The sequence below is a fragment of the Haliotis rufescens genome, unplaced genomic scaffold (assembly GCF_023055435.1).
Source record: "Haliotis rufescens isolate VD_foot unplaced genomic scaffold, xgHalRufe1.0.p SCAF_14, whole genome shotgun sequence".
Lineage (NCBI taxonomy): Eukaryota > Metazoa > Mollusca > Gastropoda > Lepetellida > Haliotidae > Haliotis > Haliotis rufescens.
The window spans coordinates 7,257,976-7,319,546 of NW_025963824.1; the positions used below are offsets into that span (position 1 = coordinate 7,257,976).

The 61,571-nt window shown below is 43.2% G+C and overlaps 4 protein-coding genes and 1 long non-coding RNA gene across 6 annotated transcripts in view; 3 read left to right on the forward strand and 2 right to left on the reverse strand.

Moving 5' to 3' along the window:
• Positions 1 to 4,445: 4,445 nt before the first annotated feature.
• LOC125379340 (N-lysine methyltransferase KMT5A-like) lies at positions 4,446 to 12,892 on the reverse strand. Of its 2 annotated transcripts, none has more exons than XM_048395714.1 (5): positions 12,804 to 12,892; positions 10,513 to 10,609; positions 9,380 to 9,512; positions 8,819 to 9,011; positions 4,446 to 4,596 (listed from the first exon to the last, which is right to left on the reverse strand). In XM_048395714.1, exons 1-5 carry the CDS (start codon positions 12,882 to 12,884, stop codon positions 4,498 to 4,500), a joined length of 603 nt encoding a protein of 200 aa, XP_048251671.1. In that variant the 5' UTR covers positions 12,885 to 12,892; the 3' UTR covers positions 4,446 to 4,497. The 2 variants fall into 2 exon arrangements, with proteins under 2 accessions (XP_048251671.1, XP_048251670.1); XM_048395713.1 differs by lacking the exon at positions 12,804 to 12,892 and adding an exon at positions 11,672 to 12,077.
• Positions 12,893 to 22,953: 10,061 nt separating this feature from the next.
• On the forward strand, positions 22,954 to 24,243 carry LOC125379312 (MFS-type transporter clz9-like). The gene has a single exon (XM_048395593.1). It carries the CDS (start codon positions 23,059 to 23,061, stop codon positions 24,241 to 24,243), a length of 1,185 nt encoding a protein of 394 aa, XP_048251550.1. The 5' UTR covers positions 22,954 to 23,058.
• Positions 24,244 to 44,020: 19,777 nt separating this feature from the next.
• On the forward strand, positions 44,021 to 44,956 carry LOC125379313. The gene has a single exon (XM_048395594.1). It carries the CDS (start codon positions 44,021 to 44,023, stop codon positions 44,954 to 44,956), a length of 936 nt encoding a protein of 311 aa, XP_048251551.1.
• A 3,949-nt stretch (positions 44,957 to 48,905) lies between these two features.
• On the forward strand, positions 48,906 to 49,349 carry LOC125379314. The gene has a single exon (XM_048395595.1). It carries the CDS (start codon positions 48,906 to 48,908, stop codon positions 49,347 to 49,349), a length of 444 nt encoding a protein of 147 aa, XP_048251552.1.
• Positions 49,350 to 58,672: 9,323 nt separating this feature from the next.
• LOC124112900 overlaps positions 58,673 to 61,571 on the reverse strand; it is a 4,507-nt gene continuing 1,608 nt past the window's right edge. Inside the window, exons 1-2 of the long non-coding RNA XR_007220699.1 lie at positions 60,506 to 61,571; positions 58,673 to 59,947 (exon numbers count right to left, since the gene is read on the reverse strand). The exon at positions 60,506 to 61,571 is cut by the window's right edge and continues 1,608 nt beyond it. This is a non-coding gene — a long non-coding RNA (uncharacterized LOC124112900). The remainder of the gene's footprint in view (positions 59,948 to 60,505) is intronic.

Consider the following 61,571-nt stretch of genomic DNA (forward strand, 5'->3'; position numbering starts at 1 on the left):
AAAGAACATATCAATTTAATCTGAATACGTCATGTGTCAATTTCTTGTTCTAAAAAGTACAGGTGTAAGTATTCATATTCGACTTCTTATCATTTGTATTTGTAAGAATTTCTTTAAATTTTCTTGCGCCTGTTGTACATTACATTTATGGTCGTAGTTTGTTGACTTTGCTAACAATATTAGACTGAGCCCCAAGAAATGTTTTGAACATTTGATTGCATTTTAAGCAATTTTGTGCCGTCTGGACAATAGTCATACCAACAAATGTAACAGTGGCAAAAGTAAAAAAAAGAAAAAGATGGCGGATGTAAAATTTCGGAGTTAAATCAGTACTTTTAAACAATCGGGAATAGTTTTTGCGCACCCGGCCACCTGGGTTCCAGCCACTAATGCCTAAGTCCACTTTTGCCTACAAATAAATAAAACAGTGTGGAATAAATCCTACACAATGAAAACAACATACCCATGCTAGGAATGAACTCTTTGAAATTTCTTTGAAATCATCAAATATCTGCTGCTGTATATACTATAAGAACTAACGCAATGATGCAGAAATGATGCACTGATAGTAGGTGTCGCTGAAAATCACTGGTGCATGACTTTGTTTATTGTAGGCCGTAGGCATTAGTGGATGTAGGCATTAGTGGACGAGGACGCCACCTGGGAGCAATACTGCCACAAACGTGCAATGTCCCTTTCCCCATGTTGAAGCATATTGAGAAAAGCATACCTTTGTACTTATTATCTTTTGTAAAACATAAAACATTAATACAACATATATCCCCGTGTTATGGGTTTTCGGACGCTGAATAAACATTCACAGTTTTTTCACATGAACAACTGTAAAACATCTCATTCACTTATAAAAGACAACTTTATCATAAAAAAAGTCATTATTGGATTATTAACAATTCCTGTGTGACACCACTCACCTTGTGATAAAAGAATCACAGTCAAGCATGTCCTGCTTGACTGTATCGATTTTTCCATCACAAGGGATAATTATTTCCAGGTTTCATCCATACAGGATCTTTTTAATGTAAGTTCTCGTTTAATTCTTGGATTTTTAAAAGATATAGACTTGATTGATAAATTTTGATATGTATTGTTGTAAAAAGTATATTTTTTAATTTGGAAGAATGAATTAATAACTGTGATTGTTAATGGCTGTACCTTCAAAGGGGGTTGAAGTAACGTAAAATAATTGTCCCCCTGAGAGGGTACATAAGTCCTATTTCATTCAAAGTATTTTTCATTTTCCAAGGTTTTAATCGCAGAATACTTGTTTGTTTTTAAATGCTTTGGCTTAAACTTTCTAACAATCACCGGTAGCCAGAGGGATGGTGTAAATCCTGCTTGGGTACCACGCAGAAAGCAGATGTACCGTACGTCACCGTGGTCCCTTGTATGGTGACTTCACTTTGGTTGCTGGTGACCTCTAGCCAACTTTTATAAGGTATTGTACTGAAAAGTTAAAATTGTATATTTACTTACTAGTTTTATATTTATAGCTGTGCTACTCTAGTTCTTTTACTGCCCATTGACGACAGATTTTATATATTTATGTTTATATTTATGTATTATTACTGTACAACTTGATTTAGTCACGATATGGCTGAAATAATGCCGATGTGACTATAAATGTTAACTCACTCACTCACTAAATGTTGATCTAACAGTGAGTGAGTTAGTATGGTTTTACGCCGCTTTTAGCTATAATCCAGCATTATCACGGCGGGGGACACCATAAATGGGCTTCGAACCATGTCGGGAATCGAACCCGGGTCTTCGGCGTGACGATCCAACGCTTTAACCACTAGGCTACCCGACCGCCCCGTTGATCTATATAACAAAAGCAAGGTTGTGATCTTTGGTGCCGGACCTGCAAACAAATCGAAATTATGTTTCACTATTGGCCACGACCCTATCGAAACTGTAGATTCATATAACTAACTACCTTGGCCTAAAACTACACAGGAATAGACGATGTATACAAGCAGTCAAATCTCGGTCAGAAAACGCAACTAAAGCCATGTTCAGCCTACTCATGAAGCCCCGAAATGTTACTTTGCCATTAGATTGCCTCTTATCTGCATTTGATGAAATCGTCGTCCCTATACTATTATATGGTGTCGAGATCTGGGGATACGAGAATCTAACTATTATAGAAAGGGTTCATCTAAAATTTCTTAATTAGTTACTGGACTGAAAAGCATAAGTCCAAACTTTATGTTGTACGGCGAATGGGGTATTGAACACTGTTCCTGGGTCCAGTGCCCTCAACCACCAAATTACCTTCTTCCACCGACATGACCGCCCCGTGGTCTAGTGGTAGAGCGTCCGCCTGGGAAGCGGAAGTCCCGGGGTTCGAACCCCGACCGCGTCATACCAAAAGACGTTAAAAGATGGTACTTGTTGTCATCCTGTCCGGCGCTCGGCATTAAGGGACTAAAACAAGGACTCGTCGGCTCGGAGTCAGTATACGGTGTCTTAGTGGGGTATTCATGTCAAACTGCGGCATGGTATCTCAGTGGGTTAGCACTATAAATCGTCATCCGTCCGGACTAGTACAAGCAGCCACATACACACTTGCATGCACGTCTCAATATAATTATAAGTGCAATAATCTTCGACGCGACGTTAAACCCCATTTCACCTCACCGACATAGGGACGCAAGCCACGACAAACGCTCTACCCAATTATGTCGCCTCTTACGACAAGCCATGGGGTGCCGAGGACACATTCTGCCCCGGGCCCCAAGGAAGTCCAGTAACTCATAACATATTTGGGTATCTAAATATATCTAAATATATCTGAGCAGAATTATTTAAAATCGTTACTGTCATCATTATATATTTATAATCGTTAAAAAATCATACTTCAATCTGTTTCAGTTTAAACTTGTACTAACTTGTGTCTTAAGTGTACAATATACAGCTAACAAGCTCAATGACAGGTATTAGGGACGTCATTTGTTACATCACGGTAACCGAAACGTCACAATGATCAGCAAAGCTGCAATCTCAATGTAGCGATGTGACCCGTGAAGATCCGGGATAGAATAGGTCTTCAACGACCCATTCTTGCCGTAAAGGGCATTTTCCCGAGGCAAGAGAGTTAACTGACTATAAAAGTCCAGTTTCCACCCCATTCGTGACCAACTCGTGTTATTCCGGGACAAGCCGAATAGCGACTCGTGCCCCTCTCATGGCCATTTTTGCGACCGGGTTCCGTCTTGGCGCAAACGGGCACACCTAAAACAAATGTCAACTCGTTGCGTAATGCTTCACATATATTTCCCCATATATTATATATATTTCAAATGCAATTTAAAGCACATCGGAATGTGCGGAAGTATACGGTATGATTGAACACATTTAACTGTGTCTTGGGTATATTTTTAGATGCAAGACAAATGTAAAATCAAAAATTATTGCTGTGGGATTCTTTGATGAAGAACGTGAAGCCATACGCGCATTCTGATTGGTTTGTCGTATTTTCACACATAACATTCATCGATAGGGGGACGAGTCTTCTTAAAGGTTACGGAAAGGGGCGAGTGGTGACGAATGTTTCCACCCTTGCCGAACAAGGCTGGTATTATGGAGTTAGATTTTGGCTGGACTAACGAGTCTATGCATAGTCCAATCAAAATCGCGCAATGAAATCGAAATCCGGTTCGGAAACTGAAATGCAGATTTCGATTGATTGCAGAGTTTGCAAAGCATGTACACCGCCAACTCGTTGTAAACAGATATTTTCCAAATCTTTTCATGTTTTTAATCAAGGTGCTCAAGTGATTTGATGAACTTCGCGATGTAAGACCCGTTTTATCACAATATAGATCTTGATTTTTGATCAGATCGTCTTTACTGTAAGCCGCCATTTTGTGTGAAGCAAAAGCAAGTGATACGAGAGGTGGAATCTGATTGGTCCATAGAAGAGGCATGGCGGGACATAACTCGTAATAGTCACTGGTGGCGCTACGATCGAGCCCAGGAATTCCAGCCTAATTCGGCAAGGATGGAAACAGGACCTTTAAAGTCAGTTAACTCTCTTGCCTCGGGAAGATGGTAAAAGCTTAAGGCGACTATGATTGTCGTAAGAGGCAAATAACTGCATCGGGTGGTCAGGCTCGCTGACTTGGTTGAAGCACGACATCGATCCAAATTGGGTGGATCGATGCTCATGATATCAATCACTGGATTGTCTGGTCCAGACTCGATTATTTACAGACCTCCGTCATATAGCTGTAATATTGCTGAGTGCGGCGTAAAACAACCAACCAACCAACCAATGTAGCGATGTCTCCGAATGAATGAGATCAAGCGTTATCTCGTGTAGAACTTGTAGGTCGTATTTATAGGTATTGCAGTCGGTGCTGAAAAAAGTACACCGACATTGGACATTCATACACTGAAGCAGAACAACGACACTAAGAACGAAATATTTCAGTGTTGAACTGATTTAATAATACAGTAAACAAATATGGAAAATTACAATTCTTTATCCATTTTGCAAACCGGCAAAAAGGTCGTCTGGAGGAGGTCCAACCATGTCCTTTGAAAACAAAGATTGGTTTGCACTTTCGATGGCTGAAATATTAAAATAATAATTATAAAATATTAACAGATAATATTATGTAAAACAAATACAAATGTACGAAAGTACATGTGAAAATTAAACGCAACAACGCAACGCGGTATTAATCCATAGTTAATCAATTATATATATTGAGACTTTCACCTTTTTGTACATGGTATTGTAACTTGTAGAGTTGTGTCTCCCGTGGAATCGCCAGAACCCTATAATCGTTGGTTCGAATCCCGGTTTGCCCCTATTATGTTTCCAGGTTTGTCAGCACCATACCCGTAAACGCGGGTTTTACCGAAGTTTTTACCGAACATTGAGCTGACACGTCCTGACTAAACTGGAATACTGCTTAAAGTGTTAAATGAAACTCACTGACTCTTATTGTTGCCAAGCATATTCTACATGCATGAGCTTGCTTTAGTTCGGATAAGACACTCCTTCGACAAACATCCACTAATTATCTCGACGAGCATTGGGAGGAAAAGGTGACAGTCGTGACCCTTACTGCGATGTTGGTCGATATCAAAAGTTGAACCTCATTTACACTCTTCAAAAAAAGAAACGCACAGGTAGTATACATGTAGTTCATTGAATCTGACTGCACAACAAATCCGGTATATAAATTAGATGTATGTTATTGGAAGCTTTGGTGGCCTGATATTCGACCAACGGTCCTTTCAAACGCAGCCATTGTCAATGTCTTAAACGGTACTGTTTTCACACTTGTTAAAAAATGTCATTGAGGAAAACAGTAAAGCAAAATACACGTGCAACTTATGGCATTCGTAACTCGTGGTAGTGGCTTTAAAAAGGCAAGCATAAGCCTTTTAAGTCATTCAATTGTCAACATTTTTTCAAGTTGGAAAATGCTGCGACTCGGCGCTGCCGATACGAACATCGCCGCAGGACGTATCCAAAGAGGGGAATCGCAGTCTTCTGTTGCACGCCACTTCAACGTCCACCACAGCACAATTTGCCGCCTTTGGGGCCGATACACACAGTTCAATTCCACTGCAGACTAATCCAGATGACCAGTTATCGTCCCTGTTTTGCAACAGATACATCGACAGCGACGCATGCGTTGGTGCCATACCTTTCAGCCTTGGAATTTAAGAAACTTGAGATGAGTGTGGTTAAGCGATGAATCGAGATTTTCTCTTCACCGGCGAGATGGAAGACAACGTGTTTATCGTCGTCGAAATGATCGTTTTGGCCAAAATTGTGTACGTGAATTCGACAATTTCGCTGGCGGTAGTGTCATATCCTACACCACGAGATCTGACTTGGTTGTGGTTCAGGGACATTTGACAGCAATTCGCTACATGAATAAAATTCACCTTCTTCCAATCATTGATCGCCAGAGGGAGCTGTTTCAACAGGACAACGCTCCAACAAACACAGCTGGTGTCACGGTAGACTACCTTCATAATGCGTTAGAAGCAGAATGGCGCAGAATTCGTACACTTATCCAGTCAGTGCCGAGGAGATGCAGAGCCGTGATTGCTGCCCGGGGCGGTCACACGAGATACTGAGTTCAGCGCAACCTTCTGTGACATGACAATGAACAGTTTTCAATGCCTGTGTCCAACGACAACATGTGACTATCGAGCTCCAAAATTTCATATTTTTTTCTATGATATCAAATTACATATATCGACTTTATTAGGTACAATAATTTTACTAACAATCTGCCTCTACCAGCGCGTTTCTTTTTTTTTAAGGGGGTATGTTAATTATAAAAAAACTTGGTCACTGACGGTCATGATGTTCACACTACAAGCGGAGGGATAATTTGGTATGCGGTCTACGGTGAATCCTACAGTGACACTTCTCAATTGCTACTTCATTTTGTGACGATAACCAAATAAGCCACAAGTCCAATGCTTCCTTTATAGCCTTTGTTATGAGCTGATGATGACTGAACCTCACACATCCAACTACACAATGGTATTAAGAGGGTTGCTGGTATGTTATTACATTATATGTGTAACTCGGGCCATCGCGGGTTTTTAAGGATATAGTCCAGCTGACGCTGGTATGAAGTAACTGTTATTACAGACTAACATCTAAATAAAAAGTGTTGTATATCAAACAACATTTCAAGCAATTCCCATTTTACGTTAATCCACCAATTGCTAACGTACGGAAAACGAAAGCGTGTGGCCACTTATGTAACTGTATAAACATACATAAACTGGCCTTCCTTAGGGTCGGTTGGTCGGTTTGTTGTTTAACGCCGCACTCAGCAATATTACAGCTATATGACGGCGGTCTGTAAATAATCGAGTCTGGACCAGACAATCCAGTGATTGATATCATGAGCATCGATCCACGCAATTGAGAGCGATGACATTCATCAACCGAGTCAGAGAGCCTGACCACCCGATCCCGTTAGTCGCTTTTTACGACAAGCATAGTCGCCTTTTACGGCAAGCATGGGTTGCTGAAGACCTATTCTACCCCGGAATCTTCACGGGTCCCTTCCTTAGGGATTCCTTACATATGTTTGTGTTTCTCGTCGCCAAGGGTTGCCGGGGAGGGGGATGAGTGGCGGATGAGCAAAAATTTAAAAAACAAGTAAAATAGGAGGTTCCCTATGGCTGAAGGTGGTCAAAGCTAACAATGTGAAACAAAAGGGTTTTGACGATGTGTGCCAAATATTAGATTAAAAATATGTCTGGTCTACTATTGAGCGCAAGTTGAAACCGAAAATACTCAACGTAAAAACATTTCGGAAAAGGATCTAAGAGGAAAGCACATGCAGATATAAAACAACAAACACATGAAGTCATATTGTAATTAAAAACATTCTTTCCCTTGGCCTATTTCAAGTCATTATAACTGCAAAAAAAACAAGTTCGAATCAGTTCAGAAATCATCATAATTTTAAAACAAATATCTATCGTCTGACATGAAGTCTCGGGCGAACTGAAACCGGATACTTTTGTCTTGAAAAGTTTTTTACACGGGTTTAGATCTTGATAGATCATTAAATATGTTTATATTGATTAAATTCTCCCTAATTCAATAAAGTTTAAATTTTAGAACAAAGAAATGCAAAATATCCCTTCCAAAGGGGAGCCGATTTCATATTTGAAAAGCATTCATACAATAAATTCCTACCATATTTTCATGGAAATTTATATCAATCGTTTCCCCGAATTTCACAGATGAACGAAAATAGGACAACGACGGTCAACTTAATGGAAAAAAAATATTTATTAAAAAAAGCACTGATTCAACTTAGGTTTCTGCAAAGAAATATTTAAATCAGAATGTCTAGTATCTTCTTGTAATGAGACAGTAGATCAAAGTACGCACTTGTCTATAGTTTAACAGTGAGAAAGTTTTGACTACCCTGACGGTTTCGATTATATATATTTGTATGAAGTACGGAATAACAAAATATATGTACAAATAGACGAAATAATAGTAAATGTTATCAAATTGGCTCACTGCAAGTAAACCAGGCATACAGGATGATGAAGGGAAACTTGGACAGGATGTGATGGTTCAGAGGCAAGCTGTTTGAGGTACAAAGTCACTTTAACTCTCTTATCGCTCAGGGAATCACCAAAGGTAGTAGACCGGAGGGTTTCAAAATTGGTAACAAGTTATGTCTACTTTGACGGACAAGGTAGCACCACCCTCGAACTTCACAAAATATGACAGGCCCGCCTGTGTGATTGCCAGACCCAGTCGCAGGGGCTTTCTCAAACATCAACACCACTCCCTGCTTTATACGTGAACTAGTGTGGAAGCGAATTCCATTTGACAAAACACACAAAAAAATGTAGCAAAGAGTTGCTTCCATTTCAAGTTCCAACTGTTCAGTTTAAGAACGCATACTGCCCTTCATATATACGACGGTGGGTTTCAAAACACGCTTTAATTATAAACTTGATACTTGTTTTCAAGAATCGAGATAGAAATGCTGATGGACGGCGAGAAATTTAGGAATATATAATATTTGTATTCTTTCGGCGGGAGGGAATTTTGCATGCGGCGAGAGATGAGAAACACGACAATGAGGACGCCTTTAAAGAAATAGCACATTTATAATTATTAGACATTAGGTTTTTTTAAAATGTAAGTTTAATGTACATGCGGTAATGTATTTTTAAACGTTAAATGCTATTAATGATTGTTTTCTTTCCAAAATAATTTTTCCATACACCTCAACAGTGAAAATATTAATTTGCTCACAAAAAAGCCACAAATTACCTGTCGCCATGGAAAATCACTATTATCATTATAGTTAAAACGAATTTCTTGACCAGTTTTGATGAATCTGTGAGCGAAGTAGGCAATGTGAGGTCGCCCGTCCGCAAAAAGTAATCTTGCCATCGCATTTGGGTTACGCCACTCATCATTCATGAGACGACCATAGGATCCATCTTCTTGGGAAGCATCGATCCTTTAAATATGAATATACATAAAATATTACAGCTTGAAAAATGATATAAGGAAGCATTGATCCGTCCAATAAGAAAACACGCAAACAGTAATAGCGTGGTAAATGAGTTGTGGCAGCATCAATTTGAATATGAAAATGCAAAAAATATCTTAAGCCGGACAATACATTTATACACTTTTGCATCGGATATTTAGATAACAAATCGAAACACATGATCTGAGACGCTGTAGGATTAGGCCTTCTTTTCATTATATAATGTAGAGCTGGTGCATTAAACTGCCTTGCTTTGATACAATCCATCTAGGGGCATTTTAAACTGAGATTTGTATTACTAGTTTTCAGAGGGGAAAGACAACTCCGATGCTTACCAAAAGGTGCGACCGTCGCAAGCCAGTTCAAAGGTGTACTCGTCTATTATTGGCTCCCTTACACAATATTTACCATGGTAGTAGGTAATGAAATCGCCTGGGGTGAAATCCTTGCCAGCAACTATCCCCCTTCCTGAGGACAAACAATCAACTGTAGTGTAACATTAAATGTTACTTCATCAATTGATAGGGGTCACGGGAGGCCCACTCGTCTAAGGCGCCGCGATTCGCTGTGCAGAGTTGTGTCCCTTGGGCATGCCAGAAACCTATGATTGTGGGTTCGAATCCCGGTTCGCCCCGATTATGTTTCTAGGTTTGTCAACACCATACCCGTGCTCGTGGGTTTCACCGAACTGATAAACGTCTGAAACCTGCATCACTTCGGGCTTTCCTCTCACATTAAGTTGACACGCCGTGGTATAATTGGAATACTGTTAAAAGCAGCGTTAAACCCAACTCACTCATCAGTTGATATACGATGGAGGCTTGTTTATCATGCTAATGATGTAACATGATTATCTGCGCGTGCCTTGTGTCATAACGTTTTCAAATCCGTGGACACAGGACAATAAGTCTTTTAGAGTCATGATTGCAAAGAGTTGAAAATAGTACTTGAATAAATTAATAAAGTAAATAGTCCTACACAACGCTATAAGTTCAGTGGGGCAAAATCGTATTCGTCTCCAAAAAACTCTCAATGGAAAGTCTCGTGTTTGTCTTTTGGAAGACAGTAGGAAGATGCATGTTTTGATATACTGATATATGTTCAACAATAGTACAAGTACCCAAATAAATAAGATTTCTAGCAAAACCTATACCATAATGTTACTGGAAAATACGTGGTAGCATTTCGGAACAAGCATAAATACAATTATGGTGGCACATCTATAATTACAGTAGTTACGACACAGGTACAGGCTGAACATAGCTTATCACTTCATTGCTTGGTGAATTAAACATTCCCCTAAAGTTTTGACGCTACCACTTATGCTGTTATGTAATACTGTGAACCCTTTACCGAATAAAGTATTCGTTTATTCAGTAGGCACAACATAGGTATAGTTTCAGTTGTCACAGAAAAACGTTGGGAAGCGTACACCACAAAACCAAGCTACTGCAATGAAATACACTACCAATCGGATGTCCAAGGTGTGTAACGCGAAGGTATGAAGGCGACATGTCGGATCGTCGGATAGCTGCCCTTGCTTCCTTGATCTGCTGTCTTGAATGCTGGGAGGAAGAAAGACAAGGATAATACTTGTAATACTTCAGGTCAAGCTAAGTTCAGATTCAAGTAATCAGTTTTACAGGACGAAACATGAGCACAAAACACAGTAGTTGTAGGACGATGTGAAATAGGGTTATATTGCAACTAGTTATAATGGCAATCAGAAGATTCTGCAATGTTCTCCTTGAAGGATGCTCTGGTAGGGATGTTTATGAACGGAACGATTTTTAGCATCTTTATATCGTGTAAAGGCGAGCTATGCGAAGGTATAAAGGCGACATGTCTGATCGTCGGATAGCTGCCCTTGCTTCCTTAATCTGCTGTCTGGTATGCTGGGAGGAGAAACAGATAACGATAAAATGTGTATTACTCCAGTTCCGATTCAAGTTATCAGTTTCGATGTGGATATAGTTTTACAGAAAGAAATATCTGTACATATCACGGTAATTGTAGGATCTTTGAAATGAAAGACGGTAATGTTGAATATGAAATATAAGATACTTAGGCGATAAATCGCAAAAAAAAAACGAAGAGTGGTTTATTTCATGATAAAATATTGTTCTATCATGACGTCATTTCTGGAGATTCGAGATTCGCAACTTGATGACGTCTAAATTGGACGACGTTATAGTTTTAGAGGGAAGTGCCTAGTGAGTTGTTCCCCATAGATGTAGCTGGGCTAAGCAGATATACGCTATGGTCGAAACGATCACATCCAAAACACAGTGTTTTCCTGCACGATAAACAACTCCCACTCGTCATTTATTCCGTAATTAAAATGACACTCTGCAGATTCTGCCATGTTCCCCTTGGAATATGCTCATTGTCTCTCATATTAATATCATTGATGAGTACGGTTTCAACCTCTATATATAAGTAGTCCCTCGGATGTGATAGGAATATAGATTAAACCCTCAATTAATTCCGAAAATTCTCTCAACAAGGTACTTCTTCTTTAAACAAAGTAAACACTGTTTACTGTGCAGGGGAATTTCACTCATCCACATCTCATGCTCACATCACTGAAGTCAATGCAAACATAAAAATACAGATAACAAACATACCTCAGCCACCGTCAGTGCCACACATTCATCCTTATTCCAAATTGTGAAGATAACCGTCACCAAAATATACAGCCTATACATTTCCAATCGTGACCTCAAAGATGCTGCAAGCTCAGTTGCGAAATACTAGTAGAGTAGGATCAATGCTGATGCAATCCATATCTAACATATTGACCAAACAATGTCATGGTATTCGCCCTTGTTATATTCTTGTGCACAGCCGGTAGCTAATAAAGAAACGCACTAAGTGGCCCTTTTGCAACAGCTCAGTGAAGGGATATAATGAAACTCACGCTATAATAATACGACACGAATTGTTCTCCTGTAAGTTGAAGTTTGTATGGGATTCTGTTACGTCACATGCATGCTGAATGTTTGCACGAGATTGTCCACTGCTATTTTCCGTCAGTCTGTAACACAAGATTGTCACCCTTTTAAACAAGTATTTGTCACAAACTGACGAAATGTCCCCCGCCTGTATATACACCATAGTACCAAATATGAAGACAATCCAGCGATTAGTTCTTGAGACATTGCGCAACACCGTTTTCCAACTCCAAAAAACAGATTTGCCTGCTGTGACCTTGAAAATGGGATCAAGGTCACCAAAACCGACTGGTGTATGCGGTGTCTGTATATACACCATAGTTCCAAATATGAAGGCAATCCAGTGTTTAGTTCTTGAGATATCGCGGCAACAGCGTTTTCCAACTCCAAAAGCAGATTTGCCTGCTGTGACCTCGAAAATGGGATCAAGGTCACCAAAACCGACTGGTGTCTGCGGAGTCTGTATATACACCATAGTTCCAAATATGAAGACAATCCAGTGTTTAGTTCTTGAGATATCGCGGCAACACCGTTTTCCAACTCCAAAAACAGATTTGCCTGCTGTGACCTTGAAAATGGGATCAAGGTCACCAAAACCGACTGGTGTCTGCGGAGTCTGTATATACACCATAGTTCCAAATATGAAGACAATCCAGTGTTTAGTTCTTGAGATATCGCGGCAACAAACAGGTGGGACGTACGGACGGACGGACGGACGGACGGACGTACGGACGGTCGTGAATACTATATCCCCCGCTTCGCGCTTTCGCGCGGCGGGGGATAAAAATACAGATAACAAACATACCTCAGCCACCGTCAGTGCCACACATTCATCCTTATTCCAAATTGTGAAGATAACCGTCACCAAAATATACAGCCTATACATTTCCAATCGTGACCTCATAGATGCTGCAAGCTCAGTAGCGAAATACTAGTAGAGTAGGATCAATGCTGATGCAATCCATATCTAACATATTGACCAAACAATGTCATAGTATTCGCCCTTGTTATATTCTTGTGCACAGACGGTAGCTAATAAAGAAACGCACTAAGTGGCCCTTTTGCAACAGCTCAGTGAAGGGATATAATGAAACTCACGCTATAATAATACGACACGAATTGTTCTCCTGTAAGTTGAAGTTTGTATGGGATTCTGTTACGTCACATGCATGCTGAATGTTTGCACGAGATTGTCCACTGCTATTTTCCGTCAGTCTGTAACACAAGATTGTCACCCTTTTAAACAAGTATTTGTCACAAAGTGACGAAATGTCCCCCGCCTGTATATACACCATAGTACCAAATATGAAGACAATCCAGCGATTAGTTCTTGAGACATTGCGCAACACCGTTTTCCAACTCCAAAAAACAGATTTGCCTGCTGTGACCTTGAAAATGGGATCAAGGTCACCAAAACCGACTGGTGTATGCGGTGTCTGTATATACACCATAGTTCCAAATATGAAGGCAATCCAGTGTTTAGTTCTTGAGATATCGCGGCAACAGCGTTTTCCAACTCCAAAAGCAGATTTGCCTGCTGTGACCTTGAAAATGGGATCAAGGTCACCAAAACCGACTGGTGTCTGCGGAGTCTGTATATACACCATAGTTCCAAATATGAAGACAATCCAGCGATTAGTTCTTGAGATATCGCGGCAACAGCGTTTTCCAACTCCAAAAGCAGATTTGCCTGCTGTGACCTTGAAAATGGGATCAAGGTCACCAAAACCGACTGATGTCTGCGGAGTCTGTATATACACCATAGTTCCAAATATGAAGGCAATCCAGTGTTTAGTTCTTGAGATATCGCGGCAACACCGTTTTCCAACTCCAAAAACAGATTTGCCTGCTGTGACCTTGAAAATGGGATCAAGGTCACCAAAACCGACTGGTGTCTGCGGAGTCTGTATATACACCATAGTTCCAAATATGAAGACAATCCAGTGTTTAGTTCTTGAGATATCGCGGCAACAAACAGGTGGGACGGACGTACGGACGTACGGACGGACGGTCGTGAGGGGGACAAAAAAAGAAAACCATAAATAGGTGGGAAGAGTAGGGCATGTATAACTAATACCGTCATTATACACTACTTGAACAAAGCACAGAACATTGTTTACATTGGCTTGAAGGGAATTTGTGTCTCAGAAAAGCATCCACTTGTTGACATTGAGATGGCTTGTGTAATGAGCATGTGTGGCCTATCTCCAAGACTTGTATGATGATGTCTAGAGTTTTGTCAGAATGTTTGGCAGTGGTAGGGCTTCCTGTATTTTCTAAAGGACATGCCATTGGAAAAATCCGTCTCCTCAAGGGATGCAGATCACCGTTTTGAGATACACGGGCAGTCCATCACCATAGTCACATGTAGCGTATACCAGGGCGTAGTGGGCCAGTTGGGTGCAATCAGGACCGCCTCTCACTTTGGCTCATGCACAACAGTAACTGTTTGTCGAGCCCTGGCCTTATTTTGTATCAACCACACAAGATCATTCCTCATTACAGAGGTGACACACATTTTGGCTCATAAGTTGCCTTTTGCTAATTTCAAGGTCGAGATTTAAGCATTTATAAATTTCTGTAGTATAATGGTCCAAATGTCACCCCTTGAAAACTGCTAACGAGCATGCCAACAACATGTGCGACTTCCTCAACGGTGGCTCTGGTTTTAGTCTGAAGCTCCGAGCAGGCATTGTGAAGAGATAATGCCTTCCTCTCTCAGTACGTCCAACTGTCATGTCAGTGAATTCAGACTCAATCCCAGAAATTCAATATCTTGAGATGGAATACCTTTGACTATAAGAGTGGATAATGAAACCCAGCTCTTGCAACTGTGAAGTTGTCACAGACACATTGTCAGAGCATTCCTCAGTAAAGCAGTAGGGAACTACTGTGCAGTCTCTGTTGTACTGCTGAAGCTTGTAAATCCATTTGTTAAACTCATAAATATTTAGAATAAGCCTGTAAGAGTTATTCCTCTATGTCCTTACAAATGTGGAGGATACACATTCTCCCTCACACGGAACAGCCTCGACTGTTTCCTCTTTGTGAAGATGTTTCAGTGTCTATGGCCAATTCCTCACTTGCAAGGGGGCGGTGGGGTAGCCTTGTGGTTAAAGTGTTCGCTCGTCATGCCAAAGACCCTGGTCCGATTCCCATGGGTACAATGTGCGAAGCCCATTTCTGGTGTCCCCCCGCCATGATATTGCTGGAATATTGCTGAAAACGATACTCACCCACTCACTCACTCACTTGTTTCAAATTTATTGGATATCTCAAGTTGTTTCACCCATTCTAAACGGTAACAAAGATACCGTTTAACATATAGGCAAATATTAGTTTTAAATCTGGCTGTTAATTAGGTATTAATAGGCATGTATTTTACAATATCTGATCTTAAAAGTTAGGTATTGTCTATGGTTATACATTGTAACTATGTTTGAGTAATCTAAAAAACAGAAGCTTATATGATGGGGTGATTTTCGGATGAAAAATAATATAATTGTATTTCCGAGACAAAAGTTTGATTAGATGTTATATTTGTAATAATTCCCTTATCTTGAAATATTCTGAATCTCTGGTGTGTAGGGTTGATTTGGGTCGGCCATCCAGGAACATAGAGTTGAGGCCTGCCTCGCCTATTGTTTCGAAACGGCCCAGGCTTCCTCCAGATGTAGTTTGTTTTGCAAAGTCTTGTGTCTGAGGGGGAGGACTCATATATTTTGGAGAAGATTATTGATTCGCGAGATAATACAATAAAATTTAAACGTAGATCTACGTTGTAGGCTATTTGATCAGCTGGTTAAAGACAGGCCTCAATATGAAATTTTTAACAAAACTCGGGTTATCATGGTAATCAGAGGTTTTCGTTTTGTCCAACCTGCAAGGTGTTTATATTTTAATTTGCTGTAGTCGCCCTATCCAAGTTTAATTTCTCAACATCAATTATTGTTGTTTCTTCCTTTATCGGCATTGTTGGTGCAGATGTGTAGATTGTTCATTCTCTGCGATATAATTTTTCAGTGATTTCTGATAATAACTGAGGCGAAACCATATGATGTACTTTTGTTTCCTTGCAATGAAATATCTACACAAGTAGTTATAGCCCGTACCCTGGTATCCAAGCCAGCAGGAGTTATCTCCCTTACCGGAAGTACCGCCATATTGGATTGGCAAAGAGGGGCATGCTGGGTGGAGGGAGGGGGAAGGAGGAGGGTTTTTGTTGTTGTGGTAGGCAAAGCAATGATGAAAGCGTTCTTTTGGGGGAGTGGGGTGGCCCTGAAACAAACTGGACAAGGTTTGTCTCTGTTTTACATTACTTTCCTTGATCTCGAGACTAGGTAATAATACGGTCCACTCCAACAGTCGGGTACGTCAATTCCGCGTTGTATAGTTCGTTGTAATGCAGCAATAGCCTGAGACTTGTTCTTTAACCAGTGCGGGCTCTGCGATAAGATCGTCTCCGATTCATCAGGTGGGTAGGCCACTACTGTCCACGAATAGACTTTACTCATCCGAGGACATTGTTGACTGTTGCTCTGGCACTTCATACAGTTGTATCGAGACGACATGGTTGATCTCTCATTCAGTGCTAGGACTGTGACGGTGTGCGTGGCTTCGCTCTTTTTTTTTATAAGAGCGGCACTGAAACCCTGCTACCTGGTTGGTCGGTAGCGCGCTGATTGGTCCGTTCCGGCGCCTGGTCAGAGCCTCGGTTTTTCCAACCGGACAGACCCTTGTGATGGGTGTACAGTCAGTCTTACAGGGATGTACAGTCAGTCTTAATGGTGTACAGTGACTCTAAAGGGGTGTACAGACAGTCATATGGGTATACAGTCAGCCTTACATGGGTGTACAGTCAGCCTTACAGGGATGTACAGTCAGTCTTATATGGGTGTACAGTCAGCCTCACAGATGTGTACTGTCAGTCTTAAGGGGTGTACAGTCAGTCTTAATTGGTGTACAGACAGTCTTATAGGGTGTACAGTCATCCTTACAGGGATGTACAGTCAGTCTTATAGGGGTGTACAGTCACTCTAAAGGGGTGTACAGTCAGTCTTATAGGGGTATTCAGGAATCCATCACGTCAGCCATGTTGGTGGTCAAACCGCGTCTTTCTGTCTGTGGCCGTTGCCTTGTTCATTCCCTCTTCCACAAGTTCAATCGGGTATCCACGGGATTGTAGATATCATTTGAGTTCTGCAAGTCGTATGTTCCTTTTAGACATATTTGATACAATCATGCAGATGGAGTGCTTCTTTTTGTATGACTCGGGTGACAAGATGAAAGATGTAGATACTGTTTAGTATATGTAGGCTAAAAAGTATAGATCTGTCTCTAGATCACTTCCACATAGTTTAATATGTTAGCAAGCTTGCATCTGGTTCCTGTGGCTATACTTGTGTGGGGCTTGCTTGGGAAAAGGTGATGTTGTCGGATAGGTGGTGTTTGTCGAAGGATGTTGGTCAAGAGTTGGCAGCTTATTTGGTTGGAAGATTTCAAGCAGTTTGTGCGTTCTGAGATTAAGACTTATTTGGATGAACAGAAGGTGCATCAGTTACAAATATCTGCAACCTTGACAGATAGTTCCAGAGAATTTAGGAATGGTCAGGGTACTTCCAGGTCAGGTCAGTCGGGTAATTCAGGTCAGAACTGGTCAGCTACTTCTGTTCAGACGGGTTCGATTACTATCAATTCAGGTAGTTCGTTCCCTAGGATGTCCGATACCTTAGTTGGTTTGAAACAGGATCCAGGTTTGTCGTCAGGTGTTGTATGTAAATATTGACACAAGGCAGGTCATCTGATTTCAACGTGTCGTATACTCACAGCCAAATGATGATCACAAACCACTCCCCATGCTTTTGTCCCAGTGTAATCTGATGTGATCAACACTGAGGATGAGTATGCGAGTGTCTCCTGCTGTTAGGGAGGAGTAATTAACCTTAATTTTCAAAAGGTCTGGCATTACTTCAACTGGATAAATCAACATTATGGCCAATTACTTTTCTGAGGGACACGGGGACACTCCATTCGTTACTTTGGAGGGCGTCCTCTAGTTTGGGTAGTGGTTTCAATAGAGGGTATTGGAGGAGTTACTGGTGTGTTAGATGTTTGTGTCAATTACTACTTACGGGATAAAATAAAAGCTTAGAAGCAAGGTTTTACCACCGTAGTTTATCAGTACTAAGAATAAGTTTTCCATTCAGAAAACAACGCGATCTTAGCGCTAAGGTGTTCGCAACTCCCATACCTTAACATAGACTTACCACAGTCGTAGCGCTAAGGTTGTTTTGAACAACGGCACCCAGGTCTCTTATTACCGCTGGGCCTCATGTTCTGTTGGAAGCTTGTTCAAAGGATAAGGGTCATTGCGCTTCTTATAGGGAATACGTTACTTTAGTCAACATTATTAAGACCCGAGACTGTCCTCCTTCAGTTTTGTCCTCTGTATCATGGGGGGCACGGGTGGCCCAGTCGTCTAAGGCGCCGCGATTCGCTGTGCAGAGTTGCGTCCCTTGGACACGCCAGAAACCTATGATTGTGGGTTCGAATCCCGGTTCGCCCCAATTATGTTTCTAGGTTTGTCAGCACCATAACCGTGCTCGTGGGTTTCACCGAAGTGGTAAACGTCTGAGACCTGCATCACTTCGGGCTTTCCTCCCACATTAAGCTGACACGCCGTGATATAACTGGAATACTGTTAAAAGTGGCGTAAAACCCAACTCACTCACTCACTCTGTATCATGTGACATTTACCTCACAGGTAACGAGAAACGTTTCCTAAAAACATGAAACGCGGTGTGATTCACAGAATGCAATTACCTTCGGCTTGAAATGTTTGGAAATGCGAACACCGCCGCCAACGCTCCATGGTTGTTTTTCGTCTGCGTTTTCCTAAGTGTCGTCTGCTTCATTTGAGAAGAAGACGCGGAGTGTAGCGGATGATGCGATCATGTCTCAGATTGTAACAGTTTCAATTTTACTATTAACCTGTTTTGGCTTTGTCTTGCTAGCATTGGCAGTGACAAATGTATGCAAAGCTTTCTCAACGACGACCTTAACCCTGAGCGTTTCCAAGGTTACTGGTACGCCAGGTACTCTTACCTCCCGTACCGTCCAGGGTTCCGAGCCATGGATACTCAGTCCATATATGTGTACATGCCAGGATCCAGGCAGTGGAACATAGCAGTTGCCTCTTACTCATTTATAAGAGACTTCCCTTTGAACTGTATAATAATTTGCTCAAACACCCCAGCCCCCTCAATTATTAATGAGCAGCTCATCAAAAATGTTCAAATTTAAATATATATTACTTGTTAAAAAAAACCGTCGTATTTTCCACGTGCCACACACACCCCTCTTTCGCTGTAATTGTTTCATGACCCCACGAATCTCACCTTATCCCCAATGGTTTGGTTTGGTTTGTTTTACGCCGCACTCTGCAATATTCCAGCTATATGACGGCTGTCTGTAAATAATAGTCTGGACAAGACAATCCAGTGATAAATATCATGAGCATCTATCCACGTACTTGGATCGACGACATGCATCAACCAAGTCAGCGAGCATGACCACCCCGTTAGTCGCCTATTGGGTTGCTGAAGACCTATCCTACCCCGGATGTTAACGTGCATTATCCCCAATAAAATGACTACATTTAGAAGGTAAACCTACTGTGTTTTGAAATTTGATGTAGTCCCACTGTAGAATATATACCTCTTTGTTTTAATTTGGAACCAAGCGCTTTAGATTCGATCTGATTTTCACCAAATCCCCCTCCGAAAAAGGCTCATAGTGAGTATCTTTTTCGAAGCATCCCTTTTGAACCAAGCGCTTTAGATTCGATCTGATTTTCACCAAATCCCCCTCCGAAAAAGGCTCATAGTGAGTATCTTTTTCGAAGCATCCCTATCAAGTCGTTGTTGGCAGTGGCAAACTGTTGGTTGGTTTGTTGTTTTACGCCGCACTCAGCTATATGACGGCGGTCTGTAAATAATCGAGTCTGGACCAGACAATCCAGTGATTAATATCATGAGCATCGATCCACGCAATTTGGATCGATGACATGCATCAACCAAGTCAGCGAGCCTGACCACCCGATCCCGTTAGTCGCTTTTTACGACAAGCAGTGTCACCTTTTACGGCAAGCATGGTGCTGCTGAAGACCTATTCTTCCCCGGAATCTTCACGGGTCACAAACTGTTGGTCGTGCAGCATGTTAAATGAAGGCTCATACGGTGATTGGCGGAGAGGGCGATGAATCGCAGATCTAATGCCGACATAGGAGGACTTCGAATAATACTGTCCATTGGAATTTCGAACCTTGGTGTAGAAAACTTTCAATATGTTGTTTAATTCTTGAGGTGAAAGGGTCTGAAAACTTGTCTCGCAAAGCAAGCCATTCTGGAAACAGAAATTAATATTCTGTTACCGGAGGACTTGTAAAGAAGGTAAGTGACACTTCCAATAGTTACAGACCTGTGAAGATTCCGGGGTAGAATCTGTCTTCAGCAACCCATGCTTGTCGTAAAAGGCGACTAACGGGATCAGGTTGTCAGGCTCGCTGACTTGGTTGATGCATGTCATCGATCCCAATTGCGTAGATCGATGCTCATGATATTAATCAGTGGATTGTCTGGTACAGACTCGATTATTTACAGACCGCCGTCATATAGCTAAATGCGGCGTTAAACAAAAAAAACATGATATTAATCACTGGATTGTCTAGTCCAACCAAATCCAATAGTTACATTATCAATTTATTTGTATTTCTGTGATTGTAAATGATACAAAATATTGTGCATTTCATATTGCAGGCAAGACCAACTCAATATTCAATGTCAACAGCTCATTTTTTTAAAGTAATAGATCTAAATATAATTATTTAATATATTTCTTCCTTACGTTTGAATTTCTTAATCGCCCAACTAGTGTTTTTTTATTGGTGCTTTGTGCCTTCGAGTTAATTTAATGGACTCGATCTCATCAGCATCGAGGGCTCTTCAGCAACCCATACTTGCCGTAAAAGGCGACTATGCTTGTCGTAAAAGGCGACTAACGGGATCGGGTCGTCAGGCTCGCTGACTTGGTTGATACATGTCATCGATCCCAATTGCGTGGATCGATGCTCATGATGTCATTTACTGGATTGTCTGGTCCTGACTCGATTATTTTACAGACCGCCGTCATATAGCTGGAATATTGCTTAGTGCGGCGTTAAACAACAAACCATCCAACCAACGCTCGTCAATGGAGCCCCTGTCGAACAGTAAATACATTGTTTGTAAAGTTTACATATTCCGAAAATTTGTAACAATATTTTATCATGCATGAAGTTTTTCTATCTATTTTTTTTTATTAACGTAATTTATTGATATTTTTTGTTCCTATAAACTTTACAATTTGTATGCAAACGATATAGAGCGGGTGGTGCAGTACTCGACACCCAGCAAATTAACACATGTACACTATAAACAAACGTACTGATGCGCATAATTTTCACGCAGGCTTCTTCCTCTTCCTCCCTGACGTCAGAAAAGATTCGTCTGCTACTGGTAACACTCACGATAAAAGCTCGTGTACATGTTTTCCCACGTGACCATGCCGCCCACGCATTTTGGCAAAGCACTGCAGTTTCTGATCATAAGGTTATAGCTTCCGCACGACTAGTTTCTGGTCTGTTTTTGGCGACTTCTTGTGAATCGACCATGCCAACATGGAAACGTTTGGCGCGAAAATTCTAAAAATAACCTAATTAAGCTGTGTCCGACTACTACCTCGGAGAAATTACGTGGGAATGCAGTACTCGGACAGTCGACAAATAAAATTTGGAATTACATATTAGAAATTTTTTAAATAAAAAATAATTGAAAAAAGCTATTAAGAAAATGCAAAATGAAAAAAATAGGTGTTTTTCGATCGCGAGTGACATACTTTAAGAGGGTTCTGATTGGGGGATGGGTTGGTGTCGTGCACGTGACTTTGTCTTTGGGGGTGTTATTCAGGGGGTTAATACGTACAGTATGTCAGTTGCATGTTTTTAGTGTAAATATCAAGTAACTGTCAATCTCATAAAAAGACGTTATCTCAGTGTCGTTTATCAATCATATTTTACTTTTGCGATGAAACTGAACGTTTTTTACGTGTCACCCATCAGGACCCTCATTCATTCTAATCTGATTACAGAAGGTATTACGTATCAGTAACATTCCCGTTATTCTTCAGTATATGGATATGATAGTTCCACTGACCAGTTACCGCCTCCGTGGTCTTGTGGTAGAGCGTCCGCCCGGAGAGCGGAAGGTCCAGGGTTCGAAAAGACGTTAAAAGATTGTACTTGTTGTTACCCTGTCTGGCGCTCGGCATTAATGGGCTATAACAAGGACTGGTCGGCTCGGAGTCAGTATACTGTGTCTGAGTGGGGTATTCATGTTAAACTGCGGCATGGTATCTCAGTGAGCTAGCACTATAAATCGGCATCAGTCCGGACTAGTACAAGCAGCCACATACACACACACACGTGCATGCACGTCGCTATATAAGTGCAATAATCTTGGACGCGACGTTAAACCCAATTTCACCTCACCTCACCACTGACTAGTTCTAATTATATTGTAGGACCGCCTGTGTAGAATTGCTAAAATGAGCGTTCGAGCAGGAAAGCCTGCCTATTCATATGAAAACTTAAAGCGGGCTATGGATGCTGTTAACGCCAAGCAGATGTCTGCACGCAAAGCTGCCGTCGCTTTCGGTATACCCAAAAGTACTCTGCATGACAAACTCTCCAATAAAGTACCTCTTGTTTACCGCAAAGGTCCTTCACCCATTTTATCACAAGACGAGGAAAGACATCTTTCAGATTGGGCTATACACATGTCGAGTATAGGGTACGGCCGGACAAGGGACGAACTGTTAGACACGGTCCAGAAAATAATCAAATTAGATGGTAGGGAGAATCCTTTTACTGATGACAGACTGGTAGGGATTGGTTTAGGGCTTTCTTAAAACGAAACCCTACAATATAAGTAAGAACACCAACACAACTTTCAAAAGAACGTGCTATGGTATCACAACAAAAAATTGCTGATTGGTTTGATACCTTCACAACCTACATCGGTGACAAAACTGATTCAGACATCTTACATGACCCATCAAGGCTGTATACGGCTGATGAGTCGGGTTTCCCCATGAATCCAAAGAGTGGTAGGGTTCTGGCCGAACGAGGATCCCAGACAGTTTATAACTTCTCGGCCTCAGACAAGAGCCAGATAACAGTTCTTGCTTGTGCAAGTGCTTCAGGTGACTACACTCCCCCCATGATCGTCTTTCCCGGCAGCAGGTTCAAATACAACCCCCTAGATGGTTTTGAGGAGGCGGTTCTAGGGCGAACCGAGAATGGCTGGATGAACGCAGAACTATTTGTTTCTTTGCTTAAAACTTGTTTCATTCCTCATGTCGATAAACAGGCAATCAAGAAACCAATAATTCTGTTTCTAGACGGTCATTCAACGCACCTGACCCTTGAAGCGTGCACTGTTTGTGTGGAGAACAACATCGTCCTGTACTGCCTCCCATCACACGCATCACATGTTATACAGCCATTGGACCTGAGCTTGTTCAGTCCACTCAAACATGCATGGCGCCAATCTGTCCGAGATGTTCAGATTTCAAACATCGGGGAATGTGTTAGGAAATGTACCTTTGCCAGTGTATTCAAAACTGCTTGGATAAGGGCAGCTACAACAGAAAATGCAAAGAGGGGTTTCCTCGAATCGGGGCTGTTTCCGCTCAATCCTGATAAAGTTACCGATAATCAGAAATTAAAACCCAGCACTATCTTTGAACCATGCAAACCAGTCCTACAGTCAACCCCATCCACAGTCAGAACATTCACATTTGCACCCCCAGCAGACACCCCATCCCAACCTTCCGCTACACTAACATCACCAGAATATGCATCCTCACCAGTCGTGCAAACAACTCTGCCATCACCCCATACAGACCCTCATGCACCAGTACAATCACAAACTACACATAGCACAACACCCCAAACAGACACTTCACACCTAGCCTTACATTCTACACCAGCCACAGCCCACACATCTTCCAGTGACGCATTTGACAAATATTTAGTTTTCCCTAAAGTACGGAGCCGTACCCAAAAGTATAAACCTACAGTGTTGCCCAAATCTGCCTCAGGAGAAGACATCAGGGAACTTCTCCTTGAAAAGAAGAGAAAAGGATAAGGAAGAGAAACAGATGAAAGAAAGCAGAAAGCGAATGAGAGAGAGGAGAAGACATCAGGGAACTTCTCCTTGAAAAGAAGAGAAAGGATAAGGAAGAGAAACAGATGAAAGAAAGCAGAAAGCGAATGCGAGAGAGGAGAAGACATCAGGGAACTTCTCCTTGAAAAGGATAAGGAAGGGAAACAGATGAAAGAAAGCAGAAAGCGAATGAGAGAGAGGAGAAGACATCAGGGAACTTCTCCTTGAAAAGAAGAGAAAAGGATAAGGAAGGGAAACAGATGAAAGAAAGCAGAAAGCGAATGAGAGAGAGGAGAAGACATCAGGGAACTTCTCCTTGAAAAGAAGAGAAAGGATAAGGAAGAGAAACAGATGAAAGAAAGCAGAAAGCGAATGAGAGAGAGGAGAAGACATCAAGGAACTTCTCCTTGAAAAGAAGAGAAAGGATAAGGAAGAGAAACAGATGAAAGAAAGCAGAAAGCGAATGAGAGAGAGGAGAAGACATCAGGGAACTTCTCCTTGAAAAGAAGAGAAAGGATAAGGAAGAGAAACAGATGAATGTAAGCAGAAAGCGAATGAGAGAGAGGAGAAGACATCAGGGAACTTCTCCTTGAAAAGAAGAGAAACGACAAGGAAGAGAAACAGATGAAAGAAAGCAGAAAGCGAATGAGAGAGGAAATAAAGCTTAAACGAGAAGAAGAGAAAGCAGCCCAGAAACCCGAAGAGAAAAAGAACAGGAAGAAAAGCGTGTGCAAAAGAGAAAGCAAGAAGACGAGAAAAAGGCATACAAACTCTTAAAACAAATTAAAATAAAGCAGCACTAGACAGTGACGAAGATCTCTCTGAATCCGAGATTCCCTACATTGATGACGACGAATACGACGACGACACCGATTTTTCCGATGATACCCTCCGGGATTTTTGTCACCTTTGTTTGGGTCGGGATTTGGCGGCAAACGATGACTGGGTGGGATGTCTTAATTGTACCAAATGGTTCCACAAGAATTGCCTGGGATACCAGACATTAACACATCAACAACTCGCCGACCTTCCCTTCACGTGTGACACTTGTAGCTGAGAGGAAAAAAAACTCCGTTATTGTTGGCACAGTTTGCTTTTTTAAAATAAGTGAAATCAGTGTTCATTTCACATTAAAATGTACAAAAAACGAACACATCTTTCATATTTTAACAGAAAAATGGAATATCCCTTTGACGCCCTGTTCCACGAGATTCATGCATACTCTGGACCACCTGGGTGGGGTAATCTTCATAGGTACCATGTGTATCATGTGAGTGAGTGAGTGAGTTAATATTTAACGTCACATCGGCAGTATTTGTATCATGTGAAGCCGTTACCATTTATGGCACTGAAGATAAATCAGGAACCAGAAAACATCTATGACGCAAACGCTCTCAAAATTAGTATTCCCGATGAAGCTGTCATACATTTCCGTAGTTTAGATTTGAAAGTCCGTCCCCAACCCAATAGACAGGTTTTACGGGACATAGCTGGCCGTGTCGTCGGCAGAGTTCCCAGACTACTCACTCCTTTGATGACGGAATGTTGCGTTTTAAATGTGACACCGTTCTTTACTGGTAGAATTACTCACAGCGGGCCTGTTAGGGGTTGGGGGCCCAAAACTAGACTGTTTTTATTTATTGCGTATCAAGCCACAACGTCATACTTTATTCAAACTAATAGAAAGACTGAATGAAACAGGATTCGATGGTGACAGCGTTTGGGTTTAGTGACTGAGAAGAAAACTTATTTCAGTATAAAAAAACCACATGTATCTGTCTACAGTGATGCCAAAATGAGAAGATAAGCCAATGAAGTTGTATTTATGTTGCTATTATGTTCTCATTGACACAATGAAAAAAACACAATTGTAATTATGTTATATTCGGTTAAGACATTTTTTTAAAATTCTTAAAGTGTCCGGGTACTGCCGCAAGGGTGTCCGACTTCTACCGCAGGCGTCCGATTACTACGAAGTAGTCGTCGAGTAAATATCCTAAGAATTTGCTGAAACAAGCGCACGAACACAACCACTACCGAGTATAATCACCACAGCAGTTACCTCCCTTCACATATATACGGTGAAAGGAAGTCAATAGGTACTTCGGTTCAACTTGCATGCCGTTAGGAACGTTAAGTGTCCGCGAGTACTGCCCAACCCGCTCTACCTTCGTTGGGTTCCCATCTCATCCATTGCATCTCATCGTCAAACAAGTCAGGGTTAACCTCTTGCAAGTCTAAATCGTCACCAAAAACATCCGTCATCGATCCGAGATGGAATGATGGGTTATCGACAGCCATCTTTTATGGATCGATATGTTTTATGGATCGATATGTGGGCTATCGATGTATACATACGCACGATTTTTTGGTGAAAAGGCTGGGCCTATTTAAAGGGGGTTACTGTAGCAAAAAGGAAACCTCTTTTTAACTGATCAGAATCAAGCATTCAACAATGTCATGGCAGAATGGTCGTTATTCGAGTTTACAACGCACGTATTCTAGACATGCTAGAGACAGTCGCTAAAATATCTCGGCCATTCCCTGGTATAATAAACTTTCGAAAAATGGGGGCCAGACAATCCAGTGAATAACATAAGCATAGGTCCTAAGTGACGTCATGTATGTGACGTCATCGGCACGAGACGAAGTCGTGACGTAAGGGCACGCGAGTTGGTCTTGAGTATGTATGGCGGACGAGGCAGGAAGATGACAAAGTGTGTTGCGATGTGAATTCCAGTGGATTTGACCTTGCGATGAGCACTGACCAGTTAAAAGAACATTACAGAGTCCATGACCCGTGAAGATTCCGGGGTAAAATAGGTCTTCAGCAATCCATGCTTGTCGTAATGGTGACTATGTCATGATGCTAATCTCTGGATTTACAGACCGCCGTCTATATCTATATATATATATAGCTGAGTGCGGCGTTAAACAACAAACCAACCAATTACAGAGTACAGAACAATGAGGATCACAGTAGGAAGAGCTTGTCTGTGAGAAAGTCGGCAAAAAGGTGACTTGGTCATGACAACTGCGCAGTTAAACTTCCAATCTACGGTAGCGTAGTGGGACCACGGTGTTTTCTTTTGTCTATATACGTATCTCCTACGTAGGAGATAGTGATTCTAGGCCATATACTTAATCCTACGTAGGTTGGTTTGTTGTTTAACGCCGCACTCAGCTATATGATGGCGGTCTGTAAATAATCAGTGTGGGACCAGACCACCCGATCCCCGCCTTTTACGACAAGCATAGTCGCCTTTTACGGCAAGCATTGGTTGCTGAAGACCTATTCTACCCCGGATCTTCACGGGTACCTTCACCAAGGCAATAGCTCTGAACTGGTCGGAAAACCGTTTAGGTACTACAGCCAATTTATATCAGCCCCTTAGCTTGTGTGTGTTTGTTTTGTTAAAGTCAGCACTATTCCAGCTATGTGACGGCAGTCTGTAAATAATCGCGTGTGGACCAGACAATCCAGTGATTAATACCATGAGCATCGATCCACGCAATTGGGGTCGTTGACATGCATCAACCAAAGTACAGCCCGATCCCGTTAGTCGCCTTTTACGACAAGCATAGTCACCTTTTACGGCAAGCATGGGTTGCTGAAGACCTATTCCACCCCGGAATCTTCACGCGTACTCAGACGAAAATGAATTTCACCGTGTGCCCACTGCGCTTCCGTACCCATCTACTTACAGGCGACCATGCTTGTAAAAGGCGACTGAGTGGTCAGGGCTCGCTGGCTTGGTTGATGCCTGTGATGCATCGATCCCAATTGCGTGGATCGATTCTTATGATTATAATCACAGAATTGTCTCGTCCATCCAGTGATTGACATAACCGATCCAAACTATTGGGATACGATAACATGCATCAGCGAACCTGATCCCGTGAGTGCTGCGTAAAACAACAAACGTGATATCAATCACTGGATTGTCTGGTCCAGACAAAAATTATTTACACACCGCCTTAAACAACAAAACCAACCAACGAACCTAAAAAATCATTCTGCTTGTTGTCTTGTCATAGCACCAAGTTAATTTTGCTTTAGCAGACACTGCAGTCGTTAACCTGCTGCCAAAAAAGCCTGCTCTTTTACCCCCAAAACACACGCACCAATGTTATTCTTAAGGGAAGGTTATTGCAAACCTGTTCCTTTCGAGGTACAAATTCTTTGGCAAGACGATTATCATATCATAGTGATCCTGCTGAACATACGTCGGATCCCTGACAAGTATTTCGTCCCAAAGTACTCGTATACCATATGGCTTTTTCAGGTAGCAACAACCTCGATCCTTGTTTCTATTAAGATCCGGGCTAGAATATAGCTAGAATAGGTCTTCAGCAACCCATGCTTGTCGTAAAAGGCGACTAACGGGATCGGGTTGTCAGGCTCGCTGACTTGGTTTGATGCACGTCATCACTGGATTGTCTGGTCCACACTCGATTATTTGCAGACCGCCGTCATATATTGCTGAGTATAGCGTAAAACAATAAACTAAAGGTTATATTATTGTGCCACCTTCGTACCCACCCAGATAGCGGACTCATATTTGGCTCCATAACCGAGTGAATTATAATTTGAATTCGTATCAGCAGTATAACACTTGTCAAGCAATTCATAGCAGCCAAGGGATGCAGCTCTGCTCTGTTGATGATACAAGTATTCTAACATGTTTTTTAACTATATAACTATACACAAGACTTATTTATTCATGTACAATATGCACTCGTGTGTTGTTTGCACCCTTAATTAGGGGCAATTAAATTCTGAAAAAATATATCTGTCATATATAAACATTTCAGGCTGTCGGCATAAAGCACAAAATTTACGATCTTTCAACCAATTTTCACCAAAATAATATTCTAATAAGAGCCCCCTATTTCTAATTTTGAGGTATTACGTCGAACACTATTCCTTTCAATATCACAGAACTCACTATTATTTATTCTTACCAGTTCTGACTACAACAGCCTTCACCTTCTGGTTTCCATAGTAACGAGTCTGGATCACATGTGTGCCACAAAACAAAACACGTCTTGAATGTTGTTTGATGTCAAACATGTTTTCTTTCTGATCTTTGGCAAGTTGTGGATTTGGAAGAGGTGTTTGGATTTGGAAGAGGTGTTTAAGTGATTGGTACGCTCTCGTCTGAAAAATGAGGGTTAACTGTTAATACAAATAAGGCTGTAAATAGCAATGTCCTTCTGAAAGATATTCAAAGATATTTTAAGAGTAGTCATTATCACTGAGAGACTTGCGTCTTAGGCCAAAAAAAAATTAGTCTTGGTTCTCAGGCACCGCCCGCATCATCATCAAGTCCGTGCACGTTTTGTTTTTATTTCAATTTGAAAAAACCCAAACCTTATACATTCATTTTGGTTACATACTAGCTTGAACAACCAAAAAGAAATACACTGCCCACCCACCCAGACATAAGTTTCGAAAGCCATTGCCTGAGAACCAATTCTTTTTCTTTTTTTAAGCCTTAATGGCTTTATGAACATTGTTTTAGTCAGCTTTATGTGGGGAGAAAGGCCAAAGTGTCAGAGGACATTTACCACAGGGTGAACCCCATGAGCACAGGCATGATGATGTCACACCAAATTCTTGATAATAAATACGTTAGACAAGAGTGAGTGAGTATGGTTTTACGCCGCTTTTAGCAATATTCCAGCAATATCACGGCAGGGGACACCAGAAATGGGCTTTACACATTGTACCCATGTCGGGAATCGAACCCGGGTCTTCGGCGTGACGAGCCAACGCTTTAACCACTAGGCTACCCGACCGCCCACTTTAGACAAGAAAACCTGTCAAGCAAGGACAGTAAAACAATCAGGTCATCACATCTTTATTCGTAAAACTGATATTTAACCATAAAATGATGTTACTATGCATAACAATATATATTATAAAAGCAGGCTATATATCACTAGCAACCAATGTTAAATTTATTGAAGCATCCCTTTTGAGAGGATTGTGCCATTGGAATAGATGGAGCAAATAAAATGTGCAGTCGTTGCGTCTAACTCACTCCTATTTCTCCCCTATAATACATGCAGACATAAGAGGTTGGTTTGTTGCTATATGACGGTGATCTGTAAATAAACGAGTCTGAACCAGACAACCCAACGGGATCAGGTGGTCAGGCTCGCTGACTTGGTTGAATGCATGATTGATGCGTAAATCGATGACCATGATCTTAATCACTAGATTGTCTGGTCCAAACTCGGTTATTTACAGACCGCCGTCATATAGCTGGATCCGGCGTTAAACATGACACCAACCCGTCCGTGACACTTTCTTTGCTATCACAAAATACTCGAACGACTTATCCAGCGTAAATTGTACGTATTTGTTCTTTTACAATTCCCGGGCCTGCGAACTTACAACCAATCAAAAATAGACTTACCTCACACGGTTCGATGGTTACTCATAGTTCCCGAGCACCTTCTTAAGTGTCAGCAGATTAAAAGACCCATGAAGATCCGGGGTAGAATAGACCTTCAGCAACCCATGCTTGCCGTAAAAGGCGACTATGCTTGACCTAACAGGTGACTAACGGGATCGATTGGTTTGATGCATGTCATCGTATCCCAAATTGCGTGGATCGATGCTCATGATGTCTGGAATAATTCTGAGTGCAGCTTTAAACAAGAAACAAACATACATAACTACATCAAATACAGTATTATGTTGTCATCTAACGTTGCTGCAGTAGTTATTAACTTGATGACATAAAGCCCACTTGCCAGGTCTCTGCAAAGCAACAAAATGGAAACTAACCTATTCCTGTCAGGGTGGAAGTTGATTATATGGCGTTTATCCTGTTGGACATACGTCACTGCCATGACCCTTTGTTTCATTAATGTACTCTACCTTCAGTGATGTACACTGGCGAGACACTTCATAACCGCTAAATGGGTTTGTTGTTTACCGCCGCACTCAGGAATATTCCAACTATATGACAGCGGTCTGTATAAAATAATCGAGTCTGGACCAGAAAATCCAGTGATTGACATGAACATCGATCCACGCAATTGACCTGACATGCAACTTGTGTCCACCATCTCAAATACTGTATGAGTAGTTGGTGGCATCGTCCTAGGACGAGGAACGGGTCTGCGCATGAGCGAAGGTCACTTCCGGTTCCGGTGGTGTGCGCATCAAAGATGGGATTCATTTCTAATTCTCGAACATTGAACCGTATATATAGGGATGTTCGCATGTATTCCCGAACACAGCCGGTTGTAATCGAGAGTGGCTGCATTAAGTAGGGTCGAGAGTCGTGAAATAGAAATGAATAATGAGTACAGGGTGTGATACCGCGAACTCGGTGAGGTCGGGTCTCGATCGCCCGAACGCACATATGGCTTTTTTTTTTCCTCGGCTCGGTTGTCTCCCTTTGTTTTTTTGTCATCAGAGTTAACTTTCCTTTGCCGTGTTTTTTTTTTCTTGGAATTGTCGGCTCGGCTATATAGGGTTTCTCCTTTTTTTGTCGGGATTCTCGGCTTGGCTCTCTTACATTTTTCCTTTTTTTGTCGGGATTTAGGGGGGATTTTCTTAGTAGTAATATAGTATATAGTATATAGTATAAAGATCACGAACACGGTGTTTGAGTTTTTATTTTCACGATGATGGCTCTGTTGTTTATTGTTTGATTTACAAAGTGAACACCAGCATGACATTGTTTTTATTTTTGAATGTTCACTCTGGTGCTCCCTCCATTCATCTAACACATTCATTCTCTCCTTCTTATTTTTGCTGGACTTTCTGTATCACTGCCTTGAGCATCTGTTCTCGGTTTGAATCTGTGGTAGCTTGGATTTTGAATGTCAATGTTTGCTAGCCATTGATTTGCTCTGTCTCTTCCTGGATAAGCTGCGCATATGTTTCTCGATGCTTGATATGATGCTGGAGCTACTGATGGTTGTACTGGCCAATCTCCCGGCACGAATTGCATTGCCATGGCTTTTTGTTTCATGTCTTCTGTTTCGTCATCGTTTTGTGTTAGTATTTTTTCTTTATTCCAGTGTGCTTGTATGCCATAGTTTTGTATTCTCGGCATGAAGTTCGGGAATAGTGGTATGTAGTTTTGTACTAACATTTCTACTGTTGCTGTGTAGGTCACTCTGGCTTGTACGAATCCGTTCACTAATGTGATTGTTCTTCCATTTCCTGTGAACATTGGATAGATGCTGATTGCTGCTAGCGTTGCGTACGTCGGGAAGTGGTAGTTTAGTCCTGTTGTTGTGTGGAAATTGTCTGTTCGTACTTGTTGTCTGATTTGTGACATGTCCCAATCGTCGTAGGCGTGATGGCTTGTTGCTGCTAATTGAGCTCCTAGTTTTTCCCAGCTTTGTTTTCTGAGTGGTGTGTTGTGTTCATTTTTGTGTTGTCTTCCTAGTCTGTGATATAAGACCGTGTTCAACATCCATTGTTGTGCTGGATTTTCGTGATGGTATTCCATTTCTGTTTCTGATGGTATGACTCTTGTTTCGTGGTCGTTGTAGATATCGAACAGTATTCCTGGATTCATGTCTTGTCGTGCCGGGTTATCCCAGTTTGTGTTCTCGTTGTCGACTGTGTTTTCTATGAGCCATTCTTTAGGGAAGTTTCCTCCTATGACTCGTCGTGGTAACATGCTGTCTTCGATGTCTTCTGGTAGTGGATCTCTGAAGTTGTTGTTGTGTTCGATCTGCTATGTTTCTGTGTTTTCTTTCTTCGTATGTTCCTTGTCCGCCTTTGAAGCTGTCGTAGCTGTCACTTATGTTTAGTGTGGTGAGACTGTTGTCGAGATCTAGGTTTACTAACATTCTGTGATCTTGTGATATTGCTACTCTTGGTTGTCCTTCTTTGATTGGTGGTCCGTCGAAGTGTCCTTCTAGATGGTCGAGTTTGAATCCGTAGGATTTGACTCTGAATTTTAAGGCTCTTTGTTCGAAGTACTTCATTTCCGCGTTCGTCATGCTTGCTGCACATCGCGTATAGGGTATGAAGCTGAATGGTGATTGCCATTCTATTTTGACGTTGGTGTTGTCGGGTTTGTATTTTTCTTGATTCCCGTCGTATTTTGCGTCTTTTGGGTCGTCCCATCCTTGGTCTCCTAATTTTGCCCAATCGTTGTCTTTTACTTCTATTTGTTTTTTGAGATTGTTTTTGTAGTGTTCACATGGTGTTTCTGTGTAGATGGGTATGATGCAGAATAGGGATTTGGTGTATGTTTCTGTGATACTGTTGAATCTAGTGTAGTTTGTATCAGTGTTTGACATACTTCCCCCTGTGTTTTGGCTTGTTCCTACTCCTCCTAGTTGGGTTGCTCCTACTAGTGGAAGTTCTGCCCCCATCCCCGCTTGTGCTGGTTCTCGATCTGTCATTATTTCTTGTTTTATTCTGGAATGAGAAGGTTCATTTTTGTTAAGTTTTTGTCTTTCCAGTTCTAATCGTCTTTTTTCTGCTTTTTCGTTATTTTTTTGTCTTCTCATAGCTCTTTTTTGTGCTCTTTCATATCGTTTTAGTGCTGTTCTTCTTTGTAATTCTTTTTTTTGGTAATTTTTGAAATGTTGGTCATTTTCTTGTCTTTCTGTTTGGTGTGTTGGTACTGTCTGCTTTTTTTTTTGGTTTTGTATGAATTTTTCTAATCCTAATATGGATTTGTACTATCTGCTTTTTCTGCTTTTTTTCTTTCTGCTTCTTGTTTAGCTATATTTTGTTGTTTTAATTGTTCTGCTAGTTCTAGTGTTTTTTTGGTGTGTTCTGCTGTTGCTTTGTGTGAAGCTATTTCTTTATCGGTGTAATTAATCCAGCCCCTTCCTGGTGCAGTTAATCCAGGTCCTGGATAGTGATTTGTTCCGAACCCAATATCTTCGAACAGTCTTGCATCGTCCTCTGAAAATGGTATTCTTGGGTCTCGACCCTTTTCTATTCCTGCTCGAGGTGTTATCCAACCCGCACCTTCTTTTCCCCTTGGCCCTCTCCCTTCAAATCTTTCTCTATCTCTTATGAGTTTTAGTCTTTCTTCGTTTTCAATAATTTCCCCATTGTATAATGCTGTTTCTTCTGCTATTGTCATTCTTCCATAGGGTTCGTTAAATATGGGTCGCCATGCATTTCCTAACCCGTACCACGGTATTCCTGGTCCTTTATACAATGTTCCCATTTGTTCTTTTGCTGCATTTTGTTCTGCTAGTGTCATACGGTCATTTTTATATCTTCCTATTTTTCTAGTTCTAGTTCTCACTAGCTTTTTAAGTGCTTTTTTGCCTTGTTTTACCCCTTCTTTTACCGACAAGTCCGGTCGCCATATTTGAATATGGCGTCGTGTACTTCCGTTTCCGGTCACAGGTCAAAGGTGAAATGACGAACAAAGATATATGTCGGGTTCAAGTATTTATTTACATTGTATTATGGTGGCGATAGACGGTGAAGATCTCAAAACGATCTTCTACATAGTCTGGGAGAATGTCCCCCCCTTGGCAACTTGCCTCAGGGTAATTGCCGCAGATGCAACATAATATTTCATTGGAGTTGCACCCTCTTTCTAAAGTTTTTCTATTTTGCTTGCAATATATGCAGCGCATGGCCGAGATGTCGTCTTTCATGTCCCAGTGCTCTTCCCCTTCTTCTTCGAACAGGTAATCGATTAACATGAGTTTGGTGTCTTTGGTGTTCTGAGGGCTTTGGTTGGCGTCGTATCGCTCGAGCTGCTTCCTTATTCGCCCCAGTCGATCATATTTAGCGCTTCTTCTATACCGAGTTGGCGCTTCCAGATCAGGTGCCGACGCATCGTTTGTAGGTGACCCTGCTTGTAGCGTACCATCACAGGTAGATTGTACAATGACAGTTCGTCTTTGGGGAAGAGTACTGTGATGTCTCCGTTCGGCTTGTTCTGTTTTCGCTCCAGGTAGACGTGGTGCTGCCATTCCGGCTTGTTGGTCAGCATCCACTGACACCACTTCTCCAGGGTTGGCTCGTCTAAGCTTGTTGTCTTTAGCATCTTGTTTAGGTATTCGTAAGTGCGATGCCACTCTCCCGGGGGTAGAAGTTTCTTTTCCGTTCGTCCTTCGGGTGCTGTCAGGTGTGGAAACAAAAGAAACTTTAGACGTTTGGTCTAGGTAAGGTGATAGTGAACCAAATCTTTGGACCGTGTTGGGTTGTTCGATGGCAGGTCGAGGCACATTCGGCGTGCGATCAATGGGTTTCAGTGTTGATGGAGATATCTGTGTTAATTCCCCCTCCCACTCGGCGTCTGACCAGACGTCATTATCTTGTTTCATGGATTGTTCTAATATTTTGATGCCATCTGCGGTGTGTTGTGTAAAAAGGTAATGCCACATTTTTGGGTTCAAAGGTTTGGAAACATGTTTGAGAAATGGCGCGGTGATTGTCTTGTAAGTTTTTGTGCGAACATCAAATGCTTTTTTTTGGCAGGGAAGTACTTTGTGAGGCTGGTCTTGGTGGTAATGACCACCGGGGTGCGTTTCAGTAGAACGTCGGGCCTACATTTTTGTCGAACCATGGTATCGGCGCCTTCCAGGGTGAGCTTCGCTTTCTCTAAAACATTCTCATCGGCCAAGCAGGGCTCTTCTATCAAAAGGATATTTTTGTCGATCCCATCCTGCCAAACAAAATTTGAGTTCCCCTGCATTTTGACTTCCCCGTAGAATCTCGCGATTGGGATCAAGGATCGCGCTATCATGCTTTTTCCGCTATTAGGGGCCCCTAACAGCACGAAGGTGTTATTTTTGGTTTCTGTTTTGTTCAGCACTCTTTTGAGATCATCGATAAATTGAAATTTGTCCCAGGAATTGTGTTCGATCAATCGGTTCATGATTTGTAGTGAGGTTTCTACGCATTCGTATTTTGAGGTTTTTTCTCCGGTATTGTGAACATATTCTTGGAGGGGTTCCTCGAAAGTGAGGGTTTGAGTTCATTGACTTTCTAAGGCGATGGCCTTTTGGAGCAAGGTATTACAGTTCGCGTTCGCGATGATGGTGAAGAGTGTATCGGCTTCTGATTGGGTTAATTTGTCTTGATTGTAGAGTGTAAGGATTTCTCCGGCGTGTTTAAGGTTGTGTCCTTTGATGAGGCGAATCAAAAATTTGAGGCTCGATGCGTTTTTGTTTGTTTGTTTGTCGTCATATTTTTCTGCTTTTTCTGTTTCGACGATGTCGTATGTCCAATCTCTAGGGTAGGTGTCTATCATTTTTTGCCAATGAGGTGTGATATCTGTAGTGATTTCTCTCGGTGCTTTTTGTACATATTTTATCAAGCCTTCGGGTACTTGCAATTTTTCTACTTGTGGATGTTGTTGTTGTTGGTAATTTGTTTTTACGTATTTAGTAAATTTCACCCATGCATACTGTTTTGAAAGTTGATACGTTGTTTTTGTGGCTATCCCTATGTGTATATGGTCGACGCCGTTCCACGGCTTGTGTTTTTCGCTCTGGTCTTTGTAAATAGTGTTGTCATTGACCCTTTCGTGTGGTGGATGCTCTACGATGAGATACTCGCCGATGCTTTTTAAAGAGTCTTTGAGAGCCCGATAGTATTGTGTTTGGACAAATTTGGCAAATGGCATTAGAGTTTGGATGACAACGGTCCAATAAACGTAATGGTTCAAAATCTCCTTACCTTTCACGTTGTCCTGTTTTGATTTTTTTTCCATTCCCACGGTGATTTCGAGGGGGGGCTGTTTCCTTTTTTTAGCTGCCAGTGGTTGCTTAAACTCATCCTCGCTGTCTGACATAACTGGTTGAGTAGTTGGAAATCGACGATGCTGATGGTAGATGTGGCTGTCAAGTAAATCCCTGTTGTTATGAGCAATGTGACGCCTAAGCCTAGTTTCAATCGTCTTATATGGCTTGTTTCCATAGTAATGACGTCATAGTTCGCGTGGCGTGATGTCATAAGTAGCGAGTGGCACGTGCCGTGACAGCCAATGAGAACTTAACGTAGGATGACCCCCTCTCATCGACTAGGATCGAGCCGAGGTATGGGTTTTCCCAACCCGCACCTCCTCGATCTCGAAAGCGACATAATTATACAGGCCGAGATCGAGGAGGTGCGGGTTGGAAAACCCACGCGAACTATGACGTCATTACTATGGAAACAAGCCATAAAAGACGATTGAAAGTAGGTTTAGGCGTCACATTGCTCATAACAACTGCAAGCTACATTGCTCTAACAAGTACCTTCTCTGTGCTGGATTTTAATCTACTCACTGCGTTATGTCAGACTCAGAGGATGATTTTGCTATCTCGGCTCGGCGATGTATAGTAGTATAGTAGTAGTAATATAGAACTCGAACTCTAGTTTTAGCTTAGCTTTTTTTTTCTTATTTTGTTTATATACCCTAACCGTTCGTGCCGAGACGAGCCTAGATGTTCTTTTTTTCCACTATCTCGGCTCGGCAATTCGGAATAAGAGGAAGTATAGTATAGTAGTATAGTAGTAGTAATATAGAACTCGAACTCTAGTTTTAGCTTAGCTTTTTTTTTTATTTAACTCTTAAACTCGAATGTCAATTGTTTCTTTGCCTTTTGTTTCTTAGTGTTCTTGTTCTTCTTCACTGCTGTCGCTTCTTTCTTGACTGTTTTCTCTCGGCTTGAATCTGTGGTACATAGGGTTTTCTACTTTCATAGTTGCACGTAGTTGTCTGCGTCTATATTTCTCGAAGCTTGGTACGAAGCTGCAGCTATGGAAAGTTGTACTGGCCAATCTCCCGGCACGAATTGCATTGCTATAGCCTTTTGTTTATAGTCTTCTGTTTCTTCGTCATTTTGTGTGAGAATCTTGGCTCGGTTCCAGTGTGCTTGTATTCCGTAGTTTTGTATTCTTGGCATGAAGTTCGGGAATAGAGGTATGTAGTTTTGTACCATTATTTCCTCTGTTTCTGGGTAGGTTATTCTTGCTTGAACGAATCCGTTGACTAGTGTGATGTGTTTTCCATTTCCTGTGAACATGGGATATACGCTTACTGCTGCTATTGGTGCGTATGTTGGGAAGGGGAAGTTTAATCCTGTGGTTGTGTGGAAATTGTCGTTCGAACTTGTTGTCTTATTTGTGACATGTCCCAGTCGTCGCTGGTGTGGTTTGATGTTGCTGCCACCCCTGCTCCTAGTTTTTCCCAACTTTGTTTTCTTAGAGGTGTGTTTAATTCGTTTTTGAATAGTCTGCCTAGTCTTTCATACATGACTGTGTTCAGGATCCATTGTTGTGAAGGAGTTTTGTGTGAGTATTGTATTTCAGTTTCTGATGGTACTATTTGTGTTTCGTGATCGTTGTAGATAGAATTCCTGGATTCATTTGTTGTCGAGCCGTGGAGTCCCAGTTCGTGTTTTCGTTGTCGACTGTGTTTTCTATCAGCCATATGAGTGAATCCCTTTATCGGTTGATCTACCCTTTTTCTTACTTGTTTAGTGGCTGCTTTCTTACCTAGTTCGATTAATCTCTTAATGTTTTTCCCCATCTTGTGTGTTGGCATGATGGCCGCCGTTTGAATGTTTGAATGTTTGTTTCCGGTTCCGGTTAGCCTCGAATTGACCGTTTAGGTCAAAGGTCAAAGATTTGGGTTCAAGTTCAAGTATGGTACAATACATTTTTATTCAATTTTTAATATTCGGGATTGTGTTCTTCGAAGAGTGTCATCATCCTGAACCGGTCTTCCACGTAGTCAGGAGTTATGTCTCCTCCTTTGCACGTCATAAATTTTGTCGAAATGTCGTCGAAATGTTCTTGAGAACTTCTGCCGCACACGCAGCAGTACACTTCTCCGGAATTACATCCCCGGTCCATAAGTTTTCGGTTTAGCAAGCAATAGTAGCACCGCATTTTGTACAGCTGGTCCAGTGTAGTCCAATCTTCATCAAATTCAGATAGTTTATAAGTAATTCTTTTGTTGTTGTTATGTTGTCTTGTGTCGGGTCGTTGTCCGTTTCTTCCAGTGCTTCTTTTATTCTGTGAAGTCCATCATGTATTTCCTTCAGGTTCTGTTCCTTCTTCCATTATAGGTGTCTCTGCAAGCTCTGGACTTTGCCGCTGCGGAACTTGATGAAGGTCAGGAGCAGTAGTTGTCTACAGCGGTGCAGTAACCGCTCAGATTTCTGGTACCAAGATGGCGGCACATCCGTTTCCGGTCAAGTGACCTGCGCATGTGCGCAGTGCATGATGGGTACCTGCACGCGCCTCCAAGATGGCATGCAAGATGGCGTCGCTTCCGTGTCCGGGGAGGAGGGGGAAAACCCGGAGAAGCGCACGTACAAGGTGAACAAGATCGACAGGGTTGTTGTTCTAAAAATAGACGTGGTGGTGGTGGTGGTGGTGGTGGTGGTGGTGAAGGGAGGGAGGGAGGGAAGGAGGAGGCGTGGGGGTTTGAGGGTCGTCAAAGCAAAGGAGGAAAAGCTGTCTTTCGGGAGAGATGGGTGGCCCTGAAAAGGGCCGTTTTGATGCTTACATGCATGTACACGCCATGGTGCAAAGGCACGGGTGGACTTTCATTTCGCGTCTGACAGGACACCTACTGGTGTGCGTTAACCGACGCACGTAGGTGTCCTTCAGCACAGTGCCGCAGTACACGCACTCAAAAGTTCCATCCCGTACCCTTGTACCAAGGGCATAGACGGGCAGGCCCCCTTGACATCTGGCACATTGCCACGCTGGAGACCATGGTGGTGGTGGTGGGGGTGGTGATGCTTCTTTCCACCCGGGTAAAGGTTGTGTTACTCTGGCGATCTCTAGATCCCAGTTTTCTTTCAGGTGGTAGTTGTTGCTGATGTTGTTGCTGTTGCTGCTGCTCATCATGATGAATCAATTTTTACAAGTGACACTGACCCACTCGAATCCACGCTTGTTTCATAGGAGAGGCACTGACACCCTACCTCCTGGTTGGTTCGCCAGGCAGCAGCTCCGATTGGTTCGTTCCGGGGCCCGGTCAGCACCTCGGTTTTCCAAAACGGACCGACCCCTGTGTTTCTTTTCCACAGGCTTCGGATTGGTCCGATTTCGATCCGTTTTTTTTCTTCTTGGGTAGCCTTGGTATTTTTTGAGGTAGACGGTCGTCTGAATGCTAAAGGAAGGTGGACCTTCATAGGTAGACATGAACGTGGGAATGCCTACGTGATGTACGTTGTCACTCCCATGCCAATCGGAATGTCATGTGTGTGTGTGTGTGTGTGTGTGTGTGTGTGTGTATGTCTTGTGATGTGAACGTCATGTATGTACTTTGTGTGTTGTCATGCAAACGTCGTGCCCCGTGCGTGTATGTGTTTTCAAATTATTATTATTATTATTATTATTATTTTTTAAGGATACCGAGGTGTTGACACTCGTGTAGGTCGACAGGCGTACTGTGACAGGTGTTTTCATGCACACGTGATGTTTGACGTGGTGTACTACGTGTCTCTATTGATCTATTGATCTAACTCTATTTATATCTATTTATATCTATGTATACCTCCTAGACCTAGACGTGTACCCCCAAGAGGTCTAGGGAGGATGTGGGTTCTTTGTTTTGGAGGGGTGGGGGTTGGCAAAGCAAAGGAGGAAAGTTGTCTTTTGGGTGAGATGGGTGGCCCTGAAAAGGGCCGTTTTGGGGAAGAAAAACCTTTCTGCTGCTGTCCTCTTGTGGGTCCAACCAAGAAAAGAAAAAAAACATTTGAACGGGAACGCAGGACACGGGAAACGTCCTCCTAGGCAGCTGGCCGTGCTACGTCATTCGTGTACCTCTGTTTCTCTTCGCAGAGATAGTGTAGTTGTAGCTGCTTCTGGTGTTTCACCAGCCCGGTTAGCTTGAGGTAATCGCAGTCTGGGGACCACTTGTGATGTGCCACCCAAGGATTGTCGTGGGGTGCCCATTGTCTCAGACGCACCCCACATTGGAAACAGCACACACCATCGGCACCCTGAGTCTAGGCAAAGCCCGCATGGGCCATCTCTTCAGCAGTCTGATACATTTGCATGGGCCACGCCTCATATGAAGCGAGCCTTCTTTCAAAGCGTAGATAATAGTGCGATGGCGTTTGACTGAGCAGTGACACCGCCTCCTCGGCATGACTCTTACTCCAACATCCACGAGGTTCTGCACTATCCATCACCACATCTTCGCCACGCGTCGTCATACCACTCTTCTTTGTTTCAGCCATTCTTGATAATTTTATGTAAAATACACTGACCCACTCGAATCCACGCTTGTTTTATAGGAGAAGAACCGGATCGAAACTCACTGCTTCCTGGTTGGTCCAAAACGCAGCGCACCGATTGGTTCGTTCCAGGGCCTGGTCTGCACCTCGGTTTTCTAAAACGACCCGACCCTTGTGTTTCTTTTCCATAGGAAATAGATTTTACCATGGGAGAGAAAGCACAACTCGGTTTGGGTGCTGTCTTCTGATTGGTCATTGCTGTCTTCTGATTGGTCGACAATCCAGGCTTCGGATTGGTCCGATTTCGATCCTGTTTTTGGGGAAGGGTTGTCCATCCATCAGATGTTCAGCACCTCTTAGAGTACAGACGTTCATCAGACAAACATCGCTATCATGACGAGCAACCAAAGTACGCCCTATCGTTTGGAGAGGAAAGATACCACCCGCTCCAGACGGTTAAGAACTACTAATCATACCTATCGTTTGACTTTCAACCCAGACTACTCGGACACCATACCACCGGAACGCGTCCCCATGGAACTGCCAGCTTTATTTGACAGGGTGATCGATGACTTTTATGAACAGATGTCAGGTCAGAAGGGAGATCGTATTGGTCTAGGTATCAATCATCCCGCTTTGAACACCCCCATACGGATTCCCTTTCGACGTTTTGAAGATCTCCATGGGCTAAATATTTTGCAAGCCGTGGAAAAAGTCCAACAGTCCAACAAAGACATGAACATCGATGCCACCATGGATGTGACCTTAGTACACGTCGCAGATCCCGACAGGCTAGGATCGGGCAGTGGCCATCTCCGACTGAAAAACGTGATTGGACTCGAAGCTTTTTTAACACGCAAAAAGTGCATCGTACAGATCAAGAACGAAGATCAATCCTGTTTGGCACGGGCCCTGGTGGTGGCACAGCATTATGCCCACAAGCCTCACCCTCTGACCCCAGCATGGAAAGTCCAGCGAGTGAGACTGATGAGAACGGATCGCGTCGACGTTCAAGGCATACGGGCACGGGCCTTGTTTCGACGCCTTGGCCTGCCTGAAGGTCCCTGTCGGAAGCTGGACGACCTCGCACTCGTGGGACGGGCCTTGACACGTCTGAATTATCAACTGAAAGTCTTCAGTCAAGAGGTGGACCAGAGACTGTTGTACAAGTGTGATGAGGCTCCACCCCACGCCACGGTGCTGCATGTATACCATCATGATCAGCACTACAATGTCATCACTTCCATGTCCGCTTTTTATGGCTCTAACCATTACTGCGAACGCTGCGACAAACGTTACGACCATCCCGAAAAACATCCCTGCACCAAGGAATACAGCTGTCACCGCTGCTTCCACTCTAGCTATTGCGGACCCCAGGAAGAGCACGGGATCCCTTGCTTGACATGTCAAGGTTGGTTCCCCAATTCACCGTGTTACACCCGGCATCTCCAGTCACCGTCAGAGGGAAAACCCAGCGCCTGTCAATCGATTCACAGGTGCCCGAACTGTTTTCAGCTGGTCCGCGTCTTGGAGAACCCCATGGTTCACTATGAGTGCTTCGATGAAGAACATCCCTGCTTGGTGTGCCGAGAACCCATGACCCCAGATCATCGCTGTTACATGACGCCTCTCCGTGAAGAAAACGAGGGGGAGGAGGGGGAGGGAGAGGAAGCGGAGAAGGAGGAGGGAGAAGAGGAACAACATCCCCTACGAGACAATGTCCAATACGGGGGAACACATTCCAAATTTGTGTGTGGTGCAACTAGGATGTGGACGATGCATCAGTGAAGTGAGCAAGAACTTGTGCGAACACTGTCCATGGAGAGAAGAAGGGTCCCACCCGTGAGATCGTGTTTCGAGGCCCCACCACGCGACATGATGTGTGTGTGTGGTTGACCACGTTGTCTGAAATACCCAAGAAGAAGCCCAACCCAGAGGAAGAGGAGGGCAGCACATGCAAGGGGACAACACCCCACCTGGGGAAAAAAAGAAAACGGGATGGCGCCCCCTCAAGAAAGTACGCTTCCAAACGACATGCATCACCCCAGCAGGAGGCGGAGGAGGTGGAAGAGGCCATGGAAGTGGAGAAAGCAAAGAACAAGAACACCCCCTGCCATACAGTCCCGAAGGAGGATCGCATTTATGTGATGGCCCATAATGCACGATCCTATGATTTACACTTAGTCCTGAAGGGTCTGTCCCCCCTCCTGGTGACACTCCCCACCAAGATTCGACATGGCCAACAAATTTTGCAGATGACCCTTGGACGGTTGTGTTTCGAAGACAGCTTAAATTTCATCCCTTACCCCCTGAAAGCCTTTCCCAAGAGCTTTGGGCTGAAAGAAATGAAGAAAGGGTACTTTCCACACTTTTTCAATACGAGAGTCAACCAGACCTACAGAGGTCCCTATCCACCAGCCGTCACGTACGATCCAGATGGCATGTCTCCCGCGGAACGCACAGCCTTCCTCCAGTGGCATACCCAAAAAGTGCAAGAAGGAGCCTTGTTGACTTACAAGGAGAACTTTTAGCCTACTGCCAGAGCGATGTGGACATTTTGAGACGGGGATGCGCCGACTTCCGACAGAACGCCATCCACTCGGTGGGCATGGATCCCTTTGTGGAAGTGATGACAGCTGCAGCGTTCACCATAAAATCCTTCCGAAAACACGACCTGAAACCCAATACCATCGCCATTCTTCCACCTCAAGGCTACCAACCCAAGAGAAACTATTCCCAGGCCTGTATGTACTGGCTCCACTATCTGATGGAAACGGATCCCCATCTGCACCTCCAGCACGCCAGGAATGGCGGTGAAAAAGAGTTCACGTGTGGAGGGGGTCAACAACGGTACACCGTGGATGGCTACGATCCAGCGACAGGCACCCTCTACAAATTCCTGGGCTGTTTCTGGCATGGGTGCCAGGTCTGTCACAAGACCCAACGTGGAGAAGCGCATCCCGTCCTGGGCTCGTCGTTGGGAGCCCGTTACACCGACACCCACTACCGCTTGAGTCTCTTGAGTCAACACCCTGAGGTGAAACGAATCGTCACCCTGTGGGAGGACGAGTTTACGAAAATGCAACGGGAGGACTCCGCTCTGCGTGCTTTCTTGCAGGGACCCCACTGTAGTCACGTCCCTGGGCTGCTCAACCCTTGCGACGCCTTCTATGGAGGACGCACCAATGCCACGTTATTATGCTACGAAGCCCAAGAAGGTGAAACCATCAAGTACATCGATATTTGTTCCCTTTATCCCTACATTTGTAAGACCGGAGCGTTTCCCACGGGACACCCGACCCTTCTCCATCAACCCCCTGTGGACACGTTGTTTGAACTGAAAGGCCTGATCCAATGCCGTGTCCTACCCCCGAAACGACTCTACCATCCGCTACTGCCTTACAGATCGGGTGGCAAACTGCTCTGTCCTTTGTGCCGCACGTGTGCCGATACCCGGTCAGACTCCCCCTGCCAGCACACGGAGAGGTCATGGGTTGGGGACGTACGCCACCGTAGAACTCCAGGAAGCCGTGAAGAAGTATGACTGAAGTGCTTCAGATCTACGACGTTTGGCATTTTGACACCTTTGCACAGCATGACCCCGACACCCAGCAAGTGGGACTCTTTGACACTTACATCGATCGACATTTCAAGGAGAAGCTCGAAGCCAGCGGATACCCCGAAGGATGTACGGATCACGACGCTTACGAAACCAACGTCATCTCAACTTTGACACCATGAAAGGACTGATACTGGGACAACGGCCTGGGAAAGAGGAGGAGAAAATCAGTTTGGATTACCCTCATCAGATCATTCGAAAAGGACCTCGGCACGAAAACGCACTCGTGACCCAACCCACCCGAAAAGACTATCGTACCGTGTACGACAAGCGACGTCTCGTCTACGACGAAACCACAGGGCTACCTGTAGACACGCTCCCCTTTGGGTACAGAGACGACTTTCTACAAATTTTTTCATGACAGCGGATCGAAACTGAATCGACATGGACCCCTTACAGAAAAAAACGGATCGAAATCTGACCAATCCGAAGCCTGGGTTGTCGACCAATCAGAGGCCGTGTTCGAGCCAGGGTGGCCTCTGATTGGTCGAACCTGAGGTTGTGCTTTCTCTCTCACGCTACAAGCCTAACCCTATGGAAAAGAAACACAAGGGTCGGTCCAGTTTGGAAAACCAAGGTGAAAGTCAGACACCGGAACGGGCCAATCAGAAAGCAGGACCTCCGTGGCTTTTAATACGACCGATGCTCTCCGATCATCACTTTTCACTGAACGGACCAAACAACAACATTGTCCCTCTGATTGATGTTCCTCACGTTGTGTTGGTTGTTGGCGTTTTATCTGGAAGAAACACGTGTTTGGAGAGAGTACCATCAAGTGTTGACACACCTCCGTGAAGACTTGGAAAGAAACAACAACAACAACAACGAACAGAACATCCGGACAACATCATGTCAAAACGGTTGAATGACAAGACACGAAGCGACATGAGTGGCCAAGGAAGCAGTGGAGATGGGAACGGGGACATGACTGCTGAACTGTGGGGTGAAGTGTACGACTTGCTGTGTTTAAAGATGAAGACCGACGACGCGTACGCCAAGTTACGTGCGAAGGGTGACAACCTGATGTGCGAACAGATACGTTCAAAGATGAGGAAGCTGACTGAACCAGAGAAAGGCACATCGAAGAAGACGATAAAGAAGATCCAGAAGAAAAAGACGAGCAAACCCACAGCCGTGGTGACCCCCACAGCAGCTGCAACACCCACCACCACCACCACCACCACCACAGCAGCCACAGCAACCATTGCTGCAGCGACAACAGACATCGAAACGATGGGGACATCCTTTTTGAAACCTGTCACACCTGCAACGCCTGCAAAAAGACGATCATGGAAGAAATTATCTCTGAAGATCTCTCCTCAAGAACAACTGTAAGTACCCTGCTCTTCTTTGTCTCAGTCATTCTTGATGTGATTCATATTCATGACCTATTCCTATCATAAATGGACTCTGTCCTATGATTGACAGGACCCCTGATGTCAGTTCAGCCCAGTCCGTGCTAGAACAGTGGTGGGAACAAACCCCTCGGGAGCCCACCTATTCACCGAATGCCCCTGTGACGATGGCGACGGGTGACCTCGATGATCATGAAGCGCTCAAGCTGGGCACTATCCCTTCCATTGATCTGGACACGCTCCCCCTGCTTGAGGCTTCTTGGTCACCAGCATCCCCGGAAGAGGTTCATGTCTACTCCTCAGGTACGCCCATGGTTTGGGACGATGATGATGATGACAACGTTGACCTGGATCCTTATGGAGAAGCTCAACTCACTCCCCTACAACGGGAATGTCGTGTTTGCCGACACAACAACATGTTAAGATACATCAGTTGCAACAGCGGGTAAGTGATGTGTCATGTCTGTGGTCTGGAGCTCATAGACTGTACTTGTATGTTGACCTATGACAAGTATGATGACATGCCTATCGCATCTGAGGATCACATCTTATGGTGATCCTCCTCTTCACTCGAAGAACTTTGTCAACACGTCAGCTGCAACCGTGATCAAGTGATGTGTCATGTCTGTTTCAGGGAGGCCATAGACTGTACGTGTTGAACGGATGGACCTCTCACAGGTTTGAGGGAGGACCACCTCTTATGGGCTTGAAGATGGAAGAGCTTGAAGATGGAAGAGGAAAACGTTGTCGCGTTATTGTTGTTGTTGTTGTGGTTGTTGTAGGGACATGCAAAGCACTCCCTCCTCCATTGACTTTTCGTATTTCCATTGTATCGGGTTGTGATTGGTTTTTCATGATTAAACAGCGATTGATTGAACTGACTCTTTGTGTCTTGATTGATCTCAACTCCGATAGAGTACCGAACCGAGGGTAGAGGTTGAGTTGAGATGTCGTTGACGTCGTCTGTCCGTCTGTCTGTCTGTCTGTCTGTCTGTCTGTGCCTCTGTCATGTCAGTGCACACCAAAGTGAAGAAGAGAAAGATAAAAGAGAAAGGCCATGCTTGAAAGATCAGCTGCCTGGTGCCAGTCATTCCAGGACGCATCCATCCCCACACCCCTCCCCGTGTGCCATGTCATGTCATGGATCATGTCATGGATCATGCCGTGTGTCCGTCAACCCCAAAACAGGATGACGTCACGTGATGAGGTGGAGGAGGTGGAGGAGGTGGAAGCTAAGGTCATGACCTTCCGTTGAAGGGAGTAGGGTGGAGAGTTTCTTAAAAGCAGGCGAACCCTCAGACCTTCTTTCAGTGAAGTCACCGTCATCATGGAGCAAAGACGTTCTATGAATACCATGTCATCCTCCCGAGATGTCGTCACCGATTCCGAGTGGGTGTCTGAAAAGGCGAGAGAACAAGAAGCGAGAAAACGTCCACTCTTGATGGACGACACACTCTTGATGGACGACACGTGGCGACTCGGTGACATTCTGGAGAGACCTTTTCCTTCTTACACCTTGTGTCATCCTTCTCATCCCCACTATGATTCATTTCAAGAACGTCTGAGGTCTTTTCAAACGTGGCCTCAACAGATGACCCAGACCCCTTATGACATGGCCATGGCTGGCTATTTCTATCCAGGACGAGGTGACCGTGTGACCTGTTATTGCTGCGGTGTGACACTCCGCCAATGGGAAGCCACAGCCCACCCTGGAAAGAACATCTGAAGCACGCCAAAGTCCCCTGCGAATACTTGTGCGTGTTTTGTCCTGATGGAGAAGTGAACGAAATATACAGACGTTTGGTGTCCCAAGAAGCACGGAAACGAAAAGTTGAGTGTCTTGTTCACCCCAAGTGACAAAGTTTGTTTTTTTTTCAAAGTGGTCAGACGTTCCTACCCTCGTGGTCACCCCTCGTGTTCACAAAATCACAGGGATGTCCCCCCTCATCCTGTGACTTTTGTTTTGTGGTGTTGGTTCATGTGATCAGGGGGATTAAAATTGTTTTAAAAACTCATAGTCGTGTTATGTTGTCTGTAGGATGAAGAAAAAACAAAACAGGATCAAAATGCACACCCCGATAAAAAAAAACGGATCGAAATCGGACCAATCCGAAGCCTGGGTTGTCGACCAATCAGAGACCGCGCTCGGACCAAGCGGGGCTCTGATTGGCTGAACCGGGGTTGTGCTTTCTCTCCCATGGTAAAATCCATTTCCTATGGAAAAGAAACACAGGGGTCGGTCCGTTTTGGAAAACCGAGGTGCAGGCCGGGCCCCGGAACGAACCAATCGGGGGTGCTGCCTGGGGAACCAATCAGGAAGCAGGGTGTCAGTGGCTCTCCTATAAAAACAAAACAAGAGCGAAGCCACTCACACACACACTGCATTCTATGAAACCCATCATGCCAGCTCGATACAGTTGTATGAAGTGCCAGACCGACAATCACAGTTACCTGTACTGCCTGAAGTGACATGCCTCGAGTGTCACGATCAAGGTCACCGTCACTATGTCTGTCCGAAGATGAACAGTCAAGAGAAGCAGAACCTGGGCCCCTGTTACAACTGTCAAGTCATGGGTCATTTCGCTGCAGATTGCCCAGAACCCAGTCGAAAGAAGACACCCCAACGCCCCTGTTACAACTGTCAAGTCGTGGGTCATTTCGCTGCAGATTGCCCAGAACCTAGTCGAAAGAAAACGTTAGCAACACCGTCCACGTCGACACCCGTGGCATCCGTGGCACCCGTGACACCCGTGACACAAGTGCTTCATCTCATCGAGGACATGCATGCCGATGTCCTCGACCTAAAAGAATGCCTCACACAACTCCGTGTAGGCATCACACCTCGTCTAGAGAAAAGAAAACGGAACAGGAGCCCCTCACGAAAACACGCTTCAAAGCGCCGACGACACCTTCCGTCCGAGGATGAGATGGAAGTAGAGGATGAAGAAGAGAGATCATCTTAACAAAGTGACTAACGCATGGGTCATGCTGCCCCCACTGTTTTTACCAGTTTCCCATCGTTTGCAGTTTTTCCAGTGTTCCAGTGTTCCAGTGTTCCTGTCGTTTCCTGTCGTTTCCAGTTTCCAGTTTCCAGTTTGTTATCCAACGGCCCTTTTCAGGGCCACCCATCTCTCCCGAAAGACAGCTTTTCCTCCTTTGCTTTGACGACCCTCTAACCCCCACGCCTCCTCCTTCCCTCCCTCCCTTCACCACCACCTGCACCACGTCTATTTTTAGAACAACACTGTCGATCTTGTTCACCTTGTACGTGCGCTTCTCGGGGTTTTCCCCCTCCTCCCCGGACACGGAAGCGACGACATCTTGCATGCGCACGCCACCGGAAACGGATGCGACGCCATCTTGCATGCGCGCGCCACCGGAAACGGAAGTGACGCCATCTTGGAGGCGCGCGCAGGTACCCATCCTGCACTGCGCGCATGCGCAGGTCACGTGACCGGAAACGGATTTGCCGCCATCTTGGTACCAGAAATCTGAGCGGTTACTGCATCGCTGTAGACAACTACTGGGAGCCCATATGATGACAGACTTTCGTAGGGTCTCAGCAGGGTCAGGTCTTGCATACAACTTGTGTTCGTGGTATACTCTCGCCGTTAGTTCTGGTTTCTTTTGTATCATCCACGATGTCCATGCTATCTTTGTTGTGTTGTCTAGTTGAGTCTGCATCAGCATTTGTCTTAGGTAAGTGTTTGTATTCCTCCAGTAGCCTGTGAGGAGTTGTTTGGGGAAGTTGTCTGGTGAATTTATCTCTTCTTCCCTCTCTTTTCTTTTCATGGCTTGGGTCAGCACTGTGGGCGGAAACAAATGACACATTAGACGATAAATCGTCTAAGTAAGGAGTCAGATTCATATCATTGTTTTGGACTTTTTGAGCTCCCCGGACACAACAGGGGGTTCATGTTTGGTTGGTACGTTTTCTGCTTTTAGTGTTAGTGGTGTTGGCATTTCTAACCATCCTAAATCATCGTCGCTTGACCAACGATTGTATTCATCTTGCATGCTTTTTTCTAGTTTTTCATTCATGTGTTCGGTATGTGCTTTGAATAAGTAGTGCCACAAGTGTGGGTTCAGTCCTTTTGAAACATTTTTGAGAAATGGTGCAGTTTTTGTCTTATGTGTTCGCATCCTTACTTCGAATGCTTTTCTATGAGCAGGGAAGTATTTGGTGAGTGAAGTATTTGACGTGATAAGCACTGGTGTTCTTTTTAGCAGTATATCAGGCCGACATTTCTGCCTAACCATGGTGTTCGCCCCTTCTAGAATTAGTTTTGCTTCTTCTAATAGGCTTTCATCTGCTAAACATGGTTCCTCTATGAGTATGACCTTTCTATCTATGGTGTCTTGCCAGACCAAGTTGCTGGACCCTTGCATCTTTACCTCACCGTAAAAACGGACTATTGGTATGATGGACCTTGCTATTAGGGATTTCCCACTGTTTGGGTTCCCTAATAGCATAAAGGTGTTCAATTTGTTTTCTGTTTTGTTTAGTACTTTTTGTAAGTGTCCTAGGAATTCTTCTTTGTCCCACCCGTTATGGTCTACCATCTTGTCGAAGATTTTTATCAACGTTTCTGTTGTTTCGTACAGAGTTGTATTTTATGTACTCTTCAAGTAATTGATCAAAATTCAGTGTTTGTGTTCTTTGGCACTCCAAAGCGAGCGCTATTTGCAATTATCTGAATTAATATGTCCGCTTTTGTCGTGAATATTTTTTTCTTTGTACAGTGTTAGTATTTCGCCTGGTTGTTTTACGTTGTGTGCTTTGATCAGGTCTATGAGGAATTTGAGATTGTTTGCGTTTTTGTTTGTTTGTCTGTTACTAGTATGTGAGAGATCAAAATCTTCCTCAACCGGTGCGGTTTCGTCTAGTTTGTTTCGTGGGTTCTCTTTGAGGAATTTTTCCCAGAATTGTGTAGTATCTGTTGTGATTTTTCGTGGTGCTTTTTGTACGTATTTTGCCCAGCCTTTTGGGACTCTCATTTTTTCTACATTAGGCTGCATTTGTTCTGGATAATTTGGTTTCACATGTTTCAGAATTTTTATCCATTGGTAGTTTTTACTCAGGTGGTATTGTGATTTGGTTGCTATTCCTACATGTATATGGTCTACCCCGTTCCATGGTTTGTTTATCTCTGTGTTGTCTTTTTCCCTTGCCTCCTTTGGATGGTCTACTATTTCTTGTAGTATTCTGTCATTTTAAATTTCTCGAAAGGTTGTAAGGTCTGGATAACAATAGCCCAATAAAGATATTGAATTGACTCCTTACCTGTCAGATGTCCTTTGATGTCTTTGTCCATTCCCACGTCGACGTTTGGTTTGAGTTTTTTTCTTGCTGGTTGCCCGAAGCCCATATCTTTAAAGTCCGACATAGTTGATTCAAGATTGTGTAGTCCTGGATTGAGTATCCTGATCCAATTGCAAGCAACGTAATTGTGGAAGTGAGGAGGATGACGGTTGCTGCTAACTTTAACCTCCTTTTATGGTCCATGTTACGTCATAGCACGCGCTATACGTCATCTTTAAACGCGCTCGGGAAGGTGCGGTTGGGATACCGAGTGGGTGTCTGAAAAAAGGCGGGAGAAGAAGAGAGAAAACGCATACTCTTTATTGACGACACATGGCGACTCAGTGACATTCTGGAGGGACTTTTTCCTTCTTACACCTTGTGTCATCCTTCTCATCCTAACTATGATTCATTTCAAGAACGTCTGAGGTCTTTTCAAAGGTGGCCTCAACAGATGACCCAGACCCCTTATGACATGGCCATGGCTGGCTATTTCTATCCATGACGAGGTGACCGTGTTATCTGTTATTGCTGCGGTGTGACACTCTGCCAATGGGAAGCCACAGACAAACCCTGGAAAGAACATCTGAAGCACGCCAAAGTCCCCTGCAACTACTTGTGTGTGTTTTGTCCTGATGAAGAAGTGAACGAAAAATACAAACGTTTGGTGTCCCAAGAAGCACTGAAGAGAAGAGTCGAGTGTCTTGTTCACCCCAAGTGGCAATGTTTCTTTTCTTTTTTCAAAGTGTACAGACATTCATACTCTCATGGTCACCCTCGTGGTCACCCCTCGTGTTCACAAAAAATCACAGGGACGCCCCTATTTCTGTGACTTTTGTTTTGTTGTGTTGGTTCATGTGAGCGGGGGATTAAAAAAGAAGAAGAGTTGAACCAATAGTAGTGTTATGTTGTCTGTAGGATGAAGAAAAAACAAACCGGATCGAAATGCACACCCTGATAAAAACCAGAACGAAATCTGACCAATCAGAGGCTTGGGTTTTCGGCCAATCACAGGCCGTGCTCGGGTCATGCTGGACTCTGAATGGTAGAACCGGGGGTTGTGCTTTCTCTCCCATGGTAAAAACCGAGGTGCAGACCAGGCACCGGAACGAACCAATCGGGGGCGCTGCCTGGGGGACCAATCAGGAAGCAGGGTGTCAGTGGCTCTCCTATAAAAAACAAAGCAAAAAAAGAAGCCACTCACACACTGCATTCTATGAAACCAACCATGCCACCTCGATACGGTTGTATGAAGTGCCAGACCGACAGTCACACCTGTTACCTGTACTGCCCTGAAGTGACATGTACCGAGTGCCACGCTCAAGGTCACTTTTACTATGTCTGTCCGAAGATAGGCAATCAAGATAAGTCTTACCTGCACTTCTGTTAAAACTGTCAAGTCATAGGTCATTTCGCTGCAGATTGCCAAGAACCCAATCGAAAGAAAACATCAGCAGTCCCGTCCACGTCGACACCCGTGACACCCGTGACACCAGTGCTTCATCTCATAGAAGCCATGCATGTCGATGTCCTCGACCTAAAAGAATGCATCACACAACTCCGTGTGGGCATCACACCTCGTCTAGAGAAAAGATAACAGGACAGAAGCCTCTCAAGAAAACACTCTTCAAAGCGCCGACGACACCTTCAGTCCGAGGATGAGATGGAGGTAGAGGATGAAGAAGATAGATCATCTGAACAAAGTTTCCCATCGTTTCCAGTTTTTCCAGTGTTCCACTGTTCCTATCGTTTCCTGCCGTTTCCAGTTTCCAGTTTGTTTTCCAACGGCCCTTTTCAGGGCTACCCATCTCTACCGAAAGAACGCTTTCATACTTTGCTTTGTCGACCCTCAAACCCAAACAAAGAACCCGCCTCCTCCTCCCTCCACCACCACCACCCACTTACTCACCCACTCACCAACCACCACCACGTCTATTTTTAGAACAACAAAAGACCGCTTTTACGACCGCTTCTCTGGGTTTTTTCCCTTCCCTCCTCCTCCCCCGGAAACGGATGCAACGTCCTCTTGGAGGTTCGCGCGCCACCGGAAACGGATGCGACGCCCTCTTGGAGGTGCGCACGGCACCGGAAACGGATGCGACGCCATCTTGGAGGCACACGCCACCGGAAACGGATGCGACGCGCTTTTGGAGGCACACGCCACCGGAAACGGATGCGACTCCATCTTGGATGCGCATGCGACCGGAAACGGATGCGACGCCATCTTTGAGGCGCACGCAGGGCCCACAATGCCCTGTGCTCATGCGCAGGTTACATGACCGAAAGTGACATCACAGAGGTCACGTGATCCTCTAGACCAATAAGAAGCCAGGAGCGGTACCAGAGTACTGCTACCAACTACTACCCCAGTTCGACCAATCAAAGCCCAGCATGGTCCGAGCGCGGCCTCTGATTGGTCCACAACCTAGGCTTCTGATTGGTCAGATTTCGATCCTTTTCTTTAGGGTAGTCATGTTTTTAGGTAGACGGTCGTCTGAATTCATGGGCAGACATGAACGTGATGTGCGAATGCTTACGTGGTGTACGTTGTGTCTCCCCATGCAAATCGTGGTGTCATGTGTGTGTCTTCAAACAGACGTTTATCAATATGATTATTCTTATTATTTATACCGAGGTGTTGTCGACCCGTGAAGATTCCGGGGTAGAATAAGTCTTCAGCAACCCATGCTTGCCGTAAAAGGTGACAATGCTTGTCGTACGAGGCTCATGATATCAATCACTGGATTGTCCAGTCCAGACACGACTATTTACAGATCGCCGTCATGCAGCTCGAATGTTTCTGAGTACGGCGTTAAACAACAAACAAATACTAATTATAAGCCCATGATTGGATATTACATCTGGGATCTGATGCAGCGGAACAATGATTTATCTATTGCCATGTCCGGAAAAAAATGTTTCTAGAATTAATGATACAACAGGGATGACCTCGACTGATTATATTGTATAGATATCCACTGGATAGGCGTTTGAAGCGATTCGGTGAGATCAGCTGATCGTTCAATCCCAGGTCGCTTTGTTGACGTTTTGCAATCGGTACTGAAGGTGTTGCCCTTGATGTAAGAATATGAAAATTAAGTAGATTTTGTATACGTTCCTATATCTATGTTGTAGCATCGCCGAGCAGGCTACATCATATGCATGCATTTCCGTATGTACAACGGTGAGGTGATACGGCACGCGAAATGTGAAGCTCGCATGCAACGTTGCCCGTAGCCTCAATGTTGTGAATATTGACAGCAACACATGTAGGCCTAAGTATTTGTCAACTGTGAGAGTAACAGGCACTGTAAAATTACGTCATCAACTAGATATCATGATTCAATGGAAATCACTGAAATCTGTTTTGATATTTAAGGGTTAATTGGTGCGTGTTGTATACAAGGATTTTATGTATATGAATGATAGCTGTTTGTTGCCAAATACTACCATGATTATATTTCAATATGATCAATGAAAGATATATATAATATTTTGGACTTTTTTTAATTTATCAAAGTAAAAAAAATAATTTCAGACACAGAGGACCCTATATATTAGTTAAAATACATATTCAAGAGTATTTGTACCAACTACAATTTTTATAAAATAAAACAATATATTCATACTAATTGCCAATCTCTATAATTAACTGATAATGTTGATTGTATTAAAAATACAGTGTCTACATCTAGTTTGCATTGACACCAAAAGATATCTGCATTGCACAAGGACTCTTATTAGGTTATCTAATATCTTGGCACACTTGTGCATGTGTACTTATATTTGATTACACATGCATGACTTTTTAGCTGTCATCTGTTTCTGAACTAAATGTTATGCTAATAAATAAAAATAAGTAACATAAAAAAGGACTCTGGTATTCTTTCAGGTTTGGAGAATCAATCAATTCATTGTGAAAACATTTTTTTATTTCTTACATAAGTTACTTTGATCTTGATAAGATTAAAATAGATCCAAATTAAATTGAGGAGATTAAATTATGCAGTGTTAGTCATTTCAGCCAGTCTGTCTAAAATCCGGTCCCATTTTTCAGGCAATAATAAATGAATGAAAATTTAAGAAAAAATATACCTTACCTGAGTGAATCAGTCAATATGCATATTGACTGAAATTTTCAGTCAAAAACCTATTGGGCCTTATTATGGACACTGTAACATATGTAAGTATAATCTGTTATATGCAAAAACAAATAACATAAATATATCCATTTATCTACATGAATTGACTGTGGGGTTCAATTTGCATTTATTTAACCATCAGAAGATTTGATGATAAACTTTCATATTCATATTTTCATATAAAATTCATATTTGCTATATGATAATACTATCTACAAAATATACTTTATACTGCAGATGTCTTGAAGTACTGTTGAATGAAAATCAGGATACTTAGATACAGCAGGATAGTGTGTGGGTTTGTATGGGAAATAATTTGTCAACATTAAAATAAATGTTATGTTACTAAAACAAGATCTATTTATGCATCATACACCTTTTGGGGGGTAGTCAGTATGATTTGTTGTTTGTTGGGACACATCTCTGTAATTAACTACTATTTTAAGAGTATGAGTATCATAATTCTGTAAGAAATGATGGATCAATGAATTAACACCTGTGATGACTTAGAGCACTTAATGGTGGGACACATGTTATGAGGGGCAGAATAATATGGGTAAATCTCTTATTTCAATGTATGATGACTAGTATGTATATTGCAACTGAGTAACTGAGTGCTTAATAGATGCATGGTTGATGTTCATTGGGCCTATTTCTAAAAAAATAATATAAATTTAAATATTCAGATGCAACTTTAATTTTGATATAAAAAGTAACATTAAAAATCAGTTGTATTATTTTGAACGTTATTTCTTCTTAAACTATTTGTAAGGCACGGATGTATACTTATTATATAGATCAGTGGTAAAGGCCTGTCAAAGATGTCTGTGTGCTGCAAATGTAGGCGTATCTTCAATTTTATTTCATTTAAGTCCATGGTAGTATTTGTTGAGATTTGAATGCTTGAATTGTGGGAAATAACACAAAAGCTGATAGATAAAATGAGTCAGCATTATTTCATCGATGCAATCTGTTAGCCCAGACTGACAGAATTCCTCGCTGTTTTCTGACGTAGAAAATACCGTGGCAATATACCATTTTTCATGACGTTTTTTCCCTTCTATATTCCAAAGTGACAATTCGTCTTGTAGTTGAAGACTCAACAAATGTTGATATTATAAACTAATAATCACTACAAAATATGTGCTAGTTAAAAATATTCAGTTGTAAACGACCGTTTTTGAACGAAGGTGCAACAGGATAACTCTTTAGCTTGGCTCCGTCTTTACATGTCAGTAGTTGTCGCATTGATCCGGGAAGCGACAGTTTGGACTGTCGCTTATATCATTTCAAAAGGAGAGTTATTGCCCTTTGGAACAAAAGGATCGCCCATTATTGACAGAGATTGGTAGTGGCAGTGTCCTCGATGGGGTTGAAGTAGTGTAAAAGTAATGTCCCCCTTAGAGGGTAAAGAGAAGTCCATGTAATTTCAAAACATATCTATATCTACCATTGTCTTAAACGTAAAATATTTGTCATTTTTATTTTCGGCTTAAATTAAACACAATTGTCAGCGGCTGAGGGATAGTGTACCGTAAATCCCAACGGTCCCTCGGATAGTGGCCTATCTTTGGCTGCTGGCGACTTATGGCCCGTTTTCATAGTGTATTGTTATGTATAGTGACGTATTTTTATGGTTCGAAGCTAGTTTTAAATATCGATCTGTGATAAGTCTAGTTATTTTACTGTCCGTTGTTGGCAGGTTTCAAAGTCTATATGTATTTATTATGCATAACTTTTGAAAGTAACAATATGCCTGAAATTTTGCCGATGTGACTTTTAATTTTCACTCACTCACACAACATTACACAAGACAACATATCGAAAAGTTAGTTGCATCCTTTCAAAAACCAAATCAGATATACTCCAAATATATAAGTCTTGGACAAAATATTTTTATTTTCGGTACTAACTTCATATACGATGACCAATTACTTTGGCCCTGCTTTGTGTTAGCGTTGGAATCTGTGTCCTACATATCCCTTCATAAGGATATAACATTGTGTTTTGTTAGACTAGATGACATTTCATTTGGAACAGATAACGACGGTCACCTTTCCATTGAAAGGGTGGGTACGAAAGTATTACTCTATACAGTAACTACGGTTATAACGAACTAAAAAGGACCACTAATTTTAGTTCGTTATAACCGTAGTTCGTTATAGGCACATAAACACCCTATACACAGCAAATCGACGGGACCCGAAAACAGTTGCTTATAACGAACTACGGTTATAACGAACTAAAATTAATGGCCCCTTTGAGTTCGTCATAACCGCAGTTTACTGAATACAGAATATATACAGCAAATGACCACGACCAAGAAATAGTTCGTCAGTCAGTTCGGTATGAGCGTGTTCGTCATAAACGTAGTTTACTGTAGATTAAACAAGTCCTTGAACTAATTATAGATGGACACATATTTAAAGTCGAACATTTTCCCATGAACTCAAACCCATTGGTAATCTGATATAGCAACTCTGTATAAAGCAAAATGGCATCACGTGTATTATTAATATAACTTTAATATAAGTAAAAACTGCATATTACTTACTAAAACAACTTTTTTGTTTTTTGATAGTTCTATTTTCATTCACTGACAGAGAGCCTCCGTGGTCTAGTGGTAGAGCGTCCGCCCGGAGAGTAGAAGGTCCGGTGTTCGATGCCCGACAGCGTCATACCAAAAGATGTTAGAAGACGGTACTTGTTGTCGGCCTGGTCGGCTCGGAGTCTGAGTGGGGTATTCATGTTAAACTGCGGCATGGTATCTCAGTGTTCTAGCTCAATAAATCGGCATCAGTCCGGACTAGTACAAGAAGACACACACAGACAGACTCCTGGGTGAACTGAACTGAACTTTATTTACGCTCAGGCCGCTATCAGCGGTATCAGAGGTACAAACTTATTTCAACAACATAACACATTTACATAAACATATGGAATAGATTAAAAAAAAACATCTTTGCCAACGATGCATGTATATTGATACAGATTCACTCGGGTATCAATATATGTTCAATTTAATCAGAGGGAGAGTTACTTGATAGGTTTAAACAATGACATGGCGATTTAACAGAATATGGACATTTTCTCAAAGTCTCTAAGCGTTAATTATTGAAAAGTAAATTCATTTAATGAATATTGGGTTTGAAGTAGTTGAATCTGTGTAGAAAATGTTTTCTTTCGTTTTCTAAAGATGGACAAATATACAAATAATGGAATTCATTACCTCTGTCAGATAATTTACAAAGTGGGCATTTCCTTTTGGATAAAGGTATTATTCTCGCAGTTTCATGAGGAAGATTATGGTTACAAGGAGAGCTTAGTGGTTAAAGCCTTCGCTCGTCACGCCGAAGACCCGGGTTCGATTCTCGAATTGGGTACAATGTGTAAAGCCCATTGGTGGTGTCCCCTGCCTTGGTATTGCTAAAAGCGGCGTAAAACGTCACTCAATCACTGGTTACACGTTCTAAACTGAAGTAAGACTCGCCAAACGTTTTCCTGCAGTACGTTCAAATGATATTAATCATGGGTGTATGCTTTGTTTGGCCCTGGTGTTTAATTCAATGTCACAACTGAAAACGATCGTTTGGACCTTCATCGAAAGGGGCGGTCGGGTAGCTAAGTGGTTAAAGCATTCGCTACTCACGCCGAAGACACGGTTTCGATTCCCCTCGTTGGTACTATGTGTGAAGCTCATTTCGGGTGTCCCCCGCCGTGATATGGCTGGAATATTGCTAAAAGCGGGGTAAAACCATACTCACTCACCTTCATTGAAGACTAACACCAATGTGGAGCCAAGTCTCACTGCGAGTGTTTTTGTTCGCGTTCTAAGCTTATGATCGATTATTAAGGTGCTGCAACATGTTGGCGTATTATTTGGTGAATATTTCAAATCACATCTCACACACAAAGCTTTTATGTTTATAACAGACTAGGTCGTTCCAATCAGAATAATTGTACATTATGTACATTTGTACACAGTCCTCTGGGGGAAAGAGGTTTTGTTTAAAGCTCGGCTCCCCCTTCCTCCAGGGTGTGTACGTCGCGACGGAACCGTCAGTCCACCTGTAGACGTTGGACCTGGTCGTGTCCCGCAGTCCAATCCAGGGCTCCCCTGAAACACCACCAGGAGGAGGGAGAGTGAGACTGAGGTGTGTGTGTGAGAGACAGTATGGGAGAGTGTGCTTACCAGGAGGTTATGACTGAAGATGGATGTGACTGACGGGAGGGGCTGACTGACAGGAAGGGTGTGCCTGACGAGTGGGTGTGACTGACCGATAGGTGTGGCAGGGGCTGACTGATTGGTTTCTGTAACTGACGAGAGGGTGTGACTGACATATAGATGTAACTGACGAGAGGGTGTGACTGACATATAGATGTGACTGACGAGAGGGTGTGACTGACATATAGATGTGACTGACGAGAGGGTGTGACTGACATATAGATGTAACTGACGAGAGAGTGTGACTGACATATAGATGTGACTGACGAGAGGGTGTGACTGACAGTTGTGACTGAAGGCAAGGTGTGTCTTATTGGTGACGAGATGGTGTGACTGACAGATAGTTGTGTCTGAAGGCAAGGTGTGTCAAGGGGTGACGAGAGGGTGTGACTGACGAAAGGGCGTGACTGACGAGTGGATGACATTATCGGAAAGTACAGCGTCACTTACTGCACTCGTTAGTTTTGGTGTGGTAAAACAAGCCTCTGACGATGTCCAATTTCTCCGCAGTGTCTGTCTTGACCAGTGTGGCGCCGTCAGACCTGCACATCTGTAGGGCTTGGTCCCACGTACGTCGTACATTGTATCTCTTCAGATGCATCTCGCCCCCCTCAACTGGGAAAGTCGTGTATCCCATCAGTTCAGCTGAATGAAGAAGATGAGACCTGGCCAAATGATTGCAAGTTAAGGCATGTTGGCCATATTTAGAGGCTTAACGATCGTTCGAAATATGAATGGGTCGAATTTGTAACCTTGTTCTTTTTAGTTATGTGTTTGACCCCGACAACTGTTGTACAATGTCATGAACATTACAACCTCTCTTCTGAGTTTGACCCCGTTGGTACCGACGAAAATGTTAACACATCGCTCACCTTTCATCCTGTCCCTGCTCGGATTATGTGGACTCTCTAAATCAACACTCACCTTCGATGCTCTACCTGCTCTATCCGACGGGCTATACAACACAACCTTCATCTTTGATTCTATCCCTTCTTAGATCCAATGACCACTCCCACACAACCCTCACCTTTGATTCTGCCCCTTCGTAGATCCCAAGGCCACTCCAACACAACCCTCACCTTTGATTCTATCCCTTCTTAGATCCCATGGACACTCCAACACAACCCTCACCTTTGATTCTATCCCTTCGTAGATCCCATGAACACTCCAACACAACCCTCACCTTTGATTCTGCCTCTTCTTAGATCCCATGGATACTCCAACACAACCCTCACCTTTGTTTCTGTCCCTTCGTAGATCCCACGGACTCTCCAACACAACCCTCACCTTTGTTTCTGTCCCTTCTTAGATCCCACGGACTCTCCAACACAACCCTCACCTTTGTTTCTGTCCCTTCTTAGATCCCACGGACTCGCCAACACAACCCTTACCTTTCTTTCTGTCCCTTCTTAGATCCCACGGACACTCCAACATAACCCTCACCTTTCATTCTATGCCATCGTAAATTCCATGGACACTCCAACACAACCCTCACCTCACTTTCCAGAAAAGAAAG

What these genes read in the sequence shown, in the direction of transcription:
- LOC125379340 (XM_048395714.1), bottom strand. Translation starts at nt 12,884, where the DNA reads ATGTATAGGCTGTATATTTTGGTGACGGTTATCTTCACAATTTGGAAT. An exon ending in TGCGACGGTCGCACCTTTTG is followed by an intron (nt 9,012 to 9,379) that starts GTAAGCATCGGA and finishes TCATATTTAAAG; the next exon opens with GATCGATGCTTCCCAAGAAG. An exon ending in GTGATTTTCCATGGCGACAG is followed by an intron (nt 4,597 to 8,818) that starts GTAATTTGTGGC and finishes TTAATATTTCAG; the next exon opens with CCATCGAAAGTGCAAACCAA.
- LOC125379312 (XM_048395593.1), top strand. Translation starts at nt 23,059, where the DNA reads ATGGTATCACAACAAAAAATTGCTGATTGGTTTGATACCTTCACAACC.
- LOC125379313 (XM_048395594.1), top strand. Translation starts at nt 44,021, where the DNA reads ATGGATCCCTTTGTGGAAGTGATGACAGCTGCAGCGTTCACCATAAAA.
- LOC125379314 (XM_048395595.1), top strand. Translation starts at nt 48,906, where the DNA reads ATGAACAGTCAAGAGAAGCAGAACCTGGGCCCCTGTTACAACTGTCAA.